This window comes from Cimex lectularius, unplaced genomic scaffold (assembly GCF_000648675.2).
Source record: "Cimex lectularius strain Harlan isolate CLEC.00 unplaced genomic scaffold, Clec_2.1 scaffold75, whole genome shotgun sequence".
Taxonomy (NCBI): domain Eukaryota; kingdom Metazoa; phylum Arthropoda; class Insecta; order Hemiptera; family Cimicidae; genus Cimex; species Cimex lectularius.
Genome location: NW_019392758.1, coordinates 793,667 through 865,755, shown reverse-complemented (window position 1 = coordinate 865,755; position 72,089 = coordinate 793,667). Strand labels below are relative to the sequence as shown.

At 33.9% G+C, this 72,089-nt stretch overlaps 6 protein-coding genes across 7 annotated transcripts; 4 read left to right on the top strand and 2 right to left on the bottom strand.

The window, feature by feature from the left end:
* Positions 1–34,834: 34,834 nt before the first annotated feature.
* LOC106661042 (acanthoscurrin-2-like) lies at positions 34,835–37,259 on the top strand. The gene is made up of 3 exons (XM_014384143.2): positions 34,835–34,855; positions 35,857–35,923; positions 36,677–37,259. The coding sequence occupies exons 1-3, from the start codon at positions 34,844–34,846 to the stop codon at positions 37,165–37,167; spliced, it is 570 nt and encodes a 189-aa protein (XP_014239629.1). The 5' UTR covers positions 34,835–34,843; the 3' UTR covers positions 37,168–37,259.
* A 5,228-nt stretch (positions 37,260–42,487) lies between these two features.
* Positions 42,488–44,402, top strand: LOC106661041 (glycine-rich protein DOT1-like). Its single transcript, XM_014384142.2, has 3 exons — positions 42,488–42,509; positions 43,478–43,544; positions 43,820–44,402. The coding sequence occupies exons 1-3, from the start codon at positions 42,498–42,500 to the stop codon at positions 44,308–44,310; spliced, it is 570 nt and encodes a 189-aa protein (XP_014239628.1). The 5' UTR covers positions 42,488–42,497; the 3' UTR covers positions 44,311–44,402.
* Positions 44,403–49,880: 5,478 nt separating this feature from the next.
* LOC106661272 (oleosin GRP-17-like) lies at positions 49,881–57,386 on the bottom strand. 2 transcript variants are annotated; one of them, XM_014384562.1, is made up of 4 exons: positions 57,375–57,386; positions 51,091–51,157; positions 50,675–51,022; positions 49,881–50,124 (listed from the first exon to the last, which is right to left on the bottom strand). In XM_014384562.1, the coding sequence occupies exons 1-4, from the start codon at positions 57,381–57,383 to the stop codon at positions 49,928–49,930; spliced, it is 621 nt and encodes a 206-aa protein (XP_014240048.1). In that variant the 5' UTR covers positions 57,384–57,386; the 3' UTR covers positions 49,881–49,927. The 2 variants fall into 2 exon arrangements, with proteins under 2 accessions (XP_014240048.1, XP_014240047.1); XM_014384561.1 differs by lacking the exon at positions 57,375–57,386 and adding an exon at positions 51,217–51,252.
* Positions 53,607–54,230, top strand: LOC106661273. Its single transcript, XM_014384563.1, has 3 exons — positions 53,607–53,624; positions 53,685–53,751; positions 53,824–54,230. Exons 1-3 carry the CDS (start codon positions 53,616–53,618, stop codon positions 54,183–54,185), a joined length of 438 nt encoding a protein of 145 aa, XP_014240049.1. The 5' UTR covers positions 53,607–53,615; the 3' UTR covers positions 54,186–54,230.
* A 2,696-nt stretch (positions 57,387–60,082) lies between the features above and the next one.
* On the top strand, positions 60,083–62,852 carry LOC106661274 (glycine-rich cell wall structural protein-like). The gene is made up of 3 exons (XM_014384564.1): positions 60,083–60,117; positions 60,318–60,384; positions 62,459–62,852. The coding sequence occupies exons 1-3, from the start codon at positions 60,109–60,111 to the stop codon at positions 62,779–62,781; spliced, it is 399 nt and encodes a 132-aa protein (XP_014240050.1). The 5' UTR covers positions 60,083–60,108; the 3' UTR covers positions 62,782–62,852.
* A 4,375-nt stretch (positions 62,853–67,227) lies between these two features.
* LOC106661006 (oleosin GRP-17-like) lies at positions 67,228–68,231 on the bottom strand. Its single transcript, XM_014384104.2, has 4 exons — positions 68,156–68,231; positions 68,030–68,096; positions 67,561–67,959; positions 67,228–67,482 (listed from the first exon to the last, which is right to left on the bottom strand). The coding sequence occupies exons 1-4, from the start codon at positions 68,162–68,164 to the stop codon at positions 67,265–67,267; spliced, it is 693 nt and encodes a 230-aa protein (XP_014239590.1). The 5' UTR covers positions 68,165–68,231; the 3' UTR covers positions 67,228–67,264.
* Between the last annotated feature and the right edge of the window lie 3,858 nt (positions 68,232–72,089).

Here is a 72,089-nt window from a genome sequence, read left to right as displayed (position 1 = left end):
CGACCGCCCCGGCCGCGGCACACACTAGGCCGATGGTGCGGCGCGGCGCGGGGTTTCAGAAGTCTGGTAACTTCCTCCTCGCCGCCCTACCAGCTTAGTGTGCTGGATTACTTTCGTTTCAATGTATTCTTCGTGGGGGTCGGTTCCGCGCCGTGCCACCGACCTAGTGTGCGCCCAGCTTAAATCATTACCGAACCTTGACTTCTGAGGTTTTATTTGTTATTGCAGAACTAAGTTTAGGCTCTGCCGGTCAAATCTTACAGTAAAGCGGCATATCAAACAAATATCAACTTCAAAACGCTGCGCGAAGATGAACAAATCTAAGGCGCGAAAATATTTGGAGACAAGCCGGACAATGAAACAATAAGAATAATCGTGGAGCGTATACACCCGTTGGCGTTGTTGGGCACTAAATTTTATATTGATATATTCGTGAATTGTAGAAAATCTCCCGATAAGAACTAATTTTGACCAACCGCGCCGCAAAATCTAACAAATATTTTCAATCCTCTTCCAGCGAGTCTACTTCTGAGTCAGAAAATAATTATTCCCATCATAAGGGCGGACATTTACAAGGATTGGGTATGCAACCTATACGCGATCGTAAAATAAACCAATTAGGGAAATTTAAAATGAAGTCAAATACGGTCTAAAAGAAAAGAAATATATATTTAGATCATGAATCCTTTTCAAATACTAGAAAACATTTTGAATTTCCTATAGAACGAAAAAGGATTTTTATAGAAATTATACTGAAAGGAATTTTTGGGATCCGAAATTTACGTATTTTTGAAATCAAGATTTGTCTCCAGAGAACTTTCATGGACGTTCGCGCCCAACGCATTACCAAAATGCATGCGTATGCGGTGAACACCAATATGTGGGGCACTCCCACGACAATTTTTATCGGACAGAACCTGTAGCTACAATTTTCAGAACAACAAACAATGGATAACGTTTCACCAAAGAAGGATCATTATTTTAATAGGATAAAACATGATTCGTTCAAATATGAAAATGAAACTATTCCGAAAAACGAGCGAAGCCCCATCAGGAGCAGTCGAAGAAAATAAAATATCAGGGTAGTAAAAATCAACAAATCATACGAGGGCCTGGCACCGTAATTTTTCTGAATTCACAATCTAGTAATTCCGCAACAACCAGCTCTGTCTAAAATCAAGTCAAAATTTAATCTAACTTGAAAGGAAATAATCAACATGTCAATAAAAATTTTAAAAAACTAGTAACTAAAATAAACGACTTAGATCTAAAATATATCTCCAAACGAAAATAGCTTGTGCAAGGTATAATTTTATCTAAACAGTACTCAAAGTCAAATGTTAATATCGGAATAATCGCAGTAATTTTAAACAATAAAATATTTGTAAATGCTCTTACTGATTCTGGGGCGACGAAGACTTCAATTTCCCAAAACATGTTTGATACCATGAAAGGTAAGGGTTTCATAAAAACGAAGAATATTTTTTATCCCTCCAGTAAAGTAGGAAATGTGAAAAGTTTCGACCGCGAATAGGGGTACACTTAAAGATAAAGAATGTGAAATTTTCTTGGATATTTGATATGTTGGTTATTCCAGGATTACCAATAGATGGGATATGATTTCCAAAAGTAAACCGAACTCACGGTATTCCCAAGTCGTCAAGTTTATTTCTTTGGGTTTCAAAAAGATCTAATTCATCCATTAGAATTCAAGAATGGGTTCACAAATTGCGTGGGCATCCCAGAGGAATAACTCATCTATTTTCTCTTTTATAGTCCAAAGTCCTCGCTCCAAAAATTGAGGAAGTTAAAACATTTGAGGTAGCTTTACAATTGACGAGAAGCCTGTAGTACACCGGCCGTATTACTTAAACTCTTCAAAAAAGAAAATTGCACAAGAAATTTTGTCAGAGTTATAGTCCCAAAAAATTGTACAAGAATCATATTCATCTTATCTAAACCAATATTTTTTTGGCAAAAAAAAGGCCAAATACACAAATATAAGTTGGTGATAGATCAATAATTTTTTCAAAAACTATAATGAAGTAATCTTTTCTGCTCTAAAAGGAGGGAAAATTCGAAAGGTTGTAGGTTGAGATGGGGAGTTGGTGCCCGACTGGATCGAAGTCACGACAGATCAAGTGATTGAGCAACGGCGTATTGAGCCGAAGGTCATGGGTTCGAATCCCGCTCGTAGCACTAACTTTTACATTTCAACAAAAACCTTCATAAAAAGATTAATTAATTGAAAGAAGTGATTTGGTCAATAGACCACTAAATATAATGGACGTATAATGAACATATAAATCACATAAAAATTGTATTTGATCATTTAAAACAAAATGGTTTAATAGTGAACCCCGCAAAGGTCCAGCAGGGAAAAACAGAGTTAAACTTTATTGATCATGTAATTTCAAAAAATATAATTATAATTCGCCCAAACCGTGTCTTTTAGAATTATAGAGACCTACAGCATTAAGAAAATTAGCTTCATTTTTGGGTTCGGTAAATTTTTTTAAAGAATATATCCCTGGATTATCAGAAATTGCATCTTGTTTACATGAGTTAAAACGAAAAGAGACAGATCTCCTTTGTAGAAAACAACACATTGTAGCTTATAATAGGATTAAACAAATATTATCAAAACAACCTGTTTTTAAAATTCCCGATTTTGATAAAAATTCTCGCTTTTTCTTATATGTGGACACATCAGACCTAGGGATTGCCGGTGCATTGTTTCAACGCTAAAATAAAAAATATATTTACCAGTTTATTGTACGACGGAAACATTCAACAAACACCAAACGAATTATTACATCATTGAGTAAGAATGTTTGATTATTATTTTCGCAGGCCGGTATTTTGCGAGCTATGTAAGTTTTGGTGTATTCACACTTTTTACTGGCAACCAGAGCTCGAAATGGCTTTTTGAACGGGATAAGTTAAGGGAAAATTCGCAAGGTGGATTTCCTTTTTGAAGGGATTGGAATTAACAATTTCTCATCTTCCTGGGGATGAAAATTTAGCCGTTGATTTTTAAACAAGAGCGGATTTAGTTCTAGATATAATTTCTGATTTGATTTATAATTTGAAAATTATTTAACAGAGAATTGAAGATATTAGCGGGATTAAGAAATTTACTTGATTTCCCTCTATTATTTGAGGTTTTATCGCAATGGCAAAAGAAAGATGAAATTTCAGGTCCTTTAGTTCAAAATATTTCGAGAGGAAAATGACAGGAAATTACACCTATCATACAAAAGAGCACCTCTTAAAAGGTAAAAAGTAGTATATTATCTCACAACGGTATATTTTGAGGATGTTTAGGAATTTAAAACTTAAAAACCAAAAAAAGTTACTTATCTTGGTATGCACAAAGAAATAATTAGCTGTGCAAAAGTTGTTTAATGTTAATATAACTTTAGTCACATATTCTTTTAACTATTTATTTATGACTTATTTATACGTATTATTTATGTAATACTTACTTATTCATTTGTTAGTTAACTATCAATTTAATGGTACATTTAGTTATAGTTGTTATGCTTTGTAGCTGATGTTTCTATTTAGTTTGCTAATTATATTGTATAATTATTTTATTTAATGTTAATTTACAAATTGTCTAGTTTTCCTCTATACCTTTTGTTTGGGTGAACCTTGTGCCAGCCATTGATAAATATTGCTTTTTTTTAACGAGGGTTCGCAACAGCAGAGGTTACATCAACCCTCGGGGTGCCGATGATTTGAAAGAAAAAAAAACATTTGTACGTATATGACCTTTACCTTAGAGTGATGAGCGCCGTGTCAACGCTTATTGAAAATTACTTGGACTTCAGGAAATATATTGTAACGAAAAGTCTGTTCGCTATATGGGGGCCGCAACGGTTTAAGCGGGGAACACAATTACCCGATGCAACGCTATGCGATGCTACTCGATGCTACCCGACGCAAATCCAAAGTCCAATTTAGCATAAGATTGTAATACCCCCGCGCACATCTGCCCGATGCCACGCAACGCTACCCTACCCTACGCTATGCGATCCCCACTGTCCAGATTTTCATCGGGCAGCACCAAGTACAGTCGAAGACAAAATAACTAGACACTCATATTTTTATTTCAAACTATATGTATTATAGTCGTTATATTAATTATTACATACCTATTTTAATATAAAACAAATTAAACGAGAACAAATATTCATTAGTTTTATTTAAATAAATTAATTTTAATGGTTTGGTAGACAATTGATCGAAACATCGGAATACCACTTTTTTATATAATGAATTTAACTAACAATTTATTTCATGGTTTTGCTCATAAAATTACACCGTTTTCGTCAAGTAGCGTCAAAACAGGACAATCATAATTTTTGTAATTTATTTCAAACTATGTATATGTAATTTTGCCGTTATATTAATTCAACGTTCTTATTTTATTGTAAACGAAATTAAACGAGCTCAAAAATTCATGAGTTTTTATAAAAATTATTTAATTTTGATGGTTAGGAAGAAAATTTATCAAAACACCGGAACAACTTTATTTAAAACAATTAAGTTTAACAATCAATTTATTATATGGTTGTGCTCATAAAATTTAACTAACAATTTATTACAAGGTTTTGCTCAAAATAGCGCATTAAGAACAAAAGAGGCGTTGCGATTGTGATACACGCTGTGGACTGTACGTGGCGTGTGCTTGATGTCGCATAAATGTGCACACCCTACGAAAACGTGGCAAGGCGTCGGGTAGCAACATCGGGTAGCGTCGCATAGCGTTGCAACGGGTAAGTGTGTTCCTCGCTAAAACCGTTGCGGCCACCTATACCCCCTACAAATATTGCTATTTACGTATATGGAGCGTATATATATGAAATAAAATCAATCTAGTAGATGATGGGGTTTGGTCTGCGAGTTGGCGAACTCATGTTGAACCGGCACACGGATGTCTTCACTCGCTGGTTTTCAAAAAACCCGCGAGTGAAGACAGACCTAGTAGTGCCCGTGTGCCGGTTCAGCATGAAAATCAATCTAACTACTATTTACTATTCTATATGTCTGGTAATCAGAACTGTGTTTTATTTACTGCAGGTGTTGCCAGTCTTGTATCCAGAATATTAATAGAATATCAAATCTACGTTGCCGGTTTTATACGATAATACATTACATATCATATACGACTATGTGAAACAGTTTCGATATTAAAATTGTAAAGTATTTTAAGATACTGTGTCCCGCCTTGGGTTTTGATCAGGTTAGATTGAGCGACATCGACAAAGTGAAGTTGAATTGTGAAACTTTGGTAACGTCGATACGCCTCCGTCGGCTATAAGCTCTCGCCGAGCATCATCGGGCAAGCGGACGTTAATATGGTAATGCTCCTAATATGATTTACCATAGGAAACCCATGCGGGTGATAGCTTATGTATCAGGGGTTACGACGCTCTAATGAATGTAATGAAGTTAAAACGTGTTTTGCCGAAGGGATCCGGCCGAGCTCGCCTCCGATCCAGTTATCAAACGTCCATTTGGCCGACGCAACGGCGGCTAACGACAGCACGAGTACCATGACCACGGCGCCGTGACGAGATCAATAAATGTTTACAAGTTCAATGTGATATGTAAATAAAAGGTCCGATGTGCGTCTGAACGTTATCGCGGATGCTAAGCGAACCTTGATCCCCTAATAAGCCAAGTCGGCCAACCGAGATAAATAGATGTCTACATCGTAATTGGCAATCCTAGTGGCTAAGTGGCATATATATGCTAATGCCACCGGAAGTACATTTCGTATTACAACATAGAAAGCTCATATGAAACATAACTCACACAGAAAAACTATGTCTAAAGTTTTAATTTTCCTTATAAACATTGTATGAAAATAATAATTGTACAATAAGTAAATAAGCTCGATGTGGGTTGATACAATGGCAAGTACTTAGAAAAATTTTATGTTCCAAGATTTCCGGTAAATACTTCACACCGCAAGGCCTTTTGTTTTTGTAAAACGGTGTTTCAGATTATGGAAGATAAATAGAAGCAACTTGACGATGCAACGTGTCCTTGGTGTCTTTTAACATCAGACATGACAGCGACAGTGGATAAGAAGAATTAAGTATTGAATCCATGTAGGATCGCTGGGAGAAACACTAAGATGTATTGTTACTCGGGAGCTATACCAGATTAAACGTACCCGTAATTAATATGAACGCATAAAAAGAGAGTACGTCCATGTTAATTGGAATGGACACCACGATGCAACGTGACCTTGGTGCCTTATCACATCTAACATGACAGGGACTGTTAATAAAAACAGTTAATAATGGAGTCAAGGAGGATCAATGTGAGAAACGCCAAGATGTACTGTTACTCTGGTGATATACCAGACTAAAATTATCGATAGTTCATATGAAGACATAAGAAGAGAGTGCATCGATGTGGATATGAAAACAGAACAATAAAATCCACGGAGAATAATCAAAAAGGACACCACGATGCAATGTGGTTCAGGTGTCATATCACATCTAACTGCGATTTTTCAATTAATTAATATTTATGAAAGGTATTAGTTAAGATAAAAAAGTCAGTGTCACGAGCGGGATTCGAACCCACGACCTTCGGCTGAATACGCCGCTACTCTACCACTTGAACTATCGTGACACTGGTCAATCGGACCACGAACTGTATTAATTTAATAATTAAACTGAAGTATATCTTCACGAAAGCACTCCGTGGCTATTTCATTTGTCGCCGAGAATCAAATAGATTACACGACAATTGAAAAATGGCAAAAAGGAGGGAAAAATTCGAGAGGTGAGGTTGAGATGGGAATTTGGTGTCCGAGTGGATCGAAGTCACGATAGCTCAAGTTGTAGAGCCGAAGGTCGTGAGTTCGAATCCCACTCGTGACCCTGACTTTTTTATCTTAACCAAAACCTTTCATAAATATTAATTAATTGCAAAATGTTAATTGGTCAATCGGGCCACGGACTGTAAGGGATTACTACGATTGTTGAAATGAAGATTAAGAAATGTGTCCGTGGAGGATCGAATCCTTTAATGACCCAATTATANGAATGACACAATTTCGCAGAAAACAAACACATTGAGTATATACTAATATTTCTAAAAATTTCTAGCATTGTATAAATTCAATTTTTTCCACATCTTACATGTATTTGTTAAATTTAAATTTAAATAATGTTTGTAAATCCCAGGTCCTGAAGACGATCTCAATAAAGATCAAAATTAATTAAGGTTTTTAGTTGAGATAAAAAAGTCAATGGCACGAGCGGGATTCGAACACACGATCTTCGGCTAGATACGCCGCTGCTCTACCACTTGAGCTATCGTGATCTCGATCCACCCGGACACTAACTTCCCATCACCACCCCACCTTTTGAATTTTCCCTCCCTTTTGCCATTTTTCAAATTCATTCACTTAATTAATTGTAATATATTAATTGGTCAGCGGACCACGAAATTAGTGAATTTAAAGATCAAAACGTTGGCACGATAAAGAAAATGTTTTTCTGAAACCTACATCACACCAGACCGCATCTCACGATTTCTAAATAACTATCGACGAATAACGGTCGTCACACACGTTGTTTTCAATAAGTAAATGTTTTATTTAAAAAAATTAATTTGCTAAAAAACCAATGCCGTAAAAGATTTTTAGGAATAATAAGGGGAAGGGGCTCCGGTTAACCACGAACGCATTTTGCAATGCTGACCATTAGGAAGTACGCGTGTATCCTGTTGGCCAACATCCTCGTGTCCTTGGGGTAAGAGAAAATCTGTTGCCATCAATATTTTCTTCTGCTCTTGAACTCTTACTGTGATAAATTTTCGTTAAATTTTTAGGCGTTTTTGAGATAAATTAACGACTACAGTTCCGTTATTTTTTGATTATTTATATTCAAATTCAATCATTTTAAAACAGGTTCATTAAATAATATATTAACAAATTAATAGTTTTCTTTTATTTCTTCCTAGCACATTTCAGGCCAAGCTATTTTTTTTTTACTTAATATTAATTTAGGAGATAATAAATATTTTAAAAAAAATTATTCATTCTCTATACTTCGCCGTTTTTAACACAAAATATTATTATTATTTTTTATCTGTCTTTAAAATATCAAACCTATATTTTCAACAATCGTGAAAACATCTAAGCTTATTTATTTAGTTTTCATCATGATTGCAAACAAATATCTTTTATTCCAGCTTTAGTAAGCTGAAGATGTTTTTATTTATTAATCTTATCCATAAATTGACAGCAAATAAGAACATCAACCATTCAAACTTTCATAAATTATTTTTGAATTGGGTATTAATAATAGGGGTTCTGATATATTTTGGCCTGACCTTTCCCAAAACATGATGCTACATATAATTATTTTTTATCATGTAACTAACGACCTCCATCAAACAAGTTACCTTTGTTACATTTTACGCAAGCAAAATAAAAACAATGACCTTTTACTTTTACACAATATGGAGACGTCTAAAGTAAATAAATCTCGTTCAAAAGAATATCAGCTCAGGTGTATTAACGATATTAACGATAAAGTTTTATTTCCTTATTATTAGTACTTTGATATTTTATGTCTGATATTCATTTTTGAAATTTTTCCTTGCTGTCGGCACAACGATGAATATGAAGTTTGTTTGAATATTTTTGTCTGCCCACATTTGGTGGATTGGTCTGTCAGACACGTTTCGGCGTTTCGCTGTCTTCAGTGTGTTTTCGTTTGGGAACGCTGTGAGTTTTGGTTGCTAGGGGTTCATGTTTAATGTATTTGTATGTTCTTACCTAAGAAGCTTTTAAGTAATCTAAATTTACTGCTAAAGTAATTTTTGTTTTACAAATTTTATTTATTATTACACTCAAAGTTCTTGCAATTTTTTCTAGTGAAGGAAATCCTGAGCTTTCGGAATTTGGCGAGCGGTGTATTATTGCGTGATCTTGTCTTACTTGCTGTTCCTTTGTACTACAGACTGATAATACTTGCTTAATTAAATAGCTGCTAGTTAGAGTAAAAGCAATTATTTGCTCGTTCTTGACTCCAGAAAGTTAATTAAGTGAGGTACTGTTTTTTGCTCTATACCTGTAATTTTCGAATTTAATGTTAATTGTTTATATTAGTCCTTGAAATTGTTATTTGGCACTACTAAAAAATGGTGAATACCACTTGATCAGATTTGATTATTTTATTACAGAAAAATGACACGTACAAACATACAATCCTTGGTTATCAGTTATCCCTGCATTGGTGTAATACATCCCAGCAATAACAATAAAATAATTAAAAATTTAAACATACATCAAACGAATGAAGCTCATTTTGGAGAAAAAGTGGCTGCAAAGTCGAGCAATTTACACACAATATTTCAATCGTTGCAGTTTAATTAGAGTATAAATTTGTTCAGGAAAACAAGTATGACGGTTGATTTTGATCACGTTTTGAAAGGATTTTATAAATCGGTCACGAACCCGACAAAGAAACGCGCACTGAATTGTCGCAATCCTGTTATTTTCTCTTACTTAAAAAGTTGAGTTTTCTTTTAGAACAAGACCCAACATTTCGTTGGAACTGACACAATCATTACCAGCTCCTCAAACCTCAACCAGTAATTTTAAAATATGCCTAGAGAGCGCTAAATACTTACAATTGAATAATAATAGTTTCGAGATCAATAAACAACTAGGGAGTGTTGACTCACTTAATTACTGTTTGCTTGTAATTAATTTCACTATTTACAAACATCAAACTTTCCTCAACACGTTAAGCCGAATTAAACAGAATATCATTGGATCAGTAGACAATGTATAAATTTGTAAGCAAATGATGAAAAACATTTTAGAATTATAAAGCAAATTGAAAAATGATCGACTCATTAACTGTGTTTGTAAAATTATTATTAACAAATGTTTATTTTTTAATGGTTATTTATTTATTGTGGCAAATAGACTAGAAATGAAAATTTAAACAATGACACAGCCAGAAATTCAAATATTGGTAATATTCAGCTCTGCAATAACCGCAAAATGCATTTTAAAATTATTTTAATTAAAGTAATAAAACTCAAGTTATACTTAAAACAAAAATCAACGTGTTTTGTTATAAGGAAGTAATTTCCCTTTGCACCTTGAAAGCACCGCGACTCTCGAAGAGCATAGTGCACTTAATCCGAAGGTTGCCGGATGATTGTATAACGGAGAAGAATAGATAAACTGTTAGTTTTGTCAATCAGCAATACTAAGGGTACCAAGTGCGTTAATAAATGAGAAAGTTCCTTTCCACCTTTAAGTTACCATAATTGCAATTTTTAAGACTCGATTTTAAAATTTGTATATGTTTTTCCATTTTTGCAAATAATTTTTGTTCTAAACAATTTTACCTTGCTTTCTAGAATCTCGTGTAACTTGAATATAAAATATTAGTTTTAAATAAAATGTATCGACTTGCATTGTACATTTACAAAGAGAAGTGATGGACGGGTTCACGATTTGATTGAAACTTTTTGTGGTGATACGACAAATATTAGATACTTATCCTAACATTCTGCCAACGGACCTTAAGAGGAGACGAGAAAAAAATGTACTTTATTTATATTTTATTAAGTATGATTTTCTGCCTTTGATGTCCATGTATTTCAAATTTCCCATTTCCATATGGGCATTATATTTGTCATATTATACAAATATCAACTTCTATAGTCCACCCATTTAACTAAAAAACGATTAGTTGTAGAGAAAAAAAAACTAAGTCAATTTTGGCGGGTTATTGCGTTGTGGCAACAGATTTAACATAACTTTCTCATCTAGCTGGGAAATGAGACTGACTTTGTTATTTAAATGAGAATCCCATATTTTCATTGTACAGTTCGAATGTAGAGGTTATTTTATGCCACCTTTACTGAAAGGAAAAGTTTGATAGGATCGACCATTTCTGTATTATGCACGACTGAAGACACGTGATGGGTGTATGCAAAAAAAACCACAAGATGACCCTCCCCGTTTATTTCGAAAACGATTAGCATTAGCAAGTTAATTGGGGACGGGAATCCTCGCAGAATATGGTAGGGACCATTTAAGCTTAGCTTATATTCTAAAAAAAAAAGAACTCTATTTACAAATCCATTACAGTTCGTGGTCCGATTGACCAATTAACTTTTTTCAATTAATTAATCATTATGAAAGGTATTGGTTGAGATAAAAAAGTCAGTGTCAGGAGCGGGATTCGAACCAACGATATTCAGCTAAATGCGCCGCTGCTCTACCACTTGAGCTATCGTGACTTCCCATCTCAACCTCACCTCTCGAATTTTCTCTCCTTTTTGCCATTTTTCTTTTTACAAAAAAGGATGTCTTATCATCATCGAGTCAATTTTATATTTACACTGACTCTGATCTGTTATTATTTACGTATGTGGATTGGCGCATTTATTAAAATTTATGTTTATATTCAATGCGCCTCCGATTGATGCACAGAGTTCTGCTCGTTTCAAGAATTCTTCATTTGTGGCCTTTTCTATTATTTCTGAACGGATTTCTCTGCAAGCCACAACAATCCGTTGAGATGAATTGAAATACACTCGATTCTTAAATGCTCCCCTCCCTCCCAAGTAAATCCAAGGGGTCATATCTGGCGACCTCGGAGGTCACGATATAGAACGTGGCGTGCCAATCCATCACCATATAAGGTTCATGTCCAAGTAATTGGTAGCGACTTGACTGTTGAGAGCGGGGCAACCGTCCTTTTGGTACCACATCCACCGCCTGGTGAATAGCGGAATTCTTTCCATGAAAACACGAAGGTTATTTTCTATCAAAGAATGATACCTCTCCCCGTTGAGAGTTCCTCTAAAAAATGTAGTCTAATAATTATTCAGATATCGTGACGTACTCGACCGCATCTCACGATATCTGAATAACTATCGATTAACGGTCACTAATCTCTACACACATGTAGTCTAATAAGCTGTTTGTCGAGCAATCCGCACCAAACATTCGTCAAATTTGAATTGACAACGAGGATTATCTGTTGCCCAGAAAATATGGTAATGCCTACTCAAAATCCCGTTATTTAAGAATTTCGATTCATCGGTTCACAATATTCGGCTGAGAAGGTCCGGTTCCATGTCCATTTCAATGAGGATTCGTGAAATGAAATCTACGCCTCGTTGGATCTCCCTCGCGAATGCCTCATGAGAGATGAGCACGATAAGGACAAAAAAATTTTTTTTTTTCAATATTTGCCAGACCGACTTAGCCAATATATCGAGAATTCGACGATCTCTCCGTAATTGAGGGGTGAGGATTTTCCTCAACGGAAAGCAACACCGCTAGTTCGTTTTCAGGCGTTAGGTAAATGAATGCTCACTCAAATTCTGGTATAAACAAAGGAAAATACGATGATCAGGGTGTCTCCTGTCAGGAAACTTATTTGTAAAAAAAATGAAGAAAAGGTTATTAAATAAATTCAAAGGATACGGTAATCATTACGAAATCGTAAGCTGTAGAAAATAGATGCATACCTTCGTCTCTGCGCGGCATCAACAAAAGCCACGAACATATCTCTCTTCTCGACACTTGTTTACATTTTTATAGAAAGCAGAACATGATATGAACGTATGCAGGTACGTATGCATTGTTGTGCGTTAAAATCTAAATGATTTCAAGAGGATTAACAACGAGAAAAAAATTACAATAAGGGAGGTCATCGACTTTCGAAATTTAACTGCACAAAACAGAACATTGAACATCGATATTTTTAAATACAAATTTACAATTAGATAAGAATGCTAAAACAAAATGGATCATAATTCGGTCAAAACAAGTGAGAACATATTTTTTGCTTGCAAAAGAAAAAATCGGGCATAACTCAAAAATAGTCGATCCTATAAAATTTTCTTTTCAGTAAAAGTGGCACAGGATTAGCACTAAAATCGAAATGTACAAAGAAAATATGGATTCTTATTTAAAATAACAAAGTTAGTGACAATGCCCATCTAGATGAGAAAGTTATGTAAAATCTGTTACCAAAACGCGATTCCTAGCCAAAATTAATTTATGGGTTGTATAAGATGTTGTGTTGATAAAGTTAATCATTTCCAAATTAAATGGGTGGACTGTAGAAGTTGATACACCCTGTGTATTTGTTATTATGATTTAAATAATCAATTATTCACGGTCTCTAAACATTACGTATAAATAAAATATTATATCTTAGAAAATAAGATTCAAAATCGTGACAAATGATATTTGGTGAATAAAAAGTTACAACATTCCAAAGACCCTTCGAGTAAGTTCCTATAAAACTCTGAAATACGTATTTTTGTAGCAAAAAGCAATTTTTTAGCCGATGCTCAGACTACTCTGGATTTTATCTATTATGTCCATGTAAGCCATGAAAGGCTTAATTTTTCTTCTTTGATTCTATATCATCCTTTCATTGTAAAACTTTGCCTGTACTTTATTTACAGAGGCCAAGATTGTGCCATTAAAAGCGATTGATGAGATAATATACAGTTATAAAGTTTGATGCAGATCAGTGATACGTTCAATCATCAATTCTATGACCGTTTTTGATAAATTCTCCACAACCTAAAACCTTTTTTTTAATTAACTGTGCTAAAATACGAAAAGAATAAATAAACGGTAAGTAATTTGAAGCTAACAACTCTCATAATTTTGCGTGTAATAATTATTTTGATATAATTTAAGCAAGAAAAAACGTCAATTGTTCTTCTACACCGACCGCATTTCTGCCTCCGATTTTTTGCGAAAATCATACAATTGTTGATCCTTCCAAGAAGACTCCACTGTTCGGCAAAAAGCCCACAAAAGTGTGCTATCCACAGGAATGCTACCATTTTGGCCAATCTAAATTTATTAAAACAGGAGATTTAACGCCAGAAAAGTGAGTTTTTGTTGCTTTCAACCTTAATTTTTTCACTTTCAATGACATAAAATCTAAGCGATATTTATATAGTCAGAAAATAAAATAATTAATCTTTGCAATAGTTTTAATAACGTGGACATTGGATAAAATCTAGATGAGAAGAAGTTTTAAGTTGATCGCCGATCAAAACAATAGCCCCTGTGTGATTCAGACAAAAAATTTAGAGCTTTTTAAAATTATTTGAAACATTGAATTTAAAGACTTTTTTTTACGAGGGTTCGCAACAGCAGAGGTCATATAAACCCTCAGGGTGCCGGCGTTTTTGAAAAAAAATCCCATTTGTAAGTATGTCGGGTTTGAACGCAGGGCCACTGGATTCGAACCTTTACCGCGCGCCGTGTCAACGCCTAAACCGTTGCGGCCACCGACGCCTAGATTAAGGACTTCATAGAGTGCTTATTTCCAGAAATATTTTCTTTAAAATCGATGATCCTACGGCTGTTAACTCCTCTGTGAAAAATATTTAATAGGTAAAAAAAGTAGTCTTACATCTGTTATTATTTAATACAATGAAAATGCAAATAAGTAAGTATTGCTGAAAGAAATATTGATCAGTAAGTTTACACTATGAAAATATGTTAATGTTATTCTCAAAGATGTATTGACGAGAGTACATAGTTTAGAATAAAAAAGTTTTTTCGAGCAAAAAGCGCTGGGATTTTTTCCAATTTTTTAAACATTAAGCACTTTAAGTATTATTTACCAAAACGCCTTCGTAATAAGTATGAATGAATGAACAAACAACGTTCTCATCAGTGAGTTTTATTTTTAAACTTGAAAAGAGGAAACTTCTGCTCCAAGGGGATAATTCGATTGTCCCGAGGCCTTAATCAACCAGGAAGCCTTTAGCATCAACTCTCCTCAGACTCAGATCAGCATTGAATAAATTAAGGCTTCGAGCATTGTTACGAGAGCTTCTGGGAGGCTCCTTCTCCATATCGGTTGACTGCACCTGTCATGCTCTGATACCTACAGATTTGTTCTGTCAGAATCACATGGAATCAAGCTTTTTTGTAAATATCTTTTTCCATTTACGGTACAGTTATTTTTATCAGAATTTATTTAGTATTTACATATTGCTTACACTTGTCATTCTTTCAACTGTAAAACATTTGCAATACATTTTTAATATTTATAACGAATAATTAAAAAGTAATAATTATGGAAAGACGTGAAGTTAAAAAAATTCCAAACAGAAACGTACAAAATAAAAATAATCTGTATCACAACAAAAAGATGGCAAAGCTCCTAATTGCGGTTGTACAATAGAATGTAGGTGCATATTTTAAGGGATTTCCCTACCAAATAAATTTACACCTTATTTACTTGGTGTTCTAGAAAAACTATTGTACTTGTATTGTACATACTTTTATATTTAGCTAAACCTCTAACGAATATAAACATTTGTGAAAAATAAACAAAGTATTGAAAGAATATAACTTCATGTTTGAAAGTTGTAAAAAGATCCACTGATAAGAGCCTTCTATTTTATGAGCTAAAAAAACGAACTTTGTTTATTGCTAAAAAGTGTATTAACCTACTTTGCTACATCATTCATAAAATAATCATGTGTCCTATTTCAATAGATAATTTTAATTTAATAGATTGATTCTTTTCTGTTTTCACAAAGTAGGTTTTTTAGCGAGAAATAATGTACATTCACTTTCTGTATCCCAGAATCCCCTAAAATCCTATTTTTTCAAAAATCAAAGAATAATTTTTCAAATCAAATTTTTGGCCAACTCCACTCAGGACACACTCCTGGCATTGAGAACCTATTAGTCCGTAAATAAATCTGAACCAGATACATCCAATAAAACGTTTCGGAAGTTTTTGATCATTTCTTTCTATTTTTTCCTCTTTAATGAAATCAATACCGAAAGTTTTTGATATATAGACTCAAAGAGAAGAACTACTTTTCGGAGTACTCTGGAAATTTGATAAAATAAAAAGCAGTTTTTTTTATTTTCTAAGTAGAAAACCGGACCTCATAGAAAAAGAAGATGCTCCCGACTGACCAAGCATGAAAATATCTATTTTTTCTTTGAAACTTCGTATTTTAAAACAATAAAAAGTGTTTAAAATAAATCCAACTTGTTATTATCAAGGTTTTTTGACAGTTTTACAAGAAGCGACTTTATTGGTTTTGTAACTTTTTGTATACAAATGCAATGTTATTAATAAACGACAAATACATGCACAACCAAAATAGAACACCACAATTGAAAAATTAGGTAAATAACTCCAACCAAATAAAATATAATTGAAATTGGTGATCCCACGTCCCTTTATAAGTATATAATTTACATCGATAAATTTTAATTAAAAGAAATATTGAGCATAAATGTTACACGAGATTCTTAAAAGACTCATTCCTCGAAAGCAAGGTAAAATTTAAGAGAACAGAAATTGTTGTAACCTTCGAACAAATGGACGAATATTATGTACAAATTTAAAAGTCGTTAGCTGCACAAATTGCGATCATTGAAAATTAAAGGTCAATCGGAACTTTCTTATGATTTATTAATGCACTTGGTGTATTGCGGATTGTCCAATTATGTAGCATTTTAATAATTTTACATTCATGACATGTCCAGATAACTGAGAAATTTAATAATAAGTTATATACAAATCACTGTAATTATAAAGTTTTTTTACTTCATTCTGTATCATCCAAGAAAATATAATTATTTATATATTATATATTATAAATATAGTTTCATGTTGAATCTACTTTATCATCTAAGTCAAACCTACTTATAGGAAAATAGGACTTTTTTGAAAATTTTCAACTAAAAGTTTTTAAAAAAATTTAACGCGATACTTAAAGTATTTTTATAAAAGAAATATTAAACTTTGCGGTAATGTATTTAAAATTATCGAAAGGTTTTTTCCAAGCAGATCGATAAAACCGCACACTTCACTTCTAAATTACACCGCTTCCTCTCGGTTCAAAGACCTGCAGACGTGGGTTCGATTACCAACGTCTCCCCATAAATATCCGACTCCTCCCCCTAAATATTCTGCTGATTGTTCATAATATTCGGCCATTATAAACAATAAATAAAATAAGAATTATTTAGGGTATACATTTTATTTCACAGTATTTAATTTAGTTAGGTATTCTTAATATAATAGTATATGGTATTCTTGGAGAAAAAATTATTTCTAGGTATAGTTTATTGTAATAATGAAAGAAACAAATTCAAAAATTCAGAGTTTGAGAGCAAAAATTAAATTGAACCTAATTTTATAAAACTCATTATCAATTAAATTATGAACGATGCGTTTTAATAATTATTTTTAATATTTAAACAATTATATATTTTAACTCTACAAAACACATTAGCGCTTCGTTAATTTTGGTTTATACATTAGCACAATTTATAAAAATAAGCATTCCTATTGACAGTTAGCACAAGTACAAATATTTGCGAAATTTGAGAAAGAGAAAGATAAAATATAAGTTACAAATTCACTAATTTCGTGGTCCGCTTGACCAATTAATATATTATAATTAATTAAGGTTTTTAGTTGAGATAAAAAGTCAATGGCACGAGCGGGATTCGAACCCACGATCTTCGGCTTGATATGCCGCTGCTCTACCACTTGAGCTATCGTGACCTCGATCCACTCCCATCTCAACCGCACCTTTTTGAATTTTCCCTCCTTTTTGCCATTTTTCAATCGGCGTATCAAGCCCAAGATCGTGGGTTCGAATCCCGCTCGTGCCATTGACTTTTTTATCTCAACTAAAAACCTTAATTAATTATAATAAGTTACAAAGTTTTCATTTCATGATTTATCTGCAACCAAAAATGTTTTAGTTATTTTTTAGTTTGTATCACATTTTGAAACCTTCAATGCTTTTCCAGAGCTGTGTTGCTGATTGTTTATTGGCAAATGGTTGTCACAGCCTTTTTTAGTTTTCCGGCCAAATGTAAGCAAAATTCGTCACGAAATACACCAAAATTCAATTGAATATCCAAATGAAATTCAATCCCTGATATATGTCTTGACGAAATCCAATTCTCTCTAAATACACGATACATCCAAATCAAGCCGCCAGCCGAATACAAAACTACGCGTAAATCTACAAACGGGTAGGGCGATTTGTTTTTACTCATCATAACAAGTTAATTTATTCAAATAAATTTTATTGTTAGCTAATAGTCACTGTATTCAAATAAATTTTATTGTTACTTCTTGTATTCTTAATTGTCACTCTAGTTTTAGTCACAATGATGTGTTACATATTCGAAAAACATATTATGTATAACGTGCTTTTCTAGTTTTATTTATTTTTTTAAATTAAATATTGAAAGTATAAAAGGTGATCGATTCTTTTTTTATTAAACAATTCGAGGAAAAGACGGGCAATTTTCCTACGTGATAATCATTAAAAAGAAACAATCACCTGTAAAGACGACCTAGACCCGGTAATAAGAAACTGGCTCGCTATTAAAAGAGAAGGCATGGTTCTTTGTTGAAGCTGGTTAGGAATCAAGGCCCTACCCAAAATGGGCCTTTCATATTTTTCCGATGTCTGTTAAAAAAAATCATTCAGCAGTCCGGATTTTTCCGGCGATTTTTTAAGTTGACCAACGCCGGTCACGCTCGCTACATTCAGATAGTTTAGCCGTTCTTGCCCAATCGGTAGATTTCGAGGTCCCGGGGGGATTTATTTTTCGTACTTTTCCTCTCGCTTTTGCTCTTGCTAAAACCACAATCGCGAACGTGTTCTAGAATAATATGCGACCCGATCGGGTGAAGAAACTCAAATAACGACCGTTTTTGGTATCCCATGAAGAAAAAGTGGAAACGTTTGTACAGAAAAATATTCTAAAATTCTTAAAAAAAAAGAAAAAATGTATCCACATTTTCAACAATATGTAAAATACATTAAACAATTATTATTCTAAAAGGCGAACTAACTAATTTTCACACTTGCACTTATGAAATCTGAATATATTGTTGTATTTGGAAGATAAGGTGATATGCATAATTCAAGGATACACTGACATCATTACTATCTTGCTTAAAAAAAGTCCATGTCATCAGTTTGGTTCTAAACGATTGTTGATGTCATGAATTATATAAAATGATGTTGAATTTTTGTAAATAACTCTACTTACTTTTGGAAAATATTAATGCATATCTTTTAGATGTGATTAATATTAAATAAAACCAATTTTTAATCCTTTAAACATATTAAATAATTATTGTGTATTATCAAGTAATTTTTCAAGGAGACATTTAGTGTCTAATTCTGTATCATATCATTTCATGTTTTATGATTTATGATAATTAAGTGAGTACGATTTTTTTCTCCATTTAGGATTAAAAAAATAATATATAACTATACACATTATTTCAAGCAATACATGCTTACTTTTTTTAACTAGTAAAATAATTTATGACATACAGAACGTACACTCTTTAGATACATTGGATATTAACGACTCGTCTTAACCTGGACGATGATTCAAACCGTTTTTTCATCAATTTGATATTCAATAAGAGTTTCGTAGGAACTTCACAATATAATACACTTTTGCAATGTTTGCAAAGTATAAAAGTATAAAATATTTTATAATAATACATACATACTTTATAATAATAATGTAAGACCAATTTATTATTAATTATAAGAATACAACTAATCTAAGATAGAAGGTTTAAATGTTAGGGCTTGAAATGACCTTAGCCGTTAAATTCTTTTAAAAATTAATAATAACAATAACTAATACAATTACAACATTTTACATGCACAGAAACTTATATATATATCTATCTATCTATATATATATATATATATTTTTTTTTAGTTTTTGACATACAAATAATATAATCACATTTGCTACACTCCAGTGAAGAAGGTTGAACAAATTGCCCATTGTAAGTTCATACTTTCTTGAAAGTAGATAAATATTTTGAAAAACTAAAAATATATATTACTGAATAGAAATCACTGCAAAATTATTCCACTTCAAGTAGATATTTAGCAAGAACAAGGTTTCCAGGGGGCGTCGGTGGCCGCAACGGTTTAGGCATTGACACGGCGCTCATCACTGTAAGGTGAAGGTCCCGGGTACGAATCCAGCGGCTCTGCATTCGAACCCGACAAACTTACAAATGGGTTTTTTTGCCAGCGAACCTTCGTAAAAAAAAGTTTCTGAGGGACTTCAGAATGTAACCTACTAGAGTTTCTAAAGTAATAACTTTTTTTTAATATAATAATTTAATTTTGTTTAATATAGTAATTTAATATAAAAATTATATAAAATAGTTTTTAACTGTAAGCTGTATATACAGGGGGTGACTGGCGATAATTGTCCAACATTTCAGGAGGTGTTTCTACTCACCATGAACAACAAAATTCTTGCTATAAACCCCTATCCAAATCTCAACGATAAAGAAGTAATTTAAGGTTTTGGTTTTTTTTATTTTTCGACTTAGGTCCCCTATTTAGTAGGAGGACGTTGTCAGCCGATAACATAAATCAAACTGATTGAATCGGATAATTAAGAACTGGCACTAAACTCATGAACCAGAAGACATCCTGGAAAAATTGAGCGTGCCCCCTTCAACGACACCAAATTTTACCAAATTTTTGGGCTTTCCAGGAGCGCAATTCAAAATGGTGGGCATACCGCCAGAAGCGAATTGAATGGAGAACTTGTGAGAGAATTTCCAAAGCTCCAGGAGTTTGCAGTTATTAACAATTACCAATCCAACATTTTCGAAAAACTCCAAATTTCAACGTTTTTGTTTTTTCTGTATTTTTCATGCAGGATTTTTTCATCAATTCTGCAATGTAAATAAGTATTCTTTCAGCAAATTTGACCTTCTTACAGGTGGTATAAACCAGATTTTTCTACAGTCAGTAATTCTGAAGTTTATAAGCAATTTAGTGGACCTAAATCGAAAAATGAAACAATAAAAAACCTGAAATTACTTCTTTACCGTAGAGATTTCGACAGGGGATTACAGGAAGTTTTTTTATTATATATGGTGAGTAGAAACACATCCTGAAATTTTCGACACTTATCGCCAGTCACCCTGTATAATGTTTTGGGGGGTATTGTTATCAATAGGTTTTGAGGGAAAAAGAGAAATATAAGAGTATGTCGATACACACCTTTTCAGCCGTTGTACAGTGAAAACAAATCCCGAGGGTTTTGGCCACAAACCTGTCATATTTTGTGCACGAGGGGGTTAGATTTCTTTGTAATTGCTTTATTATAATAAAGATTGCACACATCAGGATTTTAGACTAAACACTTGGGCGAAGTTTAATCAACTTCCGGGAATTAGCTCGATACTGTAGTAAAATTTGTTCTGGCCTTTATCACAAAGTTAAGTACATTTTGACTAAGCGTGTATTAATAACCAACTCCCTTAACAAAAATTTGTCTTAGCGACATTCTGTTTTTCTAGTAAGATTATTTATAATTGATCTTTCTTGTAAATTTTTAGTAATTAATATTTTAACATATTTACTTTTGTTTATTAATTATTACTAATGATTAATAATTTCTTAGCGAAAGGCTAAATAAAATACCATTTTAAAATTGGCCGATTAGGGAGATTGTACTCCTTTCTAACTGATTAAACTGATATAAACTGATTACCCATTCTTGCATAATATTCTTAAAAACCATAAGAACAACTAACCACGTTATTTATAAAAAGAAATATTAGAGAAAGAAAGATAACATTTTTTGAAATAGCCGCTTTTGTCAGGTTTTGTTTCATTGTAGTTTCTAATGAGACAATGAGTGTGTATAAATGCGCATCCTATGTGCGTTTTGATTTTTGAAAGCTAAATTACCTCGTATTTAAAATATTATTTTCGGACAAAATTCGAAATAACCTTTTTTTAAATTAAGTTTTAGAAAATATTGAAAGTATCGATATAGGCCTACATAATACATGAGGTTTCATCCTAAAAATTTTTATCTTAACATAATGAGGTTTTATCGTCACTGACCCAAATCACTGTAAAAATTAAAACATGAGGCAAAACTGTAAATTTTCATTAAAATTCCACTAAGAACATATTAAAATTCTTAAAATTCCTTCTTAAACTCCTTATATTTTGAAGAGCAATGAGTAAAATATTAGGGGTATTCACGATGTTTGGAAGATTGGTGCGCGTGGCGATTGGTAGAACAAAAATAAAGCTATAACAGTCCTTGAAGGCTTGTTGTTGTTTGTTTTGGTTTTCTTTTGTGTTAAATTGTAATATGCCAGAAGTTAATAAAAAAGGAAAATTAATCAGCTCTTTCATCCAAAATGCTGTCTATGCACTCGAAAAGTACTAACAAATGACACGCTTCAATTCGTGCCGACATACCTAACCTGTATCCTAACGTCTTACAGCCTACAACTTTTAAGTATAGGGGGTGTATCTATTATGTATGGAGTATAAGGACAGGTCAGAAATTAACAAAAGAAATCTATTGGCCCGATTTAATTAACGCGTTTTTCAGAATAAAAATACGAGTAAACAAAAAACACCTGTTAAATTCATGGCGGCCATTTTGGTTACCTACGCCCTAACGGATAGCAATGTGACTACATTTTCGACCTAACACCTAACATTGGCTCTGGCATGTTTGATCGAACAATATTAACTAGCCGATACTTACAAGTCTACGTCATCATTTTTCTCGATCTAACAGACTTAATAGGGTTGACCCAAAGATCGTGAATACCCCTATTACCTTTTAGGTCATAATTGTCTGACAAGTTTGAGAATCACAGAACCTCCATAACGAAGCAAATGACAGTAACAATATGTATACAAGTAAATCCAATAACACATAAAAACATACAACCAATATGATAGAAACCTTTATAAACCTTAACTAGAATGGAAACTAAAGTAAAATATTAAGCAATACACTTAATTCAATTTTCGATAATTATTTAGTCAACTTATTTTATAATATGAAAAAGAAACCCATGTAATCACAATAGGAACATGTCTAAATAAACGGAAATAAAGAAAAAATATTTATATTATAATAATATTAATACATGAGTCACCATAGTTTGCTTATATCCTGCATTCGAACGTTCACATATAGCGTCTACATCGGATTTCCTCATTAGTGTCTTACCTCTACGAAGCCATAGATATTTTTTTTTATATTTCTTGCACCGTTGAACACTTTACGACGTGCGAGATAAATGTATTAATTTATGTACAGGAGAATATCCGTGGGTGGCTGTAGGCCAAGGTGACGTGTAGAAAACTCTGTTGATCATTCTCCTTTTGTGGGATTCTCAGATACAGAAATCGCCTCAAATCGGACCATAATCGTCCTGTTCTTGGTTTAAAGCAATAATCGATATCATCTTCCTTAATTTTTTCATCCAAGGTTGCTCCAATATTCATGAAAATATAAGTCACTTGTTGGTTCAAGCAAAAAGACATACCGCGTATGTTCCAATTACATGACAGAACTTTTTTTCGACATCATCGGACTTGATATCTGCCTTGTTCGATTTAGTTTTTTTCATTTCTAAAACTTCTATTTTTTTCCGATTCTGCTAGCATTTTACATTCTTTCTCCATAGTTTTTTATTCATCGAGTTTACTGTAGGACTTTTCAACAGAACATCATAAATTGTTTTCAAAATGTTTCATTGATATTTCGATTCTTTCAAAATTTCTGTCAACTTGTTTAGTTCAGAGGAGATAGATAGAATTTTTCTATTAATTGTTGAATTTATCACAGTTTGCTTACTTTACTTTATTCCTTGACTAACTTCCTTTAAGTTTGTTTTATAAAATGCTCATGGAATTGTAGATCACGAATTTTGATTGTCATAAAATTCGTGTTCTGTATGGTACGAAGACACAAAACAAATTGTCCCATAATTAAAACAAAAACAAATTTTAAAAAAGTACATGAAAAATTTACACGAGCTTCGTCTCAATACGCCGCTGCTCTAACCATTGAGCTATCGTGCCTTGATCCCCTCGGACACCAACTCCCGTCTTTTTTCAATTTTTCATCTCAACCAAAACCCTTACATAAAAAGAATAATTAATTGGAATAATTAATATGGTCAATTATGACCACCAAGCAAATATGGATTAATTTAAATGGATTAATTTAATATATGAAAAAAGTAATTACTTCACTAAAAGCTCTCAGTGGCCTCTTCATAAGTAGCTGAGAATCGAATTGTGATAACACGACATTTGAAAATATAGCAAAAAGAGCGAAAATTCGAACGGTCGTAACTTAATATGGGGAGTTGGTGTCCGAGGAAATCGAAGTCTTGAAAGCTCAAGTGGTAACAGCAGCTTCGTGGATTCGAATCCCGCTCGTGACACTAATTTTTCAACTCAACCAAATACTTTAAATTAAAAAAATAATTAATTGCATTAATATAAAATATTGTTTACATATCGTTTTAAGCTATTCAAACGAGTAACATTTTTTCTTTACAAAATATTTTGATTATTCTAAAAACCTACGTGCAAAAGAAATATTATTCTCAAAATCTAAAAAAATTGTTTGGTTGATAATAAACACTAGAACATACTGGTGGGTTATTTGGCTTGGACTGTCTGACAGGTTTTGGCATTGCACCATTTTTAGTGGAAGTTTGTAATAAAAATAATGACTAGATATTTATTCCTATAACAAATCTAATACTAGACCTAATAGCCCCAAAAGGTGCATTGGTCATTTAGTTATGAAGCACGAAAACCTGAACAAGAGCTTTATTTAGTTTTATTTGTTAACCGAAAAGTATTGGGTTGTCCGGAAAATAATGCAGGATTTTAAGTTTTCATTAAAAAAAATCTATATAAAATATTCTGTTTACGTTTACAGGATTACTCATTTGTATGAATGTCAACACTTATTAATCCTCTTCCAAATGATATTGTTTGTTTACCTCTGTAGCATTCCGCTACTTGGAAATAATTCAGTCATCCTTATAATGTCAAAGCGAGAATTTCGTACGATTTTCTTTTACGAGTTTAAACTCGGCCGAAGCGGAGCCCAAACGGCTAGAAACATTAACCAAGTCTGGGGCGAGGGTTGTGTTAATGAGTGCACTGTGCAAAGGTGGTTTAAAAAATTTCGGGAGGGAGATTTCAGCCTTGAAGATGAAGAAGGTCGTGGAAGGCCTTCCTCTCTTAATGATGATGTTCTGCGATCAGTGGTGGAAGAAAACCCCAAAACAACTGTTCGAGAACTTGCAGAGCAACTCAAAGTCAGTAAAACGACCGTCGCTGACCACCTCAAGGCGATTGGAAAAGTGAAAAAACTCGAAAATTGGGTTCCACACTCATTAAACGATCGCCAAAAAAATCAGCGCTTTGATGTTTGTGCATCACTTCTTTGTCGAAACAAAAATGACCCATTTCTGGCCAGAATTGTTACATGTGACGAAAAGTGGATTCTCTACGATAACACTAGACGTTCTGGACAGTGGCTCGACAAAGGAGAAGCTCCAATACATTTTCCAAAGCCCCCAACTCATCAAAAAAAGGTAATGGTTACGGTATGGTGGGCTTCATTTGGTTTAATACACTACAGCTTCTTAAATCCTGGCGAAACCATCAATGCTGAATCATACTGTAACCAAATTAATACCATGCATCAGAAATTGGCAGTAATGAAGCCCTCTTTGGTCAATCGGAAAGGGCCCATTTTGTTGCATGACAACGCTCGACCACATGTGTCACGTGTAACGTCACAAAAATTATTGGAGCTTGGCTATGAAACTTTGCCTCACCCACCCTACTCTCCGGACCTCTCGCCTACTGACTACCATTTTTTTAGACACCTGGACCACTACTTACAACACATAATATTCAAAAATCAAACGGAACTGGAAAATGCATTTATTGACTTTATCAATTCTAAAAATTCTGAATTCTACTCAGACGGAATTAATAAGTTACCAACACGTTGGGAGAAATGTATTGAGAGTATGGGAAATTATTTTGATTAAAGAACATTGCTTTAAAGTAACTAGTTTCTTTTTTTTTTGTTTAATACCAAAATCCTGCATTATTTTCCGGACAACCCAATAATATTCGTTTCATCACATGTGACCATCACGAATATATTGGTAAAACACCAACAATATCAAAACTAATCTAAAACCATTTGGGTTTCACACCGGATACTACTAAACTATCATCAAAATCTTTAGTGAAGAAAATCATTGTGATTGTCGAATCGATTTATAAATCAAATTAATTTTCGAGTATTTTTATTACGAAATTACTAGTGAATAACAAAGGTACAAAATTGAATTGAAATTCAAGTAAAGTGGAAAATATTTTACTTAAAAGGTAAAGGTACTAAGAATGGAGGAAGTTTTAATTAGACATCATAATCTTAGCAAAAAAGCATAGAGTATCGACTATCCCAAATTTTTCTTTTTCAATTTTTCTGTTGCTAAACTCCAACCCCAACTATTTATCCATCTTTTTATAATACTTATAAACGGTTTCAAAACAAATATTGGATTTCAACAAAATCGTGTTTGGTTAAGTAATATAATAATTCAACGCCATCCCGGATATAATGCCGGAGTGAAGCAAGACGCCGAGAAACCGCTGAAAAATTTTCTAGGACGGCCCAATTGTCTGAAATTAGAGCTGTGCCGTATTAATAATAATAGGGGCTTACAGTAAAATGTCGACATGGCGGAACCGATGCTGAAGTCAGCCGCGAAAATTGTTATACTGACTGCTTTATTGAATTTTTCAACTGTATATTTACGGCTGGTGTTTATGTTTTTCCGACTATCCGGAGATTAAATCGGGCCGGGACATCCGTAGTCTCTAACTCTCATGATTCACGACAGCATGACGGTCTTTTATTGTGTCATAATAACATTTTTTCTTCTTTATGTTCCAACTTTCCAAATTTCATACAATTTCTAAATTTATGTTTATCTGTGAGGAAACATACCTTCTCGCTATTCGTAGCCATACTGTTAATCACGGTTTATATTCTTCTGCCTACAATCTACTAAAAACAACCTAAAATATAATAAAACACATAAGCGTCGTAAGGGATTACCCGTATTGGGTATGCAATCTGTTCGAAGATGACATTAACCACTTCCATAAGTAGCGGGACAGACAGTACCGATCCTTGAGATATTCCGTTCTTGTAATTTCTCGTATCCGACAACATGTTCCCATGTCAGCATGTAAAACCCTGAAACATCTGCTAATTAAATAACTCCACAGTAGTTCCGGATACTAAGATTCACATGAAGGCCTAACTCGCGACACTACTGGAGGACACCAAACTTCCAAGTCTTTTTTATGAACTCTCCGAGGTCGAAGAGCACGGCCACTCCGTATTTTGTCTTCTAAAACGAAGACTGGGTCTTGTTGTCAAGAAAGACCACCTGATCTATCTCCTTTCACAAGCCCCACCAAATGATTAAAGAAAAATCCTCAAATCTCCAGAATCTACAAAATTCTTTTGTTTACTATAGATTCGTAGACATTTTCCAGGCAGTAATGAGATGATTGGTTAATGTATTTTCCTTCTTTCCTGATCGGTGTTATCATGGCCTCAATTGGACCTGATATGTGATGGGTACCGTCGATACCTTTAAAGTTCTCTGTGACGCTAGTGAAGTCCGGTGTAACCTGTTCTATCCTACGCTTTACACGGCGGAACTGACTGATTGCTCGAGACTCCAGCGCTACCTTGTTCTGTTCTGTGATTGTTCTATAATCCATCTTAAAAATGTGTCTTCGGTAAGTTCATCGTTCCGTTAATACATCTAGGTCTTCCAAGATGAAATACATGCCATCAATATCGTTCCTAGAAACTCTTAAAGGAAGTTAAAATGGCAAAAAAATCCTCATACGATCGGATAGCCAAGCAGCTATTAAAGCAATAGCAAGTAAAAAAATCACAACAAAAGTAATTAGAAAATGCATCTAAACTCTCCAAAACCTGGGAAAGAACAATAACCTGATGATATCTTGGGTACTTAGAAGGACACTTAGAATTTTGGGTAACGAAAGAGGGGATCATGGCCAGAAAAGGATCTGCAAGGACTTGTATAGGCACTGATGACTGAACCTATTCTTGGAATAACAAAAACAAACACAGAATCCTCCATCAAAGGATGGATCTAAAAAAGAGAAAAGGAGACGTCGATAAACTCTAGGGGAGAGAGACACAGTGAGCTTATGTTAAAACAGCCCTCACCAAGCCCAGCCTCTGGTAAACTCACTGCTGCAGTTCAACAAGTGCAAATTCAGAAGAGTGATAGGACTTTTTACAATCACTGCCATATGAGAAAACATCCGCACGACCGACATATTCAATGTTTATCCCACGTGTAAATTAAGCAATGAGGAGGAAGAAACAGCCACTTCAATGGAGACATAACCTGGGATACAAAGAAAAGTTTCAAGGGAATGGCTTTGAAGCCACGTCTGTCAATAATTAAATGGACTCCAAATAAAAATTACTTTTTAAAAAGAATTTTATTGTAAGAGCTACAACTGTTCAGACGGGGCTTACAGCAGAGAGTGATTAAAATTACAATAATAAACTTGTAGGAAGGGAAGGGGTTTTAGATTAGTTATCAGTAGACATAGTGTCAGCAGTGTCGGATTACTGTTTCCTTTCCTGTAACTAATGACCCTGGAAGAAGGATCGAGCCGATTGCACTGAACTAAGGAGCTAGTATAATCAGCCAGACGGCTGTAGTCAATGAAGATATCGTAGCATCCATCTTCATCATCTTCTTCTTCTTTCCTGATATCAAGTGAACTCTATTCTTTGTTGTACCGGTAGTGAATCCGTGCTTATCCTGGATATGTATTGTCTGATATGTACACGAATTATTTTGCTGGTGGAATCTTTATCTCGATATGTTCAATTTATAAGCAACAAGGTTGTCAAGCGTTAAAATTGTTTAATGTCCTATTGTTATCCTTATTAACCGCTTTGCAATAATTTGAGTTCATTATATATGTTCTATAAGTTACCAACAATCGCATTATTTTTACGTGATTCTTCTGTATACATGTACGTCGAGCAGTTGGTGGAGGGTTTCTTAAATTATTATTTTTCAAAATCTGCATACTCTTCATCTGTTAAAAATTTCTATATTAATTGCGAAATTAAATAAAGCGAACATAAAAGGACTTAATGGAGCAGCTATTAAAGGTAAAGGATAGATTGAGAGAACAATTAATTCAGGATTCGCGTTTAATGTAGCCTAAAGTGATAGAAAGTTGTTCCGTTATCGCGCCTCCCAAGTTAAATGTCATTGCAAATATTTCTTAAAATATATTGAAATTGTTCCACCAGAGGAAAATGATTAAACAGAACCATCTCTCTGTTGATGATGTTTTATCGGAAATCCTTAACAAAAAATATTCCTCACGAATTTTAGATGCTATGCAACATGAAATGGTTCGGATGCCTCGAATTCTTGTTAATCGCGAGAATTCCCCGAATAAAACCTGTTTAATGAATGGTCGAAGTGATATACTGATAGCAGTCAATTTCAACGAACATATAAAATTCTGACTGGAAAAGTAATTTTTAAATCTTTACGCCCAGTATTACAGATTTTAAAAATGAAAGAGGCAGCAGAAGAAATAATTCTATGAAGGTCGGGCGATGTCAATGCTATTACATATTAATGTTTCAATACTTTTACTCAAAGGTTTTAAAGTTCGATCTATTCACGCTTTTATTCGCTTGTCATTAATTTTTAATGATAAAACCGCAATCTTCGTATTTACGCACAATCATTATGTCCTTAAATGCTACAATACTATAAATGTGTTTTTTAAGAATATAAAAGCACTGCTTTAAACGATTAAATAGAAAACAGATTTTTTTTTATATCCAGGCTCAGTGGAAAACAATGCGTAGTTAAGCGGATTACAGTAAAAACGTGTAAAATCCTTGTTTTATGTGAAAGTATAAGGTTGAGCGAAACACACAGGAAGTTTTTTATATGTAGCAAGTTTTCAACAAAACCTAGAACACCTTAAAATCTTCCATTCTTTTTTCCTGAAAGATACAACTGCTTTTGAATAATATGAAAACCACATTTTCTAAAACTAAATTTATCAACACAAGTGTAAATAATTTCTACTTGAAGTACATAGTACGTCATAATACAGCTTTGCTTTAGAATTGTACATCAAATTATTTACCCGGTTTATTGTACAATAGCTTTAAATATTATAACTAAAAAATCGGAAATTAGACCAATTTGAAAGTAATGGAAGACTCTTAATTCCTTCAACAAGCTTTCCGGTTACCCCATTTATCAGGACATGATCGCAATTCCGATCTTTTATAAAACTTAGGGGAAAAAATCTCATCAGGGCTTGGAAAACTAAAGTAATTCTTGATTGAAAACATTCTTACAATACAGAAACTTAGAATCGTATACATTTCCGATGTAGAATTGACGGGTTCTAGATCCAATTCCTCTTTCAACTCGCAGATTCACTCTACTTGAAACCATAAAGTATAAGTAGTTGAAAGTATATAATAAGTAGATATTTATAAGTTTAAGTAAATATATTTAACCATGTTATAATTATTAATATTTACGGTCTGCATTTGTATATTCACTCATTTTCTGCGCCTCGTACGCCATCTTCGAAAGGTTTATTACACATTCCATGCTATTTACAAGCAAATAAATCTTATATTATTTTACATATTTGTAAATATTTAGAGGATTTTAACATTATAACAATTAACATTACATGTTTTACCTTAATTTACATATTTAGTTTCATATTTAATAAAATAAACATAAACTTCATTGGAAATTTAAAATGAGCAAAAGCGTAGGAAGGTTTTAGACAATGAAAGATTTCAAGACGTACATAAAACATTTCGAGAAAATGTTGATTTCCTAAAGCAAAAAAATGTACGTTAATTCAAATCCATTTGAATTCAAAGTAAAAATATTATATTTATAAGAGTACGATATTTTCCTTGAAAAACTGACAAAACGGTGGTTTTTGTAAATTTCCTTAATCTCTTGTTTAATAGTAAATTTATCGGTGTATGAATGTAATCTACTAGCGTAAATGGAGGGACGTAGTCCCTAATTTTCCCTAAAAAAATCAAGTGTAAAAATTATTGGGGTATGAATAGGTGCATATAATTTATTAGCGTGAATGGAAGGGTTTAAATGTTCCGAGGAATATCGACTGCTCTATGTTAATGTGAATGGTATCTAGACTTTGTTGTTATTGTGTTTCTATATATGCGTTTGTTATTTCTGGTATTTTATCTACATTGACGATCTTGAGGTACAGAGAGTCTAGCAACGGAATCAAGAAAATAGAGAGTTGGTTATACCTTAAAATATCATAACTATGCCGGAGAAACAACAAAAGGAATTGTTAGGCTTAAAACGCGACCCTAAAATGTAAATAAACAATAATAATACAAAATTCTAATTAATTAAGGTTTTTAGTTGAGATAAAAAAAAGTCAGTGTCACGAGCGGGATTCGAAACCACGATCTTCAGCTAGATACGCCGCTGCTCTACCACTTGAGCTATCGTGACCTTGATTCACTCGGACACTAACTTCCCATCTCAACCCCACCTTTTGAATTTTCCCTCTTTTTGCTATTTTTCCCATTGCCATTCTTTTTTATCTCAACTTAATTAATTAATTGAAATATATTAATTGGTCAAGCGGACCACGAAAACTAGTGAATTTAATAAGTTAAAATGAAGTATACCTTCACTAAAGCTCTCCGTGGCCATTTCATTTGGTGCCAAGAATCAAACAGATTACACGACATTTGAAAATTGACAAAAAGGAGGGAAAATTCAAATGGGGAGGTTGAGATGGGAAGTTAGTGTCCGAGTGAATCGAGGTCACGATAGCTAGAAGTAAATATAATACAAAATAATGATAATTTGCACGAATTGACGTATAAAAACCTATAAAAATTAATTAACTTTTATTAAAGATCGATATAACAAAGAATGATCATCCTTCACATAATACAAAAAAATTCACTCATTTCCCAACCATTTGACAAATAACAAAATACTTGTTGCGATTAGACGTTGAAAATGTATTGGCAGAACTTTGTCCCAAGTCAAAACATATTTTCATGATTTATTTCTAGAATGAACGAGAAGCGTCAACCAGCACGTTATATATGTGGTATGTATTACTAGGGATTCTCCAATTTCTCCGAAATGTATTCTTTTGCCCTGGCAACACGTACATAGTTATAATTTTTCAAAATAAACACACCACGACTTTTGAAAAATCAAATTCTGACTTGTAATAAAGTTTTGAAATTATAACTAGAAAAAGAGAAATATGTCAAAAAATTAAAAAAACCAATATTCAATCAAAGAGAACTTTATTTACCTCAAGGTAACAACCATTCTATTTCCGTAAGTATATTCTCCATATTAATTGGAGCTTATGTTATGTAACCATTATGTTATGATTAACCTTTCTAGCAATAACTAGACATGACCCTCAATTATATTCAGTATTGTCTGTACTACAATGTGAATGTAAAATCTAAATTGTTACTGCTTTATGTTTTGAATCAAATGAATAAAAATTATAAAACGCACATTTTTTAATAATTTCAGTTGTCAAAGTTTAAACTTCAAAACTTTAAAGACAATTAATATAATTTTACTCAAAATAATTTACAAAGCAATATTTTACTGTAGTATATTCATACAGCAGAACCATGAAAAATAACATAACTATTTTAATAAAAACACAAGATTTGTTAAACATTTATTATATTTTAAACATTCATTTAAATACAATACATTATATAATATTACATTTTCACATTTTAATTAAGTGATGATAATATTGCCTTATAATAATATACTCGCAAGTGTACACATTAAGGATTATGCATGGGTATGCCCTAATTAAAACGCATTACTAATTAATATAATATTTATATACAAAAAATTAACCTTCCTTTCTGAATCAAAGATTTTATCTTTGAGCACCCCACGGCCTTCGGCTCCACCACAACCAACTTTCAAACCGAACTTCTAGCCATAGAAACATGTTTATATGAAATAAATAATAAACATCTTAACGGTATAGCAATATATATATTTCAGGAAGACAGGCAGCACTAAAAGCTCTCCAAGCCTACGATACTTCTCTGATACTGCCTAAATATCCTCAAATCCTTACAAAATTTGATATACTCTAAAACAGGAGCCTCGGAACAAGGCTCAAATCCATTCTGTGATATAAACTACAGCCACATTTAAAATAACAGGAAATTTAAAACATAATAAATACTGGGAGCGTAAAGCAGGCATGAGGCAAGCGAAAAGAAAAAACAACCTAACAGGAGAAATTGAAAAACCTACTTACAAAAAGAAATAAAAACTAATTGGGATTTTGACAGGTAATGCTCCATTTGAGTACACCTTAAAAATTGGATTATTATAGATAACCACTATCAAATAGAGATTCTGAGACAACAACTTACAACTTACTTGAGACACCTGATACACGTGCCTTGAAAATAATACTTCATAAAAGAAACGAAAATCTTTCACAAATCCGTTAGCAGAGACACATTAAGTTCAAGTGCAGAAGAATGAAATCTCTCGATTCTATAGAGGAAAACAATGAGAAAATAATAAGTATATACAATTTAACTAGACAACAGAATATATTCTATGCAACTTACTTGAGATACCTAATACACGTGCCTTGAAAATAATACTTTACTTCATAAAAAAAACTAAAATCTTTCAAAAAATTTATTAGAAGAGACACACAAAGTTTAAGTGCTGAAGACAGAAATCTCATCTATTTTATAGGGGAAAACACTGAGAAAATAATAAGTATATACAATTTTTAAAAAACTGTAAGCACTGTATAAACTATTAGACTTATATTTCTAATACTCCAATAAGTACATTTTTTATGTTAAGCCAGTTAAAATGATAATGATTTATTCTATTTTAAGAGCAACATTAATAAATAAAAAAGTGTGGAAGTATCGACTAACAAATGTTAATGTTTTTTGGGATATTGGGAATAAGGTGGAATGATAGAAGATGTGTTGTATAATTTGCAAGCTTTCGACCTCTTTATCTAGCCTTCATCAGAGACTACATAGAATTTTATATTTTATTTTGTCAGTGTTCTGTAGGTCTGTAGAGCCCTCATGAAAGCCAAATAAAGATGTCAAAATTTGGCAATTATATAACAAAGGTACCATCAATGACCAATACTTTAAAAAAAATACGATTTTTAATAATATTGCCAGATTGACCAGCAAATAATATTTACGTATCATGAAAAACAAAAAATATTCGTTTAGGGCAGAACGAGAAGTAGTACAATACAGCTTTTTTTCTGTATTGAAAAAGGTTTTCATTCTTCAGGAAAGGAAAATGTCAGAAACGTTTAAAAGTTGGATTAACGCCGAAACATTAATTCAAATCGATCCATTTCAAGAGAAAGGTTGTAAACTGTTGCTTTCCTTGGTATGAAGTTCTTACGAATGATAGAAAAAAAATTTTAGTAACCTACCTAATCCGTACCAGAAATTAAAAGATACGAAGAAGTTTAATATAAAAAGCTGAGTTAAATTAATACACTTTTCTTCCATAGTGGAAAATATAATCTGTCATTTTCGATATTTTTTTAAACCCATAGAGGGGAAAATGGAAAATATTTAACACAACTCCGTGTGCCAGCAGTATCAAAAGTGCCTCACGTTATTCGGTGACAGAAAGTCGAGCGGTAAGGTAGCGAAAAGGGAAAGGGGAGTCGCCCTTGGTGCCCGTTCTATATATACTCGAAGGAGTGAAGGAGTTTTCAGACACTCAGCGACATGGCTTCAAAGGTAAGTTAGCTTTGTTCCCGTTTTCGCTTGAATAACCGATCCGCCTGGTCCGAAAGAAAAGCCACCCTTAAAACCCAATCTATATAAAAGTATACCTTCTTTTTACGTCTTGAGAGTACCCATAGAATCACCCATGAGATTAAATTGGAAAATTTTCAACCCTTGGCACTTCGTTATTTACAGTAAAATTTACAAGCAAAATAAGTTACTTCTAAAGTTTACTGTTTAAAGATTAGAAAATAACAAAAATATGCAACAAACAAATGAAAACTGATCAATTTTACGCTGGCTGCTTATTTCATTTAATGGCACAGGCAATAGATCGAAATGCCTATAGAGAAAATGGAAGGACTACATCAAATAATATAATGAGATAAAAAATTCCGAATAAAAAAATTTGAATATACAACAATATATAAAAATAAAATTAAAATTTACTTTCAGAACACGTAGAAATACACAACAAGGAATATATAATCATAATTATAATCTGGAACACAAAACCTTAATCAATGTTGGAAGAAGAACGAACGTTAATATTTTCAAAAAATCGTAAAATGTTTAGATTCTAGTACTTATTCTTTTCTAATTAAAAATCTAACATGATTTCTCTTACTTTATTCTGTATACATATACCCATAATGCAGATTATGTTATCCTTTTTTTGTGGTAACAGACATCGGTTTATTTAATATTTTCCACCTGACATGAACATTAGATTAAAAAACGTGCAATATAGACTTGAAATATAAGCATAAAGTTACAAACTTAAGAGCTGCTCTCTCTCATTCTCTCTCTCTCTCTCTCTCTCTCTCTCTCTCTCTCTCTCTCTCTCTCTCTCTTTCTTTTCTCTATAAAATTGAGTAGTTAATGTTTAAGTAACTAAATTACATATACACCATCATCTAATCATCAAAGCCAATCATTTATGTTTTTTTAATAAGTCTCCCGTTGTAAGGCACTTTCTTAACTTGGCGTGATTTTTTTTTTTTTTATTACAGATTGTTATCCTTGCTTCCTGCTTGGTCGGCTTGGCCGCATCCCATGGTACGAGCCACACTTCTGTTGGTAAGTATTTGCTTTTACTCCATGTTATTCTTCGTTATAGAGGAATTTTAGAATTTTCACTAAAAATGTTCAAGAAATGCAGATATAGTTCATGAAATATAGATTCTGAAATACTTAGATCTTTAGTGGTAATTTTATAATCTTGCAAGAACAGTGGTGAAATAACAAACATTTCCGCGAGTTGCCATGCAAATTTTCATTCAAAAAGTGTGTAATTGATGTATAATTGTTTTACCATAGTAGTAAAACCAATTTTTAGTATTGTCAATTTTTAAAAAGTGGTAATGATAACATTTTATGGTATATGTTATTAAATGTTCTCCTCGGATAGCTGAGTTTTGTGAAAAGCCGGAGCCTAGAGGATGTGTTGGAAAGAAACTGTAGAGTTGACTTCTTATTTTTATAAACAATAATGATGTTATTAATACTAACAGGAATATTTCTCAAAATACATTTCACAATAAAAACAAGGGGATTTTTATCATACAGTACAACTACGAGTTGAATTTGTCAATTTCTAACTTCCTTTATCAAATGTTTATATTATAAAATTAATTTCATTGGGATTCAAATCCAAAACAGTTATATAGCAAATATTAAATTCGGACACAATTAAAATCTGAGATTATTTATACAGAACAGTAAAATATTAGACGTCCAATGACACGTATTCAACAATGTTTCATTTTACAACCAAGAAGAAATGCTTAAATTCATATTTTTTTCAACTTAGGATATTTTTATTTATTGCAGCAAAACCTCATCAGGGAGACTATAAATACGGAATCGACCATTCCTATCACGGTCAATGGTCAGGTGCGGCTCATCCTCACGGTTACGGCGGATTGGGAGACGGCCACGGAAGTTATGGACTTGGAGGAGGCCATGTGCTAGGAGCTCTCGGCCAGGGTGGACTGGGCGGTCACAGTGGATTCGGTGGTCATGGAGGTTTAGGAGGTAGCGGCGGATTCGGAGGGTACGCCGGCCACGGTGGGTTTAGCGGAGCAGGAGTCGGTGGTTTCGGAGGCTATGGAGGCCACGGAGTGCTCGGTGGCTTCGGCGGACAAGGAGGTTATGGCGGACTAGGAGGTTATGGTGGACAAGGAGGTTATGGCGGACTTGGAGGTTATGGTGGACAAGGAGGACTCGGTGGACTCGGTGGATTTGGACATGGTGCTTCCAGTTACTCCAACTACAACCTTCACTCATTCAGTGGAAACGGTCATGGCCATGGTGGATGGTGATGATTACGCTTAACAGAACGATTGTCTTGTCATATGTTAATATATTTATTTTTGTACTGAAATAAAAATAAATAGTTTTATTTTTAAGCAAACAGATTTTATTTACTCGAATACTAAAGTAAAGTAACTTTGCCAAACATGAAGACGGAAGATAAGTAGATGATACTAAAAAACTGTACGCATGCACACCGATAGATACATAAATACTCCCCTCTCACTCTCTCTCTCTCTCTCTCTCTCTCTCTCTCTCTCTCTCTCTCTCTCTCTCTCTCGGGACATTGATGGAAAACATCATGTACGAATCATCTAACAGACATCAATCACGAAGCTTTCACATACAGACAACCACCATAAATATACGACCCGACATACAAAAAGAAAAAAAATGAGTATACCTAATTGTACAAACATATATCCAACACTAAAAATTAAGAAATACACAAATTAACGACAGTCAACGTACATAATTCAAAATCCTTATAGTAAAAAAGGAATAAATAGAAAGTTTTATCAATGACAAAAAAAATTTGAATAATAAAAAAAACATAATTCATTAAACACACCTACAATCTAACATACCACCGACATACGCCTCTCCGACATATCACTCATGACTTATAAAAGAAGCCTGACTCAAAAATAGCCCACTACCAACACTTAAGTTGAGATTCGGTTCTTACACCTTGGTTGTTTAACTCTCCCAAGAAGTGAGCTATTGCAGTTCTTGACTAGCTCAAATTGTCGGAGCTTGATTCGGTATTGCTAAACATGCTTGGAGCTACAGATATGAATTGATTCAAGGATGTAATTTTTAAGTTTCATTCTTTTGTTGTTATTAAGCCATTAAAATTTTGGCTATAGACTTCAATTTTTAATACTAGTTAGCTAGTATTATAGCTCGTTTATTTTTACTTTTTATTTTTTGTATTTTGCATATTTTAGGTATACTTTGTATTTTTGTATTTGTATTTTATTTTTTGTACATATTTTTTTCCTCTTTTTTGTTTTCTTCTCGCTCTCTTCTCTAAACTGCATATATATTTGTCAACCAATTATCTCTGGCAGACGGATCGGACGATCTATATCCATAATGCTTTTGTTCTTTAATATAGCAAAAAGTTTTAATTTTGCTTTAATAAAGCAATTATTATATTTTTTTTTATTAACACGGTGGCAAAATTACGAAATGTTTCTACAGTCAAACCAACATAGGGAGGATAACGCCACCAAATTACAACTATCTATACACACTGATGGACAAATTTAACGTAAACACTCAATTTATTTGTCTTAAAATTAAATTCATTAATTAGTGTTAGTTACAAGTAATTAGGAGGTATCGTAGTCTAAATAAACAGTGAATAATGCTTTGTTTACTTCCATTGTTTACATTTGTACTAATTAATCCCATTTGTACAGAAAGTAATATCTTCCATTCTGCTACTTCTAAAGATCGCTTTCATTTAATATTTTTCCTTCTTTGATTTCATTTGATATTATTCTGATAATTCAACCTTTTTCAATGGCTCCAGTCAGGCATTTGGATGGATATGACAGTGTCAGGCTCATAACATTATTAGAGAAACGGTACAGCCAGCGTGAAATCGCCAGAAGACTGTGTGTAAATCACGGTACAATAAGAAGGTTTCTTCAGTGCTCCAGAGTACAGGGGTTCACACTGGAAGGTAAAAACAGGGTCGACCTAGGTCTACCGATGAGGTATTCATCCGTCAGCAGGCTATAGGAAACAGCAGCAGTAGGGGAATTGAGATAAGGACAAGTCCGAAATGTTTCAATTTCCTCCTGAACTGTAAGAAAAAGGCACAATGAAAGTGACCTCCCGACAAGGCAGACGGCTTGTGAATCTGTTCTTATAAAACCACAGAAAATGGCTTCAATGGCAATCGCCCTGAAACATATGAATTGGACGTTGAAAGATTGTAAACGAGTTCTGTTTACAGGTGAGGTGAAATCTTCATGTCTCAAATCTTCAGATGGGTGTAATTTCAAATATAAACTATATAAGAGAAAATTTGATTAACATTTTATTTGGTTTTGTATTTTCTGATTTTTCTTCTTTATACAATTTTTTTGAGCTATTAAGCTTTTACTTTTTTAAATGTCTTATTGTCTACCTTACATATTTTTGGTATACAAATCCTTATCCTAAGCCTTGTTAAGATAATTCTTTCCCTGTTTGTCATTTTCTTCACAGCACACTGTAGACATTATCCATTTTGCTCGCCTCACAGCTAATGTTTATTTTAGCCTTATACCTAAAGGCCTCTAGCTGGTTCTCAGCATATATATGATTCCCATTGAGGTCTCAATGTCATCAGAAGGCAAATGAAGTTCTTTAAAGTGCGCACCTAGCACACGGCGTTATCACACGTTTAGATTGCCAAGATAGGAGCGAAACAACTCCGCTCACAAGTGGTTAGTGTTCATCCTTGAGATTTAGTGTAGAAGCCACTGCATCACACAGACTTAGTGACTTCTCCCGCTTGCCCCGTCAACATCTATGCCCACGATCATATGCCGCATAGGTATTGTTCACTTTTGAAATGTATCAGCTGATTAATCTTGCTATGCTATCTAGATCGAGACGACACCTCTACCTCAATGAATTTAAGGCCGCGGTTGTGTTTATAGTGGAATGTCTAACCACCCCCTAGAGAAAGGATGCTTACGGGAAAGAAGGCTATGAAGGCAACAGCGAACTATAGGCCGTTCTCTAAGTACTAGTCTGGGGTCTTACCTACGACCATTCTCACCTAGCGCGCTACTGGGTTTGGAACTGGGAATACTGGTGTGCTACCCAGTAGTTCAATTGGCTTGGCACACTCTTTGCAGACAAGATCTGGTACCGTCTGTCCCACAGATCCGGCACCGACCGTCCGCGGCTAACTCAAAATCCAACAACTCCCTTCACGCATTCGAGGTACTCTGTAGGGATAGTCTTCGCTACCTCGCATCCTATATGTTTCCTTCGTCTGACCTTCCATGTGCACGCGGAGAGTGCTTACGGCGATAAAGTGCACAGGGAAATAGTTGTGGAGATGTGCTTGCACAACACACATCTCTGAGTAAAACCTGTTTGCGTTCGCTCAACCCCAGAAGTCCTACTGCCCCATCTGTATTTGCTGTGACTTCACTGAATGAACAGGTTGCGATCCTCTTTTTACCTCGATCTCCGAAGAGGCGCCACAAGAAGGCCACCCCATGGTCGCGGGTATGGGAGAGGTTATGAGTGGCACATCATCCTTCCGCATCCACTAACCCGTTCGTATTCGAGGGACTCTAAAATCATTTTTAACAAACTGCATTAATGCATGAATGCATGGAAAATTGCAAAAAAGAGGGAAATTTCAAAAGGTGGGGTTGAGATGGGAAGTTAATGCCCGACAGGATCGAAATCACGATAGCTCAAGTGGTTTAGCCGAAGGTCGTGGGTTCGAATCCCGCTTGTGACAATGACTTTTTTTTATCTCAACCAAAACTTTATTAAAGACTAACACCTAACATTGGCTCTGGCCTGTTAGATGGACCAATTTTAACTAGCCAAAAGGTGCATAGGAAGCATTTTGAATGAAAGAGTTCATTAATTTTCCTTTTTTATTAACTTCTGGCATCTTACAATTTAGCGCAAAAGAAATCCAAAACAAACAACAACAAGCCTTCAAAGACTGTTATAGCTTTATTTTTGGTTCTACCAATCGCCACGCGCAGCAATGCGGAAAAATTAACGCTTAACATGCTAAGAAAGTAAGGGGGCGTTCACGATCTAACTGGACATTTCTCTATTCGAGTTAACACGAGTTAACGTCTTATAAACATCGTGAATACCCCTAATGTCTTAGGCCTTCTCGTGATGATAATAAAATATAATTATTAGGGAGGTGTTTTGCACCACACTATCAAGAAGACCAGATTTATCGACCCTACGCAATTCAGCTTGAGAGATGTTTAATAATTTCCGTGATTCCACGAACCACACAAGCCATCGATTTACCATCATTCCCACTACTTTACCTTAGCACGAAATCATATATATATATATCGTTTTATAGCTTTCCTGGAGTTTGGGTTTTTCGATTTTTGTTAATGCCATGGTGATGAACCGCAATAACTTAGTACCGTTAATTTCCAATACGGATGAAATATTAAAAGTTCAGTTCAAACAATTATTTTGGCAATGCGAGGACTTGGATGGAAGACTAGTGAGGACTCTGACAACTGTGGAACACAAATGAAATTATAACTAACGACGATGAGATTCCTGACGTGTTTGACAAATCGCAAAACACATAACCTGATAATTGCAATATCGACATGGTTATTAACGAGGAACAGGCATTAACATCAACTATAATTATTTTATTCAGTTTTTATATAATTTAAGATATATTTTTTTCTCTAATAAATGATCCTCATTTTTGCGTATTGAAAAATAAAAAATAAATTTTCTAATCTCTGTATTGTGTTTATAATAAGTAACAACGTAATAAATTTGAATAATTTTTGTTTCGTGCGATGTGCGATGTTTTGTCTTCTATATATTTGAGTTTTATATTTTAATATTATCTGTTTTTATAAATGTATTATTTATTGTATTAATGCGTTTTAATTAATTTAGCCATTAAAAATTGCAAAGGGTGTGTTTCCCTCTGCTGGGGAGATTCGCACACATTGTTCTTCTCGTAAGAGGAGCGGTAATAATAAGCCACATTGAAAAAATAAGCGATACATAGCAATCGAAAATCATTTATGTAATGATGAACAATAAATATTCATTAAAAAAAAATCAAGAACTAACATAAACGACATTTTTCTCTACCTTGAAATAGGTTATCACACTTAAACTGAGTAAAATGTCAGAAATTCATAAAAGATGGGTTAACAACGAATCTTTTATTCAAATAAACCCATTCCACGAAAAATCCGGTGAACATTTTCTTGGTATGAAGATTTTATGAGGGAAAAACAAAAAATTTATCAACATAAAAAATTTATCTAATCAATATCCACGTTTTTATACCAACAATTGTAAGATGCTGAACAGTTTTGTCTAGAAATACCAAACATGATGTAACACAATTTTCTGTAACAATGGGGAATCAGTCTGTCATTTTTGAACGTTTTTGTATCAAAACTGGAAGATGTAAAATATAAAAAATCAATCCGTCTGTCAGCAATCGTTATAAATGCCTTATGATATTCGATGACAGAAAGGCGAGCGGGAAGGTATCGAAAAGGGAAAGGGGAGTCGCCCTTGGTGCCCGTTCTATATATACTCGAAGGAGTGAAGGAGTTTTCAGACACTCAGCGACATGGCTTCAAAGGTAAGTCAGGTTCCTGTTTTCGCTTGAATAACCGATCTGTCTGGTTCGAAGGAAATCCACCCCTTAAAACCCAACATAAAAGTATACCTTATTTTTACCTCTTAGGAACGCTCATAGAACCTTTGTTGATTTTAAATGAGAAATAGTCAACACTTGGCCCTATAGCACACCATAAGGAATATTATAAGAATACCATCTGGTACACAAAATTTTAATCAATGTTTGAAGTAAAAATAACACATTCAAGAAATCGTAAAATTATTAGTTTTTATTATTTTATTTATTTATTTTCCCTACGTTTTTCTGTAATTTTTTGTAATTCTAATTGTTTTGCAGTGTTTAATGTTCCCAGATATTGGCTTATTTATCCATTATAAACTGTCATGAATACTAGAAATAACTTGTAACTTAGACTTCAAATATTACCGTAAAGTGAAACGCTTCTAAAATTTAAAAACAAACAATAACAACCTAATCTCTTTCACCCTCTCTCAATTACTCTTTTTCTTTCTTTCTCTCTCTCTCTCTCTCTCTCTTTTATCTTCTCTCTCTCTCTCTTTTATCTTCTCTCTCTCTCTCTCTCTCTCTCTCTCTCTCTCTCTCTCTCTCTCTCTCTAATTTGTTGTTGTTTTTAATGAAACAAGATTTAATAATTTTCCCTCTTTTGTACTCATTTTTCATTCTATCTTGGTACTCGCATTCTTTAATTCTCCACATATTTTCTTTTCTCAGTCAGTCTGTCTGTCACTCTCATTATTTCGTCTTATATATCTCCCACTTTTCTATATCCTCCAAACTCATGAAAATAAGTGTTCGCCCATCTTGCACAAAAGTATTTTGGTTTTAAATATATTTTTGAACTTTTGCTCGCAATGCATAATTAAGACCATCAAAAATCTCATTTCTAACTTATAAGCCAGTAATAAAATAAATTTTTAACTTGATATCATTTTTTAATGTTTTTTCAGATTGTTATCCTTGCTTCCTGCTTGGTCGGCTTGGCCGCATCCCATGGCACAAGCCACACTTCTGTTGGTATGTATTTGCTTTAGTATGTTTAGTATGGTATGTATTAGCTTTGCGTTCCATGATATTCTTCGATAAAATAGAAGAATTTTAAAATTTTCACTAAGAATGTTCAAGAAATGCAGATATAGTTCATGAAATATAGATCCTCAGATTATTTATACTGAACAGTAAAATATTAGACGTCCACTGACACCTATTAAACAATGTTTAATTTTAAAACCAAGAAGAGGGGTGCTTAAATTCATATTTTTTTCAACTTAGGATATTTTTATGTATTGCAGCAAAACCTCATCAGGGAGACTATAAATACGGAATCGACCATTCCTATCATGGTCAATGGTCAGGTGCGGCTCATCCTCACGGTTACGGCGGATTGGGAGACGGCCACGGAAGTTATGGACTTGGAGGAGGCCATGTGCTAGGAGCTCTCGGCCAGGGCGGACTGGGCGGTCACGGTGGATTCGGTGGTCATGGAGGTTTAAGAGGTAGCGGCGGATTCGGAGGGTACGCTGGACACGGAGGATTTAGCGGAGCAGGAGTCGGTGGTTTCGGAGGCTATGGAGGCCACGGAGTACTCGTTGGCACCGGAGGTTTCGGCGAGCAAGGAGGTTATGACGGACTAGGAGGTTATGGTGGACAAGGAGGTTATGGCGGACTTGGAGGTTATGGTGGACACGGTGGACTCGGTGGATTAGGACATGGTGCTTCCAGCTACTCCAACTACAACCTTCACTCGTTCAGTGGAAACGGTCATGGCCACGGTGGATGGTGATGACTACGCTTAACAGAAGGAATGTCTTGTCATATGTTAATATACTTATTTTTGTACTGAAATAAAAATAAATAGTTGTATTTTTAAGCAAACAGATTTTATTTGATCGAGTAGTAAGAAACTTTGTTGAACATGAAGTAAACTGTTAAACTAAAGTAAAACTGTACGTTTATTACCTGTACAAAAATAACAGACAGGTAACAGACACTCTCTCACNTCTCTCTCGTTCGCTCTCTCTCTCGTTCGCTCTCTCTCTCTCTCTCTATCTCTCTCTCACTCTCTCGCTCTCTCTCTCTTTTAATAAAGTAAGAATAAATAATAATTAATTTTTTCCAGTATGACAATTACTGAGTGTAGATAAATATTAACTACAAATTGCAATAATGGTTCTCACTAGCTAAGAGTTTTTGCCTTGAAAGAAGTAGATTTATATTCAAATATTCCAGATAATTTCAAAGAACTTATCGTTAAATGAACAGTTTTGTTGTTAGGAAACTATTAAAAGTTTGAACCAACCGTGGAAATAAAAATAAAACTTAGTTCTTTTAACAAACATTTTCGACTGTTCTCATCAATTATGAATCTATTTCACTGATTATTTAACCGTCAATTATAATATATTAATTGCTAAGTGAAACACGTTAAACAAGCGATGTTTTTTGTTTGCAAAATTAATGAAACAGCCAAATAAAATGTAAGGGAAACGGCCAGAGAAGTAGCAAGTAACTTTGAGCTGAAAATTATTACCGCTCCTCCACCTATCAGAGCATAGCAATCATTTAAGAGGATATGAATCCTTCCAGCGCACTCCATTTTCACCCTCACATATAGACACTTATTTAGGCATTTTGATCAATTCATGAGGAATAAAATTTTCAGAGAACGCGGTATATCCGAAAACGCTTTCCAAGACGGCTGTGAGTCGAAATAAAGATTTTTATATTAGCGGAATAAAAGCGCTTATTGCACGTTGGAAAAGATGTATAGATTGTGTTGGAAAATATTTCCCATAAATTTTCATTATTTTATAAAAATTAAAAATATTTTAAACTGCTTTTTCAAAACGCACCCGCCCAATATCACGATGAATTCGATGAATTTAAATTAAATTAATTAAGGTTTTTAGTTGAGATAAAAAAGTCAGTGTCACGAGCGGGATTCGAACCCACGATCTTCGGCTAGATTCGACGCTGCTCTACCACTCGAGCTATCGTGACCTCCATCCACTCGGATACTAACTTCCCATCTCAACCCCACTTTTTGAATTTTCCCTCCTTTTTGCCGTTTTTCAAAATGTCGCGAAATGTCACTGACTTTTTTTTATCTCAACTAAAAACCTTAATTAATTGAAAAGAATTTCTTTGGTCAAGCGGACCACGAAAACTAGTGAATTAAAATTAAATTCAGTGTGTGAGTGATTTATTCGGTTTTGAACATTTTTATGTTCTTTTGTAACAAATGTTTTATTTTTCTGAGCTAATAGCCCCCTATTTTACTCCGTCTTTATTTTATTACTGCTAAAGATTAATTTGTTATGTAAACAAATTTCAGATGTAATGTGTTAACATGTTTCTATTACAAAAATGAATTCCCACGCTATACATTACCTGACAACGTATTAATTAAGTAGTTACATACTTTTCTTTTATTATGAAAAGTCTTTTCATAATGTTATGAAATTGACTTTGGTGAACTGATTACATCAGTTAAATCCAAATGTAATGAAAGATCATCCTTGATTAAAAAAATCAATTAGAAATTAAATTTACAAACGTTGTAATAGTTACGGGTTACGTAATAGTTTTAATGTTTTGAAAAAATGGTACACTAATATTTACCACAAACAATTAAATAAGTTGCTTAACTTAATGGGTTGTTCAGGGATTTCATTGTCAATGAAATGTTCCCAATTTGTTGGAAGTTGCAAAACAAAACGTTTTACCACAAGGTATTTTTCACATTCAAGTTCGTCAGCATATCCTTCGCGTTTCTCTTCATTGCGCTTGGCCACAATTATTGTCGTTTTCCGATTGTGGGTTTTATCTCTCATAGAGAAAGATAAGGTCAAAGCAGCATGCGCAAAACACACATTTTCTATCGTCGTAAAATTAGTTCGAATTTTCCAACCATTTAGTGATTTTTGATGTGAAAATCTTAACAATATTAAGTGAGGAAATTTTATTAAAGAAATATGTAGATCGTTAAAAAAAATTCTCTTGAGCAATTTGTACAATTAAAATAATTGACCTTCTTCTAGTAATTTTTTTAAGACTAAATATATTTTCGTCTTTTCCGGGTAATGTAAAATATTGTGAAATGTAATATATTGCGCCCCTTTCTACATGATAAAGCATTATGTGCCTTAATATATTAAGCTCATCTACATAGGTGAAAATAATCGTAGCGATAACAGAACAATCCATGCTGTACCGATTCATACAACATCTAAAATTACATTAATTATAATTAATTCTAATACGAGAAATCAAGTTTATCATCACAAATCATTTCGGACAGGATTTTGATCAAACTGATTAAATCATGTGATAATAATTTTTATTTGTAGGTAACACCAAAATTAAACGCTTTTTAATAGTTTCGAATGCAGTGTATATGGATAGTATAATTAATAAACCATTACTTTGTCAGTACACAAAAATAAATAATCAAAATATAAATCTTTGACAATTTTTTACGTATTAGCAAGTGATTTTATGTTGTTTCATTAAAATAATGGATACTATAAAATGACATGAGATGTACTAAAAGTTAATAAACGAACGCTTCCATACAGTAGGGAAAAATGTATATATAAATGTGTAAATTTGTTTTTCTAAAACACATTTCGTATTCGTTTTAAGTAACCTAAACCCGCACAAACTGTATAAATCTGACTTTCTATTATTCAAGCCTATCTCAACAATTATAGATTTTATGTCATTGTAAGTGAGAAAAATAATGACGAAATCTTATCAAAGTTTTATTTTATGTCGATGGTTCTAATTTATTTACAGAGACTGAAAGAAAAAAAGTTTCCAACGGTTGTAATAATTATTCAGAAATCGTGAGATGCGGTGTGGTGTGATGTAGGTTTCAGAAAAACATTTTCTTTATAGTACCAACGTTTCGATCTTTATTGAGATCATCTTCAGTGCTCAAAGTGTTTGTCTTCCGTGTAATTGTGCCATTCTTGCGGGTCTTGTTGAGAGGTTGTAATAATGTCGATTTTCGATAAAATGGAAAGGAGTTATGAAGTTGTAAGTGGAACACCGCATAGCGAAGAGAAAGAAATGCATCCTGCAAATCCAGTCCAAAAATATTGATTTTGGTAGTCACTTTAAATATAAACAGTATTATTATAATCTGACATTTCTTGATTAAAACGTATATAGAGGTGAATTGAAATAAAATCTTTGACTTGTTAATTACATTATTATTTTTGTTGAGAATGTAGTACGTGTTGAATGTCAATATTATCTCTACTTTATAAAATGAGTTGAATTTGTGTAGAAAATTGTTACATTTTATTATATTGTTGTAGTGCATTGAGGAGGGCGAGATATTAGGTCGAAAACTGGTAACTATATTATACAGTGTATTAATCATTGAAGGACCATATATCCAATATAACCCAAACCACTGTATAATCAAAGTAGGTCAGTAACTGAATAACCTGAATATTTTTCTTTAATATTTTCCTTAATGATGTATTATTAAATATACATTACATACCTGAATAGTTTCTACTTATCAAGTGTGGACATCTTAATAATTAGCTTAGATACACATATTGTACTTCAAACCGTTTTCAATAAAAAAAAAGTTTTTTTATGTAAAAGTTGATAATTATCATGGATTTAAGGCTTTTCCTATGAACACTCTTGGTAATTTTATACGGTTTAATCGATGACGATAAAAAGTACTATTTTTTGAGACTCACAAATTGTAGCCAATTTACATCCAATACTTATAAAACTGCACAAGGACAATACATAAACATGGATGATGGTAGAGAAGAATATGATAGACCTGAAAGCTACTCTAAGCGGGTTCTTCCGTGAACGGATGTAATGGTACAATTCATTTTTGACATAATATCATATCAGGATCATTGAGTCAAAAATTATGGCAATCAATGAACAGTAGTAATATACTATGGGTAATAATAAAAATAGATAGTCTAACTTTACTGTACGTTGATTTTCACTGTTGGAAGAAAGTAACTATAACTGAATAAGCACTGAAAGTAAGGTTAGAATGAACCAAGGCACATGTTAGAACTGTTTGCATGAATTTGCAGAGGTTTTAGCAAAAGGCTGCGGACGACTCGGACCTAATAAGTTATAAAAGTTCCCCACGAAAAACAATATTAGCACAACGTAACGAAGACCAGGCTACGATCCAAAATAAGAAGAAACCCTTTAAAATAAAATTAAAAAATCAGTCGTTTATTGCCAGTTTTTAGAAGGATTTTTAAAAGGAAAACAAAGGTTAATCTAAGAACGGAGATAATCCAAACTTCCACTTAACTCCAAAATACTGACATACACCATGGTTGTCAGACCAAAGTGGATTCTGGGGCTAAACCAAACTTCCAAATCCCATCTCATATAATGATTCCAACGAAAAGTCCAAGGAAAAATTATAAACCTTCCTTTTTATGAATCAAACCTGAACCTATACCAGAACTTTAATATCCGTTTTATTCTAGAACGAGTAAAAACTTTTTACAAAATATTCAACCTCTTTTCACACATTCTTTTTTTTTGGCCGTTCAGTTCAGTTCCAATGCCATACCGATAATCCTCCCCGTCGCCTGAAACTAAAATGGAAAATAGATTTTTCTTCAAAGACAAAATCCCGACTTTTTTTCTTGATAAAACCAAAGGGATATAAAATTGAAAAAGTGTAGTCATTATTTATTTCTTCTATGGGATACTCGCCAGTGGGGGAGTCCTCCTCGCTGGTTTTTCGTGTCAAATGTCTCGTCCTTACAGAATTTTAACTTTTACAATTGTTTTACAGATCAATCATTAAAAAACGATGGTTGTAATAAAAATGCAAGCTAGTGATACATTTGTACGTGTAAATGTTGAATGTTTCTTGTTCCCAATAAAGTTGTGAGGATCTGGTTCAATAATTACCATATTGCGTGGTGTTGTTCAAGTATGGATTTTATGTTGAAATTGGTGTAGCTGGTTCGCCACCTTCTTTTATTGATCGGTCTTAAATTTATTTAAATTTTTGAATTAGTAGTTTGGGGGATGGTTGATTACTAGTTAATTTGGTCAATTGATGATGGGAAAGTTGACGAAACGGAACTCTGGCATAGCTAAAAGATTTTCAAGAAATCAAGCCGCAATTTAGAAAACAAAGCCACTTTGGAACCTTGAGAAATTAGATAATGTACGATATCACATTATTTTTTAAATACAATGAACCATCAATTATGTTGATTTATCTATAAAGAAAATTCCTGTTTTTGAAATGTCAAAATGTGCATAAGTAAAAAGGCGTATTATCGTTTACGTTTTTTTAGGAACTAGTGGATTTAATAAATTCAATTAATATAAAGATAAATAAGTTATTTATTGTTATTTACAATATTCTAAAAAAATCACCATTTTCCGTGATGTTCTTCAACAATTGACTTCATGTTGAAGTTAATGTGGCTGGTACCGTGACCAAAGTGTTTGCCGCCTTCTTTTTCTTCGCCGCCTTCTTTTTTTTCGCCGCCTTCACTGCCACCGCTACCTCCTTGTACTTCTTTTACCTTTTCTTCTTTTTCTTCTTTGACTTCTTCGACTTCTTTGCCTTCTTGTCCAAAAGCGAATTGAAAACGAATTCATGAAAAGAAAGTCAATCTTCAATAATTATAGTTCAGGAGTTTTAAAGTTCAGTGTTTTAGTAGTTGTTGAGGTTGCTATTAGGATATTTATTGGATAATTACGACTGTCTTGGTTGAGACGAATTTAACGATAAAAATAAAAAAGCAGACCAAAAAACATATACTTAGAATAAAATAAATCTAATATTATTAATTTCTGAACTTGTATTGTGTTATTGTAAATAAAAGATTAATAAATCAGGTTTGTAATATATATTACAACTAGAAAGTATGCTACCAATCAGAAATATTCAGTGTTTTGTTCTTACTTTATACCAGAAAGATGTATTGATTATTCATGTTTACTAGGTTACAAAGAAAGGACAAAAAAGTTGAATGACGTGTAAGTTCTTGCACAAGATATGAGAAGTTTAATAGTTACAAATGCCAATATGGACTTTAAAGGTAAACGACTGTTTTGCATTTACTACCATTAGACAGTGAATTTAAGATTGTAGTTTTTAAATCACCACTTACCGTGATGTTTTTCAACAATCGATTTCATGTTGAAGTTGATGTAGCTCGTGCCATGACCGAAGTGTTTGTCTTTTTCTTCGCCGCCTTCTTTGCCTTCGCTGCCACCGCTACCTCCTTGTACTTCTTTTTCCTTTTCTTCTCCGCCTTCTTTGCCCTCTTTGCCTTCTTTTCCTCCATGTCCTCCGTAGAGGCTCTGAGGAAGGAAGTGAACGAATTTCACATCGGCACCTTTGTAGTCTCCGTGGCCGTCGCCCAAACCGGCGAAACCGTGTGGATGAGAGTCACCTTTCCAGTGCCCGTGGAAATGATGGTCGATGCCGAATTTATATTCCCCTTGATGTTCCCTCGCTGGAAATTTGAGTAATATTGAAATACATGCTCTTTAAAAATTAAAAGTTTGAAAATGGATTACTTACAAACTTTTATTTCGCTCTCTCCATGGCCATAAACAATAGCCACCAAGGCCAAAGTAACCATAAGAATCTACAAGTAATTGTTTCTTTAAATTACATAAATAATACTAAAAAATAATTGTATCTCACCTTTTCCATCTCGATTGACTGCAGAAAGGAGAATGTTGATTCTTCCACGGCTTGTAATCAATTTATATTATTAAACTTCCCCCACCAAAGAAAGAATCTCTGCCTTACTGTAACACTTTTGAGGAAATAATTGTATGAGAGCGTTAAGTAACATGAATCTCATTAAATTTGAAAAGTAAAACCTTTTTTTCAAGAAATATAACGATAAACAGAAAAAGTAAATACATATTTTCAGTGCGTAAAAGCCGTACCCACAATTACAACACGATCAATCACATATCAAAACGTGTATTTGTTCGAACAATTTTGGAGGAAGACTCCGAATCGATGAAACGTTGGTTTTTCTTAACATTCAAAGAATTATTATGTATCGTCATTCTATCTTCTGTAAGGATCGACCATAAATATTTAACTTAAAATTATAGTTTTTTTGGTATTTTTTGGCATCAAATATCTCTTACTACGTCTTCATGGATTTAACCGTTGAATTTTGCATTTAGTTTCATAATTTTCGTTCGAGAAAAAATTATCATTGTGATGAATTTTACTTTTGTGATTCTAATAATTGCGATTCATGCGCATATGCGCTGTTCTAACTACACATTGCGGAATCATATTAACCTCTATTACGAATTATAATGGTTATTTAAAATAATAACAGAATTAAATTACCTAATGTTGTTAGTTATATCAGTTAATTGTAATATCCCTTGTTTACTAATAATCACGTTGTTTTTGTTCTAATTATCAAGCAGAACTTTTGGCCATTCCAAAGAGCGTACAATTGTTTATGAATAAAAAACCAGAAGAGAATATTGCCAAATTTATCATTTTAAGTGACAGTCAAGTGTCTTTAGAAACAATTATTATTTATGATAATCAAGGTTTTTTTGCCTGAGCAAAGAAGGTAAACTATTCAAACTCTAGTGAAACAGAATGATAATATATTACTAGGCTGGGTTAAAGCTCATTGGAATAGAAGAAGCTGACAGACTGGCCAAATTAGCATCTACTGACGAAAGTTTAAATATGGCATACACCAAACATCAAAACTCACCAATTATAAATAAGCTTTTCGAAGAGAGTCTAGAAGAATGGGAAAATATTTGATCAAGTACAAATAATAGAAGGCAGATAAAAAAGTACTTTCCCGAAGTTGCCGATATATTCCAGACGCACATCCAACTATCCGCACCACTGACCCACATCTTAACTGAAGACGGCCCAAATAACAGCTATTTTTTCCGCTTTCATCTAAAGGAAACCTCATCAAGCTACTGCACGTCAAATTTCCCAGTAGAACAAAGCATAAAACATATAATATATGAGTGCTACTAATAGAACAACTGCGTAGTGGTTGTACAGAAGTGCCTACTGCATGGCAAGTAGTGGCCATTTGATGAGAAGGATTTCATGAAGAAAGAATATTACGCACATTTTGACATACTCATCAAAACAATAGATTTTAATGTGATTGAGTTAAATTTATAAAATTGGCTCATTTAGTTTTTAATTAATTTTATATTTATATATTATTAATTGTATTGACGTTATTCATTATTATTTAACAGTTTTCATTAACTGTTGAATTTTGCATTTAGTTTCATAATTTTCGTTCGAGAAAAAAAGAATCATTGTGATGAATGTATGCTATTAAAACTGAAAAGATGTTACATTCATGAAGTGTTTCATAAAATCTGCTCATTTCATATTACGCACACCCAAACGCGCCAGGCTATCCCTGAGAAAAAATAAAAAAATTTACCTGAATTTAGATATGATTACGACAAAACGAAACTAGTCGAAAACTACTTGTTGNAGCGGGATTCGAACCCACGATCATCGGCTAGATACGCCGCTGCTCTACCACTTGAGCTATCGTGACCTCGATCCACTCGGACACCAACTTCCCATCTCAAGTAGCGATAGCTCAAGTGGTAGAGCAGCGGCGTATCAAGCCGACTATCGTGAGTTCGAATCCCGCTCAAACAACCATGTTTTCTAAAAAATTGGAAGAGTGGGTTCAAAGCTTCGCTATTTTAACTTTAATTGCCTTTTCGACTTAATATGATATATATATATATATAATATTTATGGTTATTGTATTACCAATGTAACATTTTGTATGAAGCATGTAGAATAAAATATTTAAAAAAATATCCGTGGTTTTATGTTATTGTTAAAAAATTAATTTATTTTGATGACAAACCAACGTCTGCAATATCTAACATCTAAAAATAATTAATAATTGAATTATGCTCGAGTTGCTATATGACTTGATTAGTTTCTTACCTCAAAGATATATTGCTGAAATTAATAAGTGGTGCGGAAAGTTTAATAGCATATATAAAGTGCGAGCCATGGAATAATCAGCATTCACATTTCTGCAGTCAATCGAAATGGAAAAGGTGAGATAAAACATTGAACAATGTTATATAAATTTACTTGGAATAACAATTTACTTGTAGATTCTTTTTATCACTTTGTGCGTTGTGACTATCGTTTATGGTCACGGAGAGAGCGAAACAAAAGTTTGTAAGTGTATACTCCGTTTTTGAACTTTTAGTTTAAAAAGAGCAAAATTGTAAATATTACTCAAATTTCCAGCAAGGGAACACCAAGGAGAATACAAATTCGGTATTGACCATCACTTCCACGGACACTGGAAAGGTTCTTCTCATCCTCACGGATTCGCCGGTTTGGGCGACGGCCACGGAGACTACAAAGGTGCCGATGTGAAATTCGTCCACTTCCTTCCTCAGAGCCTCTTCGGAGGACATGGAGGACAAGAAGGTAAAAAAGGCCAAGAAGAAAAGGCAGAAGAAGTACAAGGAGGTAGCGGTGGTAGCGAAGGCAAAGAAGGTGGCGAAGCTAAAAAAGGTGGCGAAGGCGGCAAACATCATCATGGTACTAGCTACGTAAACTTCAATATGAAATCTGTTGTTGAAGAACATCACGGAAAATGGTGATTTTATACAAAGTTTGACTATCAATAAAAAACTCATTTATCTTTACACTTTTCAACTCATTAAGTACACCAATTCCTTCAAAAGTAAATGCATATGCTTTTGTTTATTTATGCACCTTTTAACAATAGAAAAAAAAATTAAAAATTTATTGGCTCAACAGGACTTTGAAGAATCGTTCAATGTTTACATCGTGCATGTGACAATGTTGTCGTTCGAAACACAGAATCATTAAAAAATTTTATAGGTAAAATATATCTGATGTAGCTAGGCATCCTGACTTTCTTCTAGAAACCAGAGTGAACGGGACTTTTTTTAATCTTCAAGTTAAAGAGATTCTTATCATAAATGGATCTAAAATCTGAATAGAACCTAATTAAAAAGATAAATAAATAAGAGGCACCAGCGAAAAAATAAATAAGACATGGTAGGTGGCAAACCCTTTGGTCGCGGTTTACAAATTCAATAAACATTTCGTTTATAGTTTATTATTTTTTCTTAAACGGAATAGTTATTAGAAATAGTTAATTGAGATCTATCATTGATAAAGTTGAATAATTTATAATTTATGTTATTTAAATGGTGCTGGGTTAGTCGTCCGACTCGTACGCACCGCGTCAGCTACACTGAGTTCGATTCCTGGCTTAGCCCATGAATTTTTATTAATAATCAAATTGTGAAAGTATTGTAATTGGGTTTGACCCTTAATCCGCGACACAGCGTAGTTGGACATCTACAGCTCTAATTTACTTTACATGATTAATTTATGCTATTAAAACTGAAAAGATGTTACATTTATGAAGTTTTTTTTCATATTACGCACACCCAAACGCGCCAGGCTATCCCTAAGAAATAATAATAAAAATTACCTAAAATTAGATATGATTACGACAAAACGAAACTAGTCGAAAACTACTTGTTGAAAAAATTTATTTTCTTTCGTCAACTTATTCTTTTTTATTAATAACCTGACGCCATATATGTTCATCTGATTTTCAATAATAACCCACCATTTTACTCAAAATGTATAATAGTTATTCCTTTTGCGCGATCCTTCTAATTAAATAAGTAATTTAATTAATTAATTATTAATTTTATTAATTATTAAATTATTAATTAATTAATAAGTAATTAATCTCCCTAATTGAGCCTGTTTTCACATTGTATTTTACTAAATATTTCTCTAAAACAGAATTAAATGAAGCCTGTAGAAGAGGAAAACCCTGATGGTAAGGCAGTTGTTTACATTGTAAGTAATGATTAATACTCCCTCATTTTTCAATTAAAACAAAAGAAAATATATATGGAAAAAATTGGAAGAGTGGGTTCAAACCGTAGTTTTAATATACAATGTATCATTGATCAACCATATTTCTGCGATTTTTATTGTTGACAATATATTTTGTAAGTTGTAAGTTCTTTTAAAAATAATTACCTACATTAAAGAAAATGACTTACACGGGCCATTTTTCATACCTACTGTGGGCGGTAGTAGATGTATTTTTATTATTTAAAATTGTTGTACTGCTAAGACATGGTAATGCATAAAACATTTTGGCAAGGTGGTAAAACTAGGTACCTATTGGGTTATGTTATAATTGGTAGGATACTCTTCAGCTTCTATAGCAAACCCGGATGTTAGACCCAATCAAACGCTTGAGCAACATCAATGAAAGAACCCGAGCAGTACTAATTTTAGAAAAAGAGAGGATGAGATTGAGTCTACAAACGGTGACATTGCTGGGGAGTGGTGGTTACGGAAGCCAAACTGGTATGATGGGATAAGCTTTTTTTCATATATGTTGGCAAAGATTGTTTTAGAAAGAGCTGATTAAGAAGTTTAAAAGAGGGGATAGGATTGAAGTAGGTGGGTAAGTTTGTGAGACTTTGGGATCGTTTTCATAATGAAAAATTTCCATTGTAAGAAAATGATGAGTGTTTCTTCTTACAGAAATGTAAACAGGTAAGGGAAAGAGATTCTTGTTGGACTAGTATTTTATATGTGGGTGTTGTAACCTTAAAATTTATTACAATTAATTAAGGTTTTTAGTTGAGATAAAAAAGTCAATGGCACGAGCGGGATTCGAACCCACGATCATCGGCTAGATACGCCGCTGCTCTACCACTTGAGCTATCGTGACCTCGATCCACTCGGACACCAACTTCCCATCTCAACCCCACCTTTTGAAGGGTTGGTGGTCAACCTTAATTAATTGCAAGATATTACTTGGTCAAGCGGACCACGAAACTAGTGAATTTAATAAGATTAAAATGAAGTATACCTCCACTAAAGCTCTCCGGGGCCATTTCATTTGTCGCCGAGAATCAAATAGATTCCACGGCATTTGAAAAATGACAAAAAAGGAGGGAAAATTCAAAAGGTGGGGTTGAGATGGGAAGTTGGTGTCCGAGTGGATCGAGGTCACGATAGCTCAAGTGGTAGAGCAGCGGCGTATCCAGCCGACTATCGTGAGTTCGAATCCCGCTCATGCCATTGACTTTTTTATCTCAGCTAAAAACCTTAATTAATTGTAATATATTAATTGGTCAAGCGGACCACGAAACTAGCGGAAGGAATTAAAATTTATTTTAGGGCGGCGAATAAAAAGAAATTATGTATTTATAGGAAAATGACGTTTTATTTGAATTCAAAATCATTCAACAGCGAGTGTTCAGTGCAAAATCACCATTTTCCGTGATGCTTTTCAACAACCGATTTCATGTTAAAGTTGTTGTAGCTGGTGCCATGACCGAAGTGTTTGCCACCTTCTCCGCCTTCTCTGCCTTCGCCGCCACCGCTACCTCCTTGTCCTCCTTCACCACCCTGTCCTCCATGTCCTCCGTGGAGGCTCTGAGGAAGGAAGTGGACGAATTTCACATCGGCACCTTTGTAGTCTCCGTGACCGTCGCCCAAACCGGCGAATCCGTGAGGATGAGAAGAACCTTTCCAGTGTCCATGGAAATGATGGTCGACACCGAATTTGTATTCACCTTGGTGTTCCCTCGCTAGAAATTTAAGTTATATTTTCACTTCTTTTCAAACGTAAAGTTTGATTTTAAAGTACTTACAAACTTTTGTTTCACTCTCCCCGTGGCCAGAAACGATAGCCACCACGCATAAAGTGACGAAAACAATCTAAAAGTAGTTGGAGTTATAAATTATCAAAAACCATATTAAATATTTCAACTCACCTTTTCCATCTTGACTGACTGCAGAAGAATGTTGTTCGTTTCAGAGTTTGTAATCTATTTATATTATTAAACTGCCCCCTCTATACTTAAAAATTTCGGAAATAGTGTAACACTTTTGTAGCAATAGGACGAAGAATGCGTGGGGCAAGCTGAATCTCATTAAAATTGAAAGGTAAAAACAATAAATACAATAATGCACGTTAATAATTATGAAATGATTGTCGTAGGAAATAGAAATTAAACGGAAAAATGTTTTGCGGCAAATTATATATGAGATTTGAACGCCCTAAACAATAAATTAATCAATTCAAATCGTCAAAAGTAACTATTTCGAACTTCTATTAATATATAATTATTTTTGTTAAAACGTAGAATTTAATAAGTTGTTACCTCACAATACACATTGATAAGTGATTACAGTTGGTGATATTATAAGTAATATAAGTAAAGTATTTTTAATAATTATTCAATCATATAATAGTACATCTACAAATAGTAAATGTTTGAGAATTTATTTACGTTAATTAAGTATACATTCAATTTATCGTTATTAAGTATACATATTTAGTTGTCTTTACCCCCACCGCTGTTATCTGTCTCACGTTAAAATTGTTTCAAAAAATTTCAGATTTTTAACTTAATTAAACTAAACTGTTTCCCTGCTACTCTGTACAAATTTGCGTAGATCAAAGATTAGAGAATCTAGAAAATGAATAACGTTTTTTCGTAATGAAGTTTCTTGCTTTTACTCAATTTACTCGATTGCTTTTAATTTTATTTTGTATTAGATACGGATGGCAACCCGTTGGAGATTTTAACATTAAAATAAAATTTTATTTGTTGTCTTAAAGTTCTCATTTTTCAAATATTCTGACTTAGAAGGAAACTTGCAAATGGAGAAGTCAATAGAACATGGGGTCAGACACTGGGATCAGTTTATCGTAAGGTATTTGTGCGAATTGAACTCTGACTTTTCAGACTCGCATCTTTGGATGAAACAACTGTACACATTAATGAAAAGATAGGCGAGATTCATAGGGTCGAGGCCGAGTCTAGAGCCAAATCGTCGTTCAGGTTGTTGCTTTGTAATAAACTTAATATTGCACCTGGTTCGTTTTCTGTAACAGTTGTTGGTTGTCAAGATGAATGTTTCAATTGACAAGTGAAATTCTAGACCTTATATACACCTCCAGATGAAACGAAAAATTACCAGATCTTCCCGAGTAACCTGGATACGAGACAGGACGTAATCCATTATTTGGCTTTATTTCCTGTTCTTGCCATGTATAATGTACAGTGCTTGGGTATTTCAGTGCTTACTCAATCCCAGCTCATTTCTCTGCTTAACTATTACCGAATACTCTATAAGTATCTAGAATCTATAAGTATTATAGATATTTTCTAGTACAGCAAATATTCTTACTTGTTCTCAACAGTTGTTATTTCTAACTCTTTTCCTTGTTTTTCCTTTATTTTTTTTATTTTTTTGGTATTTGTATTATTTTTGGTTCGTAACGATATATAGTTTTGTATACATTTTAATTATTATTTCGACTTTTATTTCTCTGCCTTTAAAGAAAGAAAGAAAACCAAAAATTATAATATCAATTCAACCTTTGCAATCATGCATCAATGAAAGTCTTTAAGCTGTAACTATTTTTTGTTTGTTTTCTCTCTCTCTCCCTCCCTCTCTCTTTCACTCTCTCTCTCTCTCTCTCTCTCTCTCTCTCTCTCTCTCTCTCTCTCTTTTTTTGATACGAATAAAACTTCGTGAACAAAATTCTCACGCTATTGTATCAGTAGCATTTTGTAAATAATGTTTTATTATATATATAATCACAATATTATTACTATTATTACGTTTCATCATCTGTCGGGTGAGATTCATGCAAACTAAAAATCAACCTGTACTAAGAATTTTAATTTGAAGATCAGTATGTTTATAAAATAATTAATTTTATACCGCTAGATAATAAAACTTTGTTTTTCTTTCTTTTTATAATGTAGCTCTAGCTATTAGTCAAATATATTTCTAAACCATAAAGCCTAATAATTTTAAAGTTTAAATCCTTTGTGGAATGACTGTTTAGATATCCAATTGCTGAGATTCTGTATTTGTTGATGTGGATTCAGTGTCGCTAAGATTCGAAACCGGATAGCTCAAGTGACGAGACAACGCTCTAAACGGAGCCTTCAACCCCATTTCAAATCATTATTTATTCATTTATGTGGGGTTTTCGCTAAATAGAAAATAATTTCTTATAATTAATAATAATTTTGTTATAACTTAACCAGATGGAAGTAAGCGTCGCTAGACAGAAACTTCACTAAACCGGTGTATGTAATGTATATATTTGTTAATAAAAATTTCTGTTCTATTTTATTTACGACTAACAGCGGTTTGTTGAACATATTTATAATACCGTAAAATGAAATTGGACGACCGTAGTAACACAATTTACATCAAACAGTGATGTCGATGTCACTCTTAGAGGCCACTGGCCACAATTTCATTTTTCTCAAGTCAGTCATGACCGGCATGTCCTAACGGCCGAATTCTCCTTGAGGACGAAATATTTTAAAGTTTTCCAACCCAATTATACAATATCTTTAATTATTCTTTATTTCCAAACATTTCCTTGGGTAGTAAGAATCGAGTAGGGAGTTGTGTCTATAAAAACCAGGCCGACCCGAACCGAAACAACAATCCTGCACGCACCGGAGGATAACCAAAATGGGAAAAGTGAGTTAACATCGTTATCACATGCTCATACAATTCTAAAAGCTATTAAATGTTTAAAGATTTATAAGCTGTATTAAATTTGAAGAACAGTATATTTATAAAATTATTTATTTTATATCGCTAGATAATAAAGATATAAGTTAATTTTAAATCACGATTTCTGAATAATTAATCTATATATAATTTTTCGCCCTTTTTAGATTATCTTTGTCACTCTTTGCTGCATCGCAGTGGTCTACGGACACGGAGAAAGCGAGACCCATGTTTGTAAGTGCATAGTTTAATTTTATTAAAATATGTATCGTATATAAATAAAAATTATAGTTGAACAGTTACGGGGTATATTTAGAGAGTTCCATAGTTGTTGTTTTTCAATACAGTTCTCTTTGAAAACCCGATAAAAATAAATGCTTCAAATGTTCAACTTAAGACAAGTTGACCTTAAGAAAAATAAATAAAACTAATTACGAGAACACTCTTACAGACTATAAATAAAACCACATTTATTCTTTCATTCATCCATTAGTTATTGAGAATAGCAAGTAACCATCTCTGCCAAAGATAGATATACAATATCAAAAAAACAATAAAAACAAACTATCAAATGCTTAAAATGTTTATTATGATAATACTGTGATGGCACTCTAGTGGTATTCTATTTATGTTGAATTATCTTACTGTGACTACGATAGATCCTAAATACCTGAATGTAACGTAGAAAACGATGGATTTAATTTTAAAAGTAAATAAATTGAATGGTGCGTTAGTTCTTTTTGTTATCAAATCGCGTAATGACATAGATAAGTTGATAAGTAGACTGATTGGTACGTAGATAGTTGATAGATAAACCGTTACACAGAAAGACATACATATACACGATAGATATTAGATAAACAAATCGAATCGACTCATCAATAGATCGATAGAATATAGTTAGATTAAACAGAGATAAATATATATATATATATATATATGTNTCTCTCTCTCTCTCTCTCTCTCTCTCTCTCTCTCTCTCTCTCTCTCTCTCACTTCACAAACACACACTCCTATATTCTCTATCAACTTTCTCTTTATGTTACTGTTATATATAAATTTTTTTTTTCTTTCCACAATTTTGTTGTTAATTAATATTATTTATTTAATTTACCATTATTTAGAAATTATTTTGTAATAAAATGAACAAGAGAAATAAGTTTATTCGTATTTTCTATTTGTATTATATCTTTAGAAAGAGGCTTAGAAAAGCGGGTAATCTTGTTTACAATATTTCGTCATGTCTGCCTGAAGAGATTTACATGAAAGCATCCATTTAGCTGAGACGAACGTTATCACAAGACGAGTACATTCGTAAAAGCTGGGCACGTTTATTTCTTAGAATTCAATGATAAAATACTTTGTAAGCATTTATACATACGTAAAATACGTTCAATGTGATAGTGATATATGTGAGTTAATAAGAATTTGAGGTATTTTTATTTTCGTTTTATTTCTCTTTCTGGTACGTTTCCAATTTAAGGTGATTGTTATGCTATGTAATTAGTAAATGGTATTCACGTTAATACGATTTTTTCTCATAGTTCAAAGCAAATAAATTTTCTGAAAGTAATGTAAAATATAAATATACGAAGAATGAGTGTTCTCTTAGCGTTGGAAGTAATGAAGATGAAACATATATTTTCTCTGCAATTCGCATAATCATTACGAATATACATACAAACATGTGTCTAGTTCACTGCTCGCAGTCCACGGGCAACTCCAGTTTTGCTATTTACATTAAATTGACGTCATACTCGACAATCACCAACCCAGGGTGTTGGGAGACCGGGTGCAGACCTCAGCCTTATCCGTCCAACCACCAAGGTTGGGCTCCGGGGGATGGGGTTTTGTCATCTAGGTGTATTGCCCAGTCATTCAATTAGGGTGATGGAGTGTACTCTATATTCCTCCATTACCCTTTAAATATATTATACAAATAACCTAATGTAGATGGGGTACTCGATATTCCGCCATCGACCCTCTCACTTCACACATTCACTCTAATAAATACATTCACTTTCAACAAAAACTTTACACATATTATACAGCTAATCTAATTGAGGATCGATAAGGTACTCAATATTCCGCCATCCACCCTCTCATTGAATTTTAAACATTCCAAGAAAATGTAACTTTTATAATGAACCATAATTTTATGAAAAAAGAATCAGAATTTAGCAACATAGGCTGCTATAATTAATAAAATTATTACCTTTAACTTATTATATTATATAAGACTTTTAAGTGTATTATGTGAATTCTTATTTAATGGTTTAATTATATTATATTAATTATAACTTTCCAGCAAGAGAACACCAAGGGGAATACAAATTCGGTGTCGACCACCATTTCCACGGGCACTGGAAAGGTTCTTCTCATCCACACGGATTCGCCGGTTTGGGCGACGGTCACGGAGACTACAAAGGTGCCGATGTGAAATTCGTCCACTTCCTTCCTCAGAGCCTCCACGGAGGACATGGAGGACAGGGTGGTGAAGGAGGACAAGGAGGTAGCGGTGGCGGCGAAGGCAAAGAAGGCGGAGAAGGTGGCAAACACCTCGGTCATGGCACCAGCTACACCAACTTCAACATGAAATCGGTTGTAGAAAAACATCATGGAAAGTGGTGATTTAAAAATCGAAATCCTCAATTCGCTGTTCAATGGTTGTCATTACAAATAAACAGTCGTTTCCCTTTTAAGCTCACAATTTGTAACTGTCAAACTCCTCATCTCTTCTTGTATTACAAAGAATGAAGGAAAATGTCCTTCATCCGTTTTGTATATTTTTGTAAACATGTAAATGTGAATAATGAATGCACGTCACTTTCATGTCAACACTCAAAACACATTATTCAGTTTTGCCTCGTACTTTCTACTTGTAATATATATTATCGACCTAATTTATAAATCTTCCATTAAAAGAATACAAGTTGCAAAATAAATAATAAGGTCGAGGGTTCGAATCCGCTTGTGACACTGACTTTTTATATCAACCAAAACTTTAATAAAAAGATTAATTATTTAAAAGACCTTATTTGGTCAAGCGGACCACGAAACCTAATAAAAATAAAAGTAATACGTGTTATTTTATTTTAAGAATAGGTTTTTTTCTATGCTTTTATATTTTTATCTTTGAATTTGTTTCAACGTAATTATCAAAGAAATTTCTTAAAAACACCATAAACAATAATGAGACACTTTAAAGTTTAATGTCAGGAATAATAATTATTTATGATTAACGTTCATTTAATCACTTAGTTATAAAATGGAATATGTTAATCGGCAAATTATCCATTTGTTTTGTCTCATAAAACACGGAAAAAATAGATAAATTCATAATTTTTTATGCATAGGTACTTACAATTTACGATACTGCTGCACAATATAAATACATATGCTACAATGAAGTGTAGAGATGGTCAGATTAGCCTTGTGATTCCGTATTTTCTAGGGTTATAAAGCTTTAATAACTAAGATTTACTTACTATCATGCTTTGTTATATTATTATTAATGAATACGTCTAGAATTATATATTATTACATTATACAACAAAACACAACAAACTTGGGTATTTACCTGCGAAAACCAAGTTCATTGCAGCAATATTACAATGTTTCATTATAAATGTTTTGCATTTCGCCTTATAAAAGTATTAATATACATACCGTACCAACTTGAATTACCGCCAAAAATTTGTTAACGTAAGTATTTTAAAAAGTCAATGTTGGCTCGAACAAACAGATATCACAGCAGAAATTAGCCTAAATAAACCGTCTACAGAACATAGGCTACAAATACCAAGTCTTGAACAGCCCAGTGTGTTGAGGTACCAACATGCATATTATGGAATAAGATTACATTATAATATTGTAAAGCATAAACAAAATTTTATCGGGATCGTGTTACGACCAGAATTTATCATCAATTAGAAATTAACTACACTTGAATTACGTCTACATATATAAATTTCTTTAAATACAGTCGGTCATAACACATATTTATTAAAGGTTTCTTAGAAGACTTAAATTCCTGTCATGTATGTACTGCCATCCTTTCAGTCGTTGTAAGTAAGTTCTATTGAAAAATAGAAAAAGTTGAGGGAAATTATTATTTTGTCCCCAAACCATTAGTCCTCAGATTTATGTATAACTGGAATATGAGGGGCGTCGGTGGCCGCAACGGTTTAGGCGTTGACACGGGGCTCATCTCTGTAAGATAAAGGTCCCGGGTTCGAATCCAGCGGCCCTGCATTCGAACCCGACATACTTACAAATGGGCTTTTTTCCGGCACCCCGATGGTCGATATAACCTCTGCTGTTGCGACGTATTTACTTAAAATCATTTATTTCTGTCTAATTATTTAAAAATGCGATAAGTCCCTCTTGTGCGCGAGTTTCTCGTTTGTTAAGCTCAATCCCTTCCTTATTCCACTTCAGCTTCTTTTAATATATTTTACAAATCAGAACTTAATTCATTTGCGAATTCCGAGAATAAGACATTTAGAATAAGATTGCCGAAACTGTATCCCCCGAAGTTCCGGCGGGCTCTGGACAGAAGTTTTGTCTTCGAAAAAAATTAATATGCTAAAGAAAAGGTGCCATTTTGACTTCTCAAGCACACTGGTTTAATCTTTTTTTTTTTTTTTTTTTTTTTTTTTTTTTTTTTTTTTTTTTTTTTTTTTTTTTTTTTTTTTTTTTTTTGATAGCAGGGACTGGAGGAGTTCCCTCCTGAGCACACTGCAGCTGAGCTGTACAGATTATTGTACTTCATCCCTGGCTCCATATTTTGGGGGAGGGCTCGCAACACAAATGTGAACTTGAGCCCCCGTTTACTGGTGTTCTTCCATCGAAGAAACTCATTTTTGAAGGGGGTTGGGACCAAATTCAGGGTCGCTGAGATCCGATCCTGCCCCTTCCATTGATGAGTGCCGTTCAATTTCTTTTAATTGCGGCCACCGGTCCCCTAAAGGCGTCATTAAAGTCCAGAGGCGACGGTGGGGATCGAACCCACGACCACGGGATCTACTAGCCGAGAGTCTGACGCCTTAACCACTCGGCTACCGCGCGCTATGTGAATATTATAGCTCAAGAGGTGTGTGAATATACAGGGTGTATCAACTTCTATAGTCCACCAATTTAATTCGGAAACGATTAACTTTAAGAAAAACTGGCGTTATACAAACATCAAGTTAATTTTGGCTAGGAATCGCATGGTGGTAACTGTTTTAACATAATTTTCGCATCTAGCTGAGAAATGTCGCTAACTTTGTTATTTTAAAGCACAATCCCATATTTTTATACTATAATTCGATTCTAGAGATTATTTTATGCCACTTTTACTGAAAGAACAATTTTGATAGGATCGACCATTCTTGAGTTATGCCCGATGGAAGACGAGTGCTTTTTTGGGCGTATGCTTTTTGGAACAACAAGATTGTACTTCTCATTTTAGATTTAAAATTCAGGGGTTTTATTCCGTGCGTTTTTTGAACCAGGGAATGGGAGAGTATTTGAACATTTATTACAAACATAAATTATAATAAATGATCAAATCTGCAACAATATATAACAACAGCTGGGAGCTATTTTAATAACAAAATGGACTCGATGATGATCAAAAAAATCCGTTTTTGTAAAAAGAGTTCTTTTTTCAAAAAAGTAATATAAGCTAAGCCTAAAAGCAAACCCATGATCCCTACTCTTTTCTCAGACAATTCCCATCCTAAATTAACTCGCTAATGCTAATCGTTTAAGAAATAAACGGGGAAAGCTTTTCTGTTGTTACAAAAAGCAAACCCTCTCACGCGTCTTCCATAGTGCATAATACAGAAATGGTCGATCCTATCAAAATTTTCCTTTCAGTAAAAGTGTCATAAAATAAGCTCAACAATCGAACTGTACAATGAAATATAGGATTCTCATTTAAATAACAAAGTTAGTATTATTTCCCAGCTTGATAAGAAAGTTATGTCAAATCTGTTAACACCACGCGATTTATAGCAAAAATTAACTTGGGGGTTTGTACAAGACCATTTTTGTTTTTTTTGGTAAAGTTAATCGTTCGTATAACTATTTCAACACAATATTTGCCGTATAATCAAGTGCTGGATCTTCAATAAGTTTAATTTAGATATAATAATTTATTATCAAAACGTTAATACATTTTTAGAGTATCGTCCTATTACGAAGAGTGTGCGCCTATCATATTAGACGGATTACAAGCCGCCTGCTAACTGCTAATTATTTGCATAATATTTGGGTTCAAACCAGGTGAACAAATAAGGGGTTATATTATTTACAAAACCATAACAATAAGAAGAACGGTAAGGAAGCTTTTTGCTCAACGCAAATGGAGGGGATATTTTGAAAACCTAGTTCACAATCAGCACACGTATACAGGGACAATGCCCAACCGCTGGATTAGGCAGTCGAGGATCAGTGTTGGATCTTATCGTACCAAAGATAAAGTTAGGCTCGAGGAGGGGGGTCACCAACTAGGTCATTTCAGCTCCAATATATATTTTTAAATACATTTTTCCTTTTTTTTTTTTTTTTCATTTCTTCCCTATTCACTCAAGAAAGGTGGAGTGCTCGATATTTCTCCATCATCCTTTGTTGTTGTTAATAAATAGTTCGTTTCATTTTATTTTGTTTTTTGTTATTGTTTAAACATTCTAGATTTACGGAATAATAAAAATTTACCAATTAACTATTTAAAAAATGATTTGTATTTTTGCATTAGGCGCAGTCCCGAATTTTAACATTCATAACACACAAAAGAACCGATAGAAATTGATAACTTTGATGGATAAGATTCATAATGAGATCATTTCTTCAATAAGCATTAAAATATTTAACCACTAAGGAAAGAAAGTGTTTTTTAAAAACTCATTTTCCATAATGTTTTTCAACAGTTGATCCTATCTCTTTAATGTATTTGGTGTCATGACAAAAGTGTTTGCTGCTTTGCTTGTGTGAGGATGGCAAGTAAAAATTTACATAAATGCACACTTTCACCTTTTATGGATAACGTGTTCACATTTTAGGAATTAATTAATTCAATTAACATTTAATAAATAAATTATTTATTGACAGTTAATTTGATGTAAGATCACCATTTACCGTGATGTTCTTCAACAATTGATTTCATGTTGAAGTTAATGTGGCTGGTACCGTGACCAAAGTGTTTGCCGCCTTCTTTTTCTTCGCCGCCTTCTTTTTTTTCGCTGCCTTCTTTTTTTTCGCCGCCTTCACTGCCCCCGCTACCTCCTTGTTCTTCTTTTACAATTTCTTTCTTCTCTTCTTGGACTTCTTTCCCTTCTTGTCCACCTTTGCCAATTGAAAACGAATTCATGAAATGAAAGTCAAAATGACTTTTAAGATTTTAGTTTTTAAATCAAAACTTACCGTGATGTTTTTCAACAATCGATTTCATGTTGAAGTTGATGTAGCTGGTGCCATGACCGAAGTGTTTGACTTTTTCTTCGCCGCCTTCTTTGCCTTCGCTGCCACCGCTGCCTCCTTGTACTTCTTTTGCCTTTTCTTCTCCGCCTTCTTTGCCTTCATTGCCACCACTACCTCCTTCTACTTCTTTTACCTTTTCTAATTCACTTTCTTTTCCTTCTTGTCCCCCATGTCCTCCGTAGAGGCTCTGAGGAAGGAAGTGGACGAATTTCACATCGGCACCTTTGTAGTCTCCGTGGCCGTCGCCCAAACCGGCGAAACCGTGAGGATGAGAGTCACCTTTCCAGTGCCCGTGGAAATGATGGTCGATGCCGAATTTATATTCCGCTTGATGTTTCCTTGCTTTAAATTACAGTTAATTAATCTTCTTTTCCCCTTTTTAATGTGTAAAACTTGAAAATAAAGTACTTACAAACTTTTATTTCGCTCTCTCCGTGTCCAGAAACGATAGCCACGACGCACAAAGTGACGAAAAGAATCTACGAGAAATTGATGTTAAAAGTAAAATTATATAACATTTTTGAAATGTTTTACTCACCTTTTCCATCTCGATTGATTTCAGAAAAGAGAATGTTGATTATCCCACGGCTTCTATTCTATTTATATTAGCAAACTTCCCCTCCAATTAAAAAGAATTTCATCTTTGCTGTAACATTTTTGAGGAAGTAAATGAAGTCATGCGTTAAGTAGGATAAATTCAGTTAATATATCACAGTAAAACTCTTTCTTGCTGGAATTTATCAAAAATAAAAAATAATTATTAAAATTCCTATGTGTAAGCCCAAAATTATTGTACAACTTTACATATCACCATCATATATTTTTTTTATTTGCCAACTCTAAAATAAAAAATGTTCAGTTAAATTCTCAACCTGTCCACCTGCTACGGTTTACAAAACAATTTATATCGATTATCTATCGAGTAGGATAAAGAAATTGCATATAACTTCTGCTTTACTGCAGTAGTAGGAACGTTTCTGGTCAGGAAGTAATGGAATGATATTCAAACCAACATTCAGTTCATTGTAATGGATGTAATTAGTTAGGTGATTTTTTAGTCAAGTTTATTTTCGTTTCAGACTCCAATCTTTGATTCACTTTCTTATTTTTAAAAAACAGTTAGGTATGTAATTGTGCTATAGTTCATTTAATTACATCTCGTGTAAGCTTAGGAGAATCCAAGATGGTCATAGAGAAAATAATAAAGCTAGACAACTTGATTCGATAAAAGTTAACAGTTTAATTAAATGAAAACAAATAAAAAATGCTTTTCACTTGTACCTTAATTTTCTAATCGTTTTACTTATTTTATCGTAATTTAAGCATTTTGAAGTTCATGTTTAGAAGGGAAAATAAGTTATAAAACTCAAATCAGAATTTTTGATAATAATATTTTAAAAACGAAGAAAAAATGTTTTTCTAATTATGAACGACTTTCATTATATTGGTGGGGGGAATATAACAATATATATAAAGAGGACAAGCTATGGGATAATTAGCATTAACATTTCTGCAGGCAATCGAAATGGAAAATGTAAGGTAAAATATTCTATATTGTTAATTTAACTTAAACCAACAATTTCTTGTAGATTCTTCGGTGGCAGTGAAGGCAAAGAAAGCAGTGTTGCCAACAAAGCTGAACAAGCCGAAGAAGTTGCCGCATTCAAAAATGTCGTCGAAGACAAAAAAGGCGGAGAAGACGGTAAACACTTCGGTCACGATACCAGCTACATAAACTTCAACATGAAATCGATAGTTGAAGAACATCCCGGTAAATGGTGATTTTATACCAATTGTAAATATTAATAAATAGTTTATTTATTTAAAGTTATTTACATTTATTAAAACCAATCATTTCTATACGTAAACGCGGGATAATTTAATATTTCCTCTCTTAACTTGCGAATGCTCTTTTGAACAACTGAGTTGAGGAAGAATTCGCTTGTGAAGACGAAGTATATTTTAGCGATGGCAGGTAAGTGTTAAACACTTTTGTCATGGTGGCGATTTCAAATTGGTGTGGGTTTTTCCTTGGCGTTTTTCCAATAATCCTTCAACGATCAGTCGGTATTGATTTATGGTTAAAAATAATTGAAAAAAATGTTAATTATATGTAATTAATAAATATAACATTCTAGTCTATGTAATAAATATTCGTTTTTTCTTGAATGGTAAATGTAGTATTTAGTATGTAGTATGTATTTATCTTATCTTGTTATAGTTCTATTAGATGTAAACAACATACTACCAACACACAATGACGCAAAAAATACAATTACTACAGAGCTGGCCTAACACAATCAGAAATAAAACAATACAGATGTTAAAATAAAAAAAAATTTACTACAGAAAAGAATGACGAAGATTATTACATTGTCTGAGTAATTTGATGGCCATCCACCTACGCCTGTGCGTATGACCTTCGTTGTGACCCCCTACTAGCGGGATAGGAAGGATCGGACCACCGAAGTGTTGGGCCCTCGGGGCTAGGACAGCTTCTACACCAACGCTTCCGACTGTAACACACATTCAGTCGTGAGCGGAGGTGGGTCATCTCGCATCTTGAGAATCAAAACATCCGGTAAGGCCTTGAGCCAGGTATGACGCTAAAGATCCTCATTGTCCCTCGAATACGTACGGGGGGGGGATAGGGAACGGTGAAGTGCAACAAACAACCTATCCCGTTCCCGCGACCTCTCGCGACGGCAATGTTAGGGTCTCTTTGGAGGCTGAACAAAAAGAGGATCCCGACTGTTCATTCAGTGAAGTAGCAAATACTGACAGGGCCGGCTGGGCTTAGGGGTGGAGCGGGTGTGATCTGAAAAGCATGGCTTGCGAAGCTCCCGAGCCGGCCATTGCCCGACCAACAGTAGCAAATACCATTTGGGGCGGGATGATATCTGGGGAGGATCGGGCGCAACCCGAGGGTGCGAGCCTGCGAATCTCCGGGGACACCGGTCACTCAGTGGGGAGAGCCTGACCAGCTCCCTCCCCCTGAATGCGTCAATGTGGAGAATGGATACCTGAGAATGAACAGCTTTAATCCGAAATGTGTGCCGGGCGGTCACATTGTCTCGGATTCGTCCCTCGAGATGACTGGTCGGGATGGTGTCGACTCGTTCGGCTCTTGAACGGCAATCTCATCTCCTTCATCCACCCAGGAGAGTCATTGCCCACTTAATGTGGAACTACGGAGACCATGGATGGTACAGTGTGGACAAGGCGGAGGGTGAAGCCTGACAAAGCGAGCCTCGTGTCTTCGATCACTTCCCTTTCTCAATCCAGATCATTCAGCATTTTTCCTGGAGACTTATCCCAACCCTTGGATGCAAGAGGGGTATCTAGGCAAAAATAATGGTGTAGAACTTGAAGGCGTGGCAAAATCTCTAAAGAATAAGCTGGATTCGTGTCGGCCTGTGATCCTGTCTGCATAGCCGGGGGAGGGTGCATAACCATCTGTACTACGAGGTAGCAGAAATGTTCCAAAACCCAGCCATCTGCTACATGGTAGTACTCGTAGTAGCCAGATTTTCCCATTCACGAACGCGCCATGCCGTCGTCGCGCCGTAGATATTTGGAGTGGCGCGATGGAGTTTGGACCGGTCGAATATTCGGCACAGCCGGGCACGCCAGTTCAGTTTTGCCATTGACGTGGTTTTTGGAACGGCGTCGCTCCGTTTAGCCTGCTTGGAGCGATCGTGAATGGCCACCTTTAGGCCTGCCGCCGTCCTCTCGTCTGCCTCCTCAATCGTTGGAACTCTGCCTTATCGATTGTTTATGTCGCTTTGGCGGCCTTTATGAAATGGTTTGTCATAACTGAAGTCAGTCTCCTCTAGGGGGTGGTTAGCAATTCCACTTTAAACAAAACCGCCGCCGGAGCGGAACCGGGAGTACTTACGCTGGAGGAGCCTCAATACGCTGGGAGATAGAGTCGCCTTCTCTATCTAGGGAGTGCGTGGGAGACCGGGCTGATGCATTTCAGCCACCTTGGGTAGACTTTTACTCGCGGCATACGGTCTGATGCTCAATGCAGACCCGACCAATCGGAATGGGCAAGCGGGGAGTGAGGTTCGTCTTGGCCCCTCCAGGCTGGGACAGCTTTTACACCAACGCTTGCGGCTGTAACACACATTCGTGAGCGGAGGTGCGTCATCTTGAGAATCAAAACGTCCGGTAAGGCCATGAACAAGGTAGGACTTTTGAGATCCTCATTACCCTTTTAAGGACGACCGAGTATTTGGGAACGCATGTTTGAGTAATTGTAATATTTTTTATTTGATTAAGTGATTTCAAAAAATGTTAAATGCTCTATTTAATTTTTAAGTTGTTTAACAGTTTTTGCTTTAAACAATAATTTAAATAATTTTTCCAAAATGTAATAAATTACTTAAAGACATACACGACGGTAAACAAGCAAGCCTATCACTGAAGATAGAAAAACCATTCCGAGATACAGAACATTCACATTATCG

Coding starts and splice junctions, on each gene's coding strand:
- LOC106661042 (XM_014384143.2), top strand. Junction 35,924..36,676: donor TACGAGCCACACTTCTGTTG/GTAAGTATTTGC, acceptor TATTTATTGCAG/CAAAACCTCATCAGGGAGAC.
- LOC106661041 (XM_014384142.2), top strand. Junction 43,545..43,819: donor CACAAGCCACACTTCTGTTG/GTATGTATTTGC, acceptor TATGTATTGCAG/CAAAACCTCATCAGGGAGAC.
- LOC106661273 (XM_014384563.1), top strand. Junction 53,752..53,823: donor AGAGAGCGAAACAAAAGTTT/GTAAGTGTATAC, acceptor TCAAATTTCCAG/CAAGGGAACACCAAGGAGAA.
- LOC106661272 (XM_014384562.1), bottom strand. Junction 51,023..51,090: donor AGAGAGCGAAATAAAAGTTT/GTAAGTAATCCA, acceptor TCAAATTTCCAG/CGAGGGAACATCAAGGGGAA. Junction 50,125..50,674: donor GATTGTTGAAAAACATCACG/GTAAGTGGTGAT, acceptor TTGGACAAGAAG/GCAAAGAAGTCGAAGAAGTC.
- LOC106661274 (XM_014384564.1), top strand. Junction 60,385..62,458: donor AGAAAGCGAGACCCATGTTT/GTAAGTGCATAG, acceptor ATAACTTTCCAG/CAAGAGAACACCAAGGGGAA.
- LOC106661006 (XM_014384104.2), bottom strand. Junction 67,960..68,029: donor AGAGAGCGAAATAAAAGTTT/GTAAGTACTTTA, acceptor TGTAATTTAAAG/CAAGGAAACATCAAGCGGAA. Junction 67,483..67,560: donor GATTGTTGAAAAACATCACG/GTAAGTTTTGAT, acceptor CAATTGGCAAAG/GTGGACAAGAAGGGAAAGAA.